General features: G+C 49.2%; 2 protein-coding genes and 1 pseudogene across 3 annotated transcripts; all 3 read left to right on the forward strand.

Annotated features, from left to right (window-relative positions):
• Positions 1-27878: 27878 nt before the first annotated feature.
• LOC109785518 (protein AE7) lies at positions 27879-31876 on the forward strand. Of its 2 annotated transcripts, none has more exons than XM_020344110.4 (6): positions 27879-27993; positions 29965-30130; positions 30243-30348; positions 30443-30542; positions 31268-31313; positions 31409-31876. In XM_020344110.4, exons 2-6 carry the CDS (start codon positions 30013-30015, stop codon positions 31507-31509), a joined length of 471 nt encoding a protein of 156 aa, XP_020199699.1. In that variant the 5' UTR covers positions 27879-27993; positions 29965-30012; the 3' UTR covers positions 31510-31876. The 2 variants fall into 2 exon arrangements, with proteins under 2 accessions (XP_020199699.1, XP_040255643.1); XM_040399709.3 differs by lacking the exon at positions 27879-27993 and adding an exon at positions 28099-28315.
• Positions 31877-33090: 1214 nt separating this feature from the next.
• On the forward strand, positions 33091-36117 carry LOC109785517 (UV-B-induced protein At3g17800, chloroplastic). Its single transcript, XM_020344109.4, has 3 exons — positions 33091-33433; positions 34616-34893; positions 35076-36117. The coding sequence occupies exons 1-3, from the start codon at positions 33338-33340 to the stop codon at positions 35878-35880; spliced, it is 1179 nt and encodes a 392-aa protein (XP_020199698.1). The 5' UTR covers positions 33091-33337; the 3' UTR covers positions 35881-36117.
• A 2585-nt stretch (positions 36118-38702) lies between these two features.
• On the forward strand, positions 38703-38845 carry LOC120975193 (U1 spliceosomal RNA; annotated as a pseudogene).
• Positions 38846-71520: the final 32675 nt, after the last annotated feature.

A 71520-nucleotide genomic window follows, 5' to 3' on the forward strand; every position in this document is an offset into this window, starting at 1 on the left:
GACGGCCGTGGAGTAGTCGATGAGCCAATCTTCCGGCTTCACCGAGCCGTTGTACTTGGGCGTGTCTCTGGGGAGCGAGAACCCTTTGGGAAAGGGCTCGTCGCGGATGCGGGGGCCAAAGCATGGCGGACCGACATCGTCTTCTTCTTCTAACGCCAAGGACCGAGCTAGGCGGTCGATCCTGTGGCGGGCGTCGTTCTCGCCGACTCCTTCTCGGCGACCGAGTCGGTCACCAAGAGTCGGATGCGTGACCAGTGGCGGGGTAAGGCGTCTTTCTCTTCGAGGCGGGGGAGGAGGAAGATTCCCTTGGTGTTCTACCGCTCGAGGGCGGCCATCCGCGTCGCGCTCGATGGTGATGCGAGTCCGGCTGCGGCTGGCTGCCGGCTCCTTGTCTTTCTTCTGGCGCGCGCCGCTCGCAGTCGGCGTGCGGGACGTCGCGGCGTGTTCTCGGTGCGGAGGATGGCTATCGGTGCGGGCGCCGGCTTCGTGCCGTTCTGCAGCCGCATCGATCAGCTGCTGGACCCGTCTTGTCATGTAGGGGAGCTCATCGGCTCCCGGCCCATTGAGCTCTTCTGCAGCCACCTGAGCGGCCCGCAGATTCTCGAGCGGGGTGGCGTAGACGGGGCGATCTGTGCCCAGCATACTGGCAACGGCTGCGCCGCGCTTCTGGACGAAGCCGGCTCGGCTCGGGCCGCTAGGTGGCGGCGTGCCGAAGGCGGCGCGGTCGACTTCGCGCAGGTGGGCCTCGGTGAGGCGTCTCATCGAGGCTATCTTCTTGCCCTCCGCGATGAGGGCGAGGCGGCGTGCCTCCAGGGTGTCGGCGTCGGCATCGGCCGGGATGGGGACGGAGAGGTCATGCATCGCCGCTTGCTGAGCGTCGCGGGCGTTCTCGCCCGAGTTGGAGACGTGGCTGATGACCAGCACTTCGGTGACAGCGCTGCTGCCGCTGTCAGCTCAAGGGAGGGGGTCGTCAAAGACCACCACATCGGAGGGGTAGGCGTCGAGCGACGCGGAGTCGGAGTCGACGAGCATCGGGTCGGTGGAACCGACAGACTCCATGTCCGCAGCAGGCTCGCTGGAGACGTGAAGTTGGTCGAGGAGGCTGACGAGGCGGCTCTCGGGGTAGTCGGTGCCTGCGTCGGACGCAGGCTCGTCGGAGATGCGAGTCTCGCCGAGCAGATCGGCGAGGCGGCTCGCTGCGCAGGCGTCGTCGGCGCCTTGCAGCGCGTCGAGGCAAACGCCATCGGGCGCAGCAGGCTGGCTGCGCTCGCGGGGGAGGAAGAGGGTTCCCGTCCAGAACAGGTCACCGGACGACGGTGCACCTGGCCCCACGGTGGGCGCCAAATGTCGGGTGGTTGGTGCGACATATGCCAAGGGATGGCTTATCATTGTGGGAGCCAATAAAACGTCGCCGGTGCCTGGAAACGGGATGAGGCGTAGACATGCACGCCAGCGAATCTTACCCAGGTTCGGGGCTCTCCGAGGAGATAACACCCCTAGTCCTGCTCTGCGGGGTCTCCGCATGATCACTAGATCGATAAAAGATAGCTACAATCGCTCCTAGAGCTGTTGAGATCAAGGGAGAAGAAGAACAAGGCTAGCTCTTGCTTCTCTCTATCTATGGTGTGTGTGCTATGCTCAAATGGCCACTCTCTGCTTAGAAGCCATCTATGCTTGGGTCCGAACCCTTTGCATGGGTGCTCCGGGGGGTTTATATAGGCCTACTCCCCGGGGGTACAATGGTAATCCGACTGGGATCTGGTCCCAGCCGTCAGTGTCTACGCTCGCCGGCTTCTCCGCCGGCCGCTGGGTCCCGCCGGCTGGTGGGTCCCGCCGGCTGCCGGCTACTTGGTCGACAGGCCGGCCCCACCGCCTAGGGTCTTGTCGGCGGCTGCTCACTGTTGCCTCGCCTGTGATGGCGAGGGCTTTGTCGAGGTAAGCGTGGCTACAGTGGACCGCCCCGGGGGCTATCACCGTAGCCTTACCTCGCCTTGTCTCCTTAATGGGGCTCCTGCTTCGAGGAAGGGATCAGCCGGCTTCGGGAGGCCGGCTATGCTCTCGGCCGACTGGAGAAGGCCGGGCCGCCTTCATGCCTCTCTCTGGCTGAAGGGGCCCGAGGTCCTTGGGTCGTACAGGAGGGGGTCATGGATGATGTCGAGGTCAGCATGGCTACAGTGCCGAGCCGCACGGGAAACGTCCGTCCCGTACGGCCTCCTGGAGCCACGCCCGCCTCGGGCTTCGGGGGTAATGGGCCGCACTGTGGCCACACCCCATCACATCGCCGTTATGTAGGAGTGGTTGCGGTCTTGGCCGGCTTCTCGGAGTCGGCCACCCCGTAGTCGTCTTGGGGGGGATTCGGTGAGGCTAGGTCGCCTCCCGGGAGTCGGCTTTAGAGGCAGCCGGCTAGGGAAGGCGGCCCAAATGCTTGGAATGCTTGAAGGCCCCAAAGGCCTGATAATTTTGCCGAAGCGCCAGGGGTAGTTGGTTAGGCTACCCGTGGCCGTTTACTCCGACAAGGGCATAACGTAATCTCGGTGAGACCAATCACATGAACTCGGTGAGACCGATTTTTGTAATAGGCAAACAGAGAGTTGGTCAGGCAAACTCGGTGCGACCGATTGCTCATTTCGGTGAGACTGAAACGTTACGAAGAGGAAACAGAGAGTTTGCATTGCGAACTCGGTGCGACCGATCGCTCATCTTGCTTAGACCGAAACATTACAAAGGAAAACAGAGAGTTTGCAATCCCATCTTGCTGAGACCGAGATCCCTATCGGTGAGACCGAACTGATTAGGGTTTCTGGCTATGGCTATGTCAAATGAACTCGGTGGCGCCGGATAGATCAAATCGGTGGGGCTGAGTTTGACTTTTGGTTTGGGACATATGTGGATATGAGAAAGTGGTTGAGGGCTTTTGGAGCATATCACTAAGAATTTTGAGCAAGCAAGCCATTAAGAAACACCTCATCCCCTTTTAATAGTATTGGCTTTTCCTATGGACTAAATGTGATCTTGGATCACAAAAATGAAAATGTAGAGTCTTGAGCTTGAGCCAATATGTGTCCTTAGCATTTTGAGGGGTTCACATCTCTAGTTGTCGGGGGTGTCGTGCGACATATGCCAAAGGATGGCTTATCATGGAGGGGGCTAGTAAGACGTCGCCGGTGCCAGGAAACGGGATGAGGCGTAGACATGCACACTGACGAATCTTTCCCAGGTTCGGGGCTCTCCTAGGAGATAACACCCCTAGTCCTGCTCTGCGGGGTCTCCGCATGATCACTCAAGCAACAATGGTGGCTACAAGCTTGCTCCTTTAGCTGTTTCTCTAGAGGGGGAGGAAGAACAAGTCTAGCCATAGCTTCCTCTCTCTATATGGGTGTATGGATGAACTAGAGTTTGAACCCCTTGCATGGGTGCCCTGGGGGGTTTATATAGGCCTACCCCCAGGGGTACAAATGTAATCTGGCCGGGTGTAGGACCCGACTGTCAGTGTCTACGATCGCCGGATTCACCGCCGGCAGATGGGGCCCGCCGCCTGGTGGGCCCTGCCGGCTATCTTGTACTTGGCTGACAGGCCGCGCCCGCCGCTCGCGGGTCTCGTTGGCTGCTCAGCATTGTAGCGATGCTCATAATGATGCATGCTCTGTCGGGAGGGGCGTGGCTACAGTACCGCCGCCTGGCGGGCGATCACTGCAACCACTGCCCGTCTCTTCTGGTTAATAGCGCACAAACTCCAAGGAGAGGAAGGCCGCCTGGTCAGAGGCTGGCCTCCCTACGAGCCGACTGGTCTAAGCTCGCCGCCTTCTGGCTCCTTGTGGACGGGTAGGGCCCGCCGCCTGCGGGCCGTACCGACAGCCCATCGTGGGAGCATGGCTCCCTCTGACAGGGGTGATGTCATGGGCTGCGTGGCAACAGTGCCGCGCCGGACGGGAGATCTCCGTCTGTACAACACACTATGGCCACGCTTGGCCCCAGATTCAGGGGTGGCAAGGCGTGTTGTAGCCACGCCCTGTCTCATCGCCTTTATGTGGGTGCAAACTTTGAGGACGTATAGGGCCGCCTGCTAGGAGACGGCCTCTCTGGAGGCCGCCTGCTAGGAGCCGGCCCACCTCGTGGCCGCCTGCTGGGCTTTGCCGTCTCCCTGAAGCCGGCCGCTTGGACCAGCCAGCCGCGAGGAGGTGGCGCTTGGCTCTTTGAACCTTGAGGGAGCAGCCGGCCCCGATGTCTTGAAGCGCCATGGGCGGCCGATGAGGCTACCCGTGGCCAATTACTCCGACAGTAGTCCCCGAAGCTGGTGAGGCTCCGTGGCTGGCGAAAGGAAGGAGCCTCGGCAGCTTCTTACTCTGAGTGCTTCATTTGATCTTGCTCGGTCTGTCTGCCGTCGTGACGACCGCTGGGAGCCGGATATGTCTAGGCAGGCCGTCTGGTGGTTTTTGAAATGTCTTGGCGGGAGCTCGGTGGTGCGCCAGCCTAGCGCCAGTCTTGCCGCCCGTCAACTGCACGTCACGTGTCACCAGCCGGCCAGGCCGCCTGCCAGCCCACGCGCGCGATGGGACATCGCCACAGGCCGGGGCCCACCACTACCGGGCCTAGGCTTGCGCGCGGATCCACTGTGGCCGAGGCAAACGGTTGGGATTCCGTGGCGTGATTACTCCACGCCGTTACTGCATGGTTAATGCAGGGTCGTGGGGTCGTGGGCACAGTTAATCCCACGATCCCCACCCCCCGTCCCCTCGGCTTCGCAGCCCAGGCCTATAAGTAGGGGGGAGGGGGCGGCTCTGGCTCGCGCGCCCTCCTCTCCATTCGCTCTGCTCTTCCTCTTCTCTCTTTCTGCAGCCGCCGCACTCCCGCAACACGCCGAAGTGCTGCCGCGGCCCGTCGTCACCAAGCCCGGCCCTTCCTCCGCGCCGTTGCTCCGTCGACCTTGAGCTTCCATGGCGCGAGCGCGAGCCGGCGACTGGGACGGCTCCAATGTCATTGAAGACCACATCACCTACCTCCGCAACACGCGGCGGCTGCCTGGCGAGGGCTATGTCAAGGCGCGCGTCCCGCCGGAGGAGGAGATCTCGCCGGCGCCGGAGGAAGGCGAGTGCGTCATCTTTCGCTCGCATTTCCTCCGGGGCTTCGGCCTGCCGGCTAGCGGCTTCCTCCGCTCCTTTCTCCAATTCTACCATCTCCAGCTGCACCACCTCACACCGAACACGGTGGTGCTGCTGTCGGCCTTCGCCACACTGTGCGAAGGCTTCCTCGGCATTCTCCCCACACTCGAGCCGTGGGGGGAGTTCTTCTACACCAAACTTGGTGTCTACGCCAAGGAAGAGGCGGCTCAGTGCGGCGCCTTCATCGCGGTACGGCGCCCAGGAGCCGGCAACCGCTTCCCATCCATCTGAAGGAAATATGCCCTAGAGGCAATAATAAAGTATTATTTATTTCCTTATATCATGATAAATGTTTATTATTCATGCTAGAATTGTATTAACCGGAAACATAATACATGTGTGAATACATAGACAAACAGAGTGTCACTAGTATGCCTCTACTTGACTAGCTCGTTAATCAAAGATGGTTATGTTTCCTAGCCATAGACATGAGTTGTCATTTGATTAACGGGATCACCTCATTAGGAGAATGACGTGATTGACTTGACCCATTCCGTTAGCTTAGCACTCGATCGTTTAGTATGTTGCTATTGCTTTCTTCATGACTTATACATGTTCCTATGACTATGAGATTATGCAACTCCCGTTTACCGGAGGAACACTTTGTGTGCTACCAAACGTCACAACATAACTAGGTGATTATAAAGGTGCTCTAAAGGTGTCTCCAAAGGTACTTGTTGGGTTGGCGTATTTCGAGATTAGGATTTGTCACTCCGATTGTTGGAGAGGTATCTCTGGGCCCACTCGGTAATGCACATCACTATAAGCCTTGCAAGCATTGTGACTAATGAGTTAGTTGCGGGATGATGTATTACGGAACGAGTAAAGAGACTTGCCGGTAACGAGATTGAACTAGGTATCGAGATACCGACGATCGAATCTCGGGCAAGTAACATACCGATGACAAAGGGAACAACGTATGTTGTTATGCGGTCTGACCGATAAAGATCTTCGTAGAATATGTGGGAACCAATATGAGCATCCAGTTCCCGCTATTGGTTATTGACCGGAGACGTGTCTCAGTCATGTCTACATAGTTCTCGAACCCGTAGGGTCCGCACGCTTAACGTTACGATGACAGTTTTATTGAGTTTTGATGTACCGAAGGAGTTCGGAGTCCCGGATGAGATTGGGGATATGACGAGGAGTCTCCAAATGGTCGAGACGTAAAGATCGATATATTGGACGACTATATTCGGACTTCGGAAAGGTTCCGAGTGATTCGGGTATTTTTCGGAGTACCGGAGAGTTATGGGAATTCGTATTGGGCCTTAATGGGCCATACGGGAAAGGAGAGAAAGGCCTCAAAAGGTGGCCGCACCCCTCCCCATGGTCTGGTCCGAATTGGACTAGGGAAGGGGGGCGCACCCTTCCTTCTTTCGCCTTCCCCCTTCCCTTCTCCTACTCCCACAAGGAAAGGAGGAGTCCTACTCCCGGTGGGAGTAGGACTCCCCCCTATGGCGCGCCTCTCCCCTTGGTCGGCTGCCTCCCCTTGCTCCTTTATATACGGGGGTAGGGGGCACCCCAGACACACAACAATTGATCCTTGAGGTGTGTGTCTGGGGTGCCCCCTGCCCCCGTATATAAAGGAGCAAGGGGGAGGCAGCCGGCCAAGGGGAGAGGCGCGCACCAACTAGACCTTCAAGCCAAAGCATATGTCGCCCGCCTCCACCGTCGACGTCGCCAGGCTTAAGGAGATAACGGACTTGGAGGGCCTCCAGGCGTCCGACTTGTTGACCGCATTCGTGGTGCGCCGAATGCTCCCCCTCCAAGGCCGGCCTCACATGATCAGTCAGATGAGTGGGCACCGAGACCCATGCCGGCTGTCCACCCAGGAGATGCCAGCCATGGTGGTGGCCCGCATGGTGAACGAGATCGCGAATCTCAAGCTCTCGGAGTCGGACTGGCGGTTCGGCAAGCGGCCGTACTCACGAGCGCATCCGCCTCCTATCCTAAGTTCCCGACTCTCCTTTCTTTCTTGGTCTTTTATTCTTCTGCCGATTTCTGTTTTGCCAACTGATCAGTCGGACGCGTCGCAGTTCCTCACGACCGAGTCGGCAGCCGACGCTCTGGCGCGAGGCCAGGAGTTCCTGCCGGACCGAGTGGTGAGCGACGCAGACGACCCTGACCTGGGGGTGGCCGCCTTGGAATACGACGCCACATGCGATGGCGATGGGGCAGGCGGTTCCGGTGGAGGAGGCGGCGTTGAGACATGGACGGACGACGACGAGGAGGAAGCCGAGCCGCGCCACCCGCCGACTGCTAACAGGGCGGGGGCGAGCTCCTCAGCGGCGCCACTCGCACCAGGCGGCGCACCGAAGCGTCGAGCCGGCGCGCAGCTGCAAGGCGGCCGGCCAAAGAAGCCCAAGGGCTCGGCCGCGGTGACCAGGCGGGAGGAGGCTGCCGCGAAGGCAGCCCATTCCAGAAGGCCCCGAACCAGCCGCCGACGGTGTCCGCGTAAGTGCTTGTTCTTCCTTGTGTTTTCTTTTGTCTTCTTTGCAAACTTCTTCTGAGTTTGTCTTGTCTTGCTTGGATCAGAGCCCCGCTCTCTCTTGAGCGGTCGACCTCCGCCTCCATCATCGGCGGGATGGAAGGTTCCGCCGACGCCCGCCGCATAGACCCGCGCGGACCTCCAGGACGCGACGGAGAAGAACGCGCGGGAGGCGTGCAAGGAGAAGGACCGGGCGAAGAAGGCGAAGCCGGACGCGGCCAAGGCGGCGCAGGAGGAGGCGGACGCGATGACCAAGGCCCAGGCCGATGCCGCGGCCAAGGCCTGGGAGGAGGAGGTGATCAAGGCCCAGGCGGACGCGGCCGCCAAAGCACAAGAGGGAGCAGCCGCGGGCGGCCAGGCTCCACAGTTGGTCGTTCCGCTGCACTCCATGCCGCCAGCGGTAGAGATCCCGACGCCGCCTGGAGGGGCCGGCAATGACCAGCCGGTCATGGAGAGGGAGGGAGGTGACGCCGTCATCCTGAGGACAGAGGTGCCCCAGCAGACGTCGGCTGCTGAGGCTCAGGGCAGTCGGCCTTACGTGCCATCGGCGCCTCGAGTCGGCGGCGAGCTGGTGGTGGGGGCGACTCCTGTCGTCCACACTCCGACGCGCCGGCGTGTGGCGAGGGCGGCTTCGGCGCCGCGTCCTCAAGAAGTTGGAGCTTCGAGCTCGTCGGCCCCAGAAGCAGAGGCCACTAGTGCCGTCCCGTGGGAGTGGGCGTCCGGGGGCGGGATGGGCGTCCTGAACAAGGCTGCACAGGAAGTCCGCTCCCTGCTTCAGGCCCAAGGCGACGCCCTCCAGGACTATACGAAGAAGTTCCTGGCGTCGCGAGCCGCCGTCCGGGTATGCTCCTTATGCTCTTGCTTTCAACTTTTGCAATCTTCTGTGGGGGCGTGTCAGGGCACCCACTGGGTGTAGCCCCCGAGTTCCGGGCCGGCTGCTGAGCAGGCGGCTCGGAACTTAAAGGCAAGTTCCAAGTGCTGATCCTTTCTTCTTTTTCTGTTGATCCTGTTGTAGGATTACCACAACATTCGTGCGGCCGCCTACAACTCCCAAGTCCAGGAGCTGGCCAAGCGGACCGCCGAGTTGGTCGACAGCCAGAGTAAGCACTCCATTCCTTCTTCTCGCGGGGGCGCGCCAGCGCACCCGCGGGGTGTAGCCCCCGAGATTCGGGCCGACTACTGAGTAGTCGGGTCAGATCTTCTGGCAACTACCTTTTTTCCTTGTTGATTCTCTGACCTCTTCTCACTCTTGTCTTCTGCAGGAGACAATGCCACCTTGCGGTAGCAAATGGGCGAAGCTCAAATCGCGCTGCACGCCAAGGAGGAGGAGCGCCTTAAGACAGAGCAAGAGTGAGACCGCCTGGCCAAGCAACTAGCTGACCAGGCGGACAAGCACCAGGCGAAGCTGCAGAAGCTCAAGGACGCGGAGGAGGCCCTTCAGGATCAGTTCGAGACTCAGCGCTCGAACTGGGTTGAGAAGGAGAAGGCCCTATCGGCCGGCTTTGGCGAGGTCGAGGACATGCTCGATGGTAAGTTGGTCTTTTCCTTCTTCTTCCTCCCGGTTTGTCGTGCAAGTCGGCCTCCAACTTCTCACTTTTTTCTCCTTCCCTTGATCAGAGTATTTCCCTGGCTACTCCGTTGCCGCCAGCCAAGCCGTCAAGGCTCATCGCGATGAGCGGAGGCTGGCTGGTGCGACAATCACGCCCAACGCTCCTCGGATTCTTGCCGAGCAGATGCTCACCATCCAGGCTCGTCTCCAGCCGGCGCATTGGGCTCTCCGCCGTCTTTAGCGCGCTGGAGCCCAGGTGGTCTCTGCCCTCTGGCCTGGCACTCCCATTCTGCGCACCGCCAGCCGGACCTCCAACTGGTTGGAGGTGGCCATTGGTCGCTTCGAGGCGTGGAAAGGCTCCTCCGCCCGGGCAGGTGCACGGCGAGCCCTGGAATTCGTCAAGGGGTGGTACCCTGGGCTGAACTTGGACCAGTTGGCCACTCTACGTGCCGAAGCCGACAAGGAATTGGAGGAGGTGGCGCCCCGGCTCTATCACCGCGCCACGGCAATCGCTGAGTACACTGACACCAGCGTCTTCCTCCCCGAGCTGGACGAAGCGGGCGCTGAGGTGCCGCCTAACTGGTTCGGGCTGAACCCATAAGGCGGCGAGGACTCGGTGGAGGAGATCGCCTCTAGTGATGAAGGCGAGGAGGATGAGGATGAGGACGAGGACGGCGAAGACGATGCGCCGGATGGTGGAGACGGCGGTCGGCCTCATCCTGACCAAGTTTCGACCAACGGACGGCACGCCGGCGAGCCAACTGCCGCCAATGCCGACCAAGATGAGACCAACTAGACGGCCGTTCCACCACCCGGAGCGTCGACCTCCGATGACCCCTCTGATCCGGCTGCTGCTCCTTTGGCCTAGGCGGCCAAGTTATCTTTCTTTCATGTTTTGTTATCTCTTCGAACAAATTTGTTAGACTTGCGCAGTTCCACCCGCTGGGGGTGTATTCAAACTCCGTTGAATGCTGGCCAAGGGCCTTTGCTGTAAAAATTGTCTTTTTCTGATTTCCGACTTGTCTTGCTTTTCTACTCTTTTGGCTTTTTTCCTTTGTCGCCTTCCCCTGGCTGCCGCCTTGCCAGCCTGACAGCCGCTCTGCGGTTTGTGGCTGGGTCAAGTACTTGGCCGTTTGGGGAAGGCAAGTACTTTAGCCGTTGGGTAGAGTGTAGCAAAGTAAGTTAGAAACCGGACGGCCGGCTGCTCAGCAGTCGGTCGGCGTGGCGAGGAGCCGACTTGGCCTATGAAAATGCTTTAGTCCTTAGCCATTTTTTGTGTGGGCACCGTTTCCTGCCTTTAACTCTTGCCGGACGGACAACCGCTTTGCGAGCTGCGGCTTGTGGCAAGAGAGGGCTTAGGTGACGGCACACTACTTGTCCGACTGCATGTAGCATTCACATAGTACAAGGCGGCAAACCCCCGGGCCGACTGGTCGAACCCGATGCTAGGCAGAATGATGAAATAACATACTCATTGGCATAGAACTTATCATATAGATAAAAGGGGTAGCCCCCGAGCGCTCCTCGAGGGCCCCGATGTCTTAGTGCTTAATACAAAGGGTAGCATGGTACATACTGAATCAACTGTAAAATCTTCGGAGGAGATTTGTGTTCCATGGACGCTCTGATTCCTTGCCCGAATCATATCTCTTGCGTGCTCTGGGTTTCTGCGCGTCGATGAGGTAGTAGGAGTCGTTGCCCAATGCTTTGCTAATGATGAAGGGGCCTTCCCAAGGGGCTGAGAGCTTGTGCTGGTTGGCTGTTCGCTGGATCAGCCAGAGCACAAGGTCTCCCTCTTGGAAGGATCTTGGCTTGACCTTCCGACTGTGGTAGCGGCGCAGACTTTGCTGGTAGATGGCGGACCGGCTGAGTGCCAATAGTCGGCCCTCTTCCAGCAGATCAACGCCGTCTTCTCGCGCCTCTTTCGCCTCCACCTCCGTGTACATGGTGACACGAGGTGAGTCAAACTCAATGTCAGTTGGGATGACGGCCTCGGCACCGTACACGAGGAAGAATGGAGTGAAGTCGGTTGATTTGTTCGGAGTGGTGCGGGGCTCCAAAGGACGGCTGGCAGCTCGTCAATCCAGCAGCCGGCCGACCACTCCAGAGGCTCGACCAGTCGGGGCTTGATGCCGGAGAGGACGAGGCCGTTTGCTCGCTCGACTTGGCCGTTTGACTGCGGGTGGGCCACGAACGCTAATTCCAGTCGGATGCCCTGCGTCGCGCAGAAACGGGTCAAGGCTCCTTTGGCAAAATTTGTGCCATTGTCGGTGATGATGCTGTGTGGTACTCCGTACCGGGTGGTGATGTCTGCAATGAAGGTCACAGCAGTCGGACCATTCAACTTCTTGATTGGCTTTGCTTCAATCCACTTGGTGAACTTGTCCACGGCGACGAGCAGATGGGTCATGCCGCCGCATGCTGTCTTGAATGGTCCCACCATGTCCAGCCCCCGGATGGCAAAGGGCCAGGCCAGGGGGGTGGTCTTGAGTGCAGAGGCCGGTAGATGCTGCTGGGAGCTGAATGTTTGGCACCCTTTGCAATGCTTGACCAACTTCTTGGCGTCCTCCAAAGCAGTTGGCCAGAAGAAACCATGGCGGAAGGCTTTGGCGATAAGATATCTGGAAGCCGCGTGGTGGCCGCACTCGCCTTGGTGGATATCTTTGAGGATTGCTTGGCCTTTCTCTGATTCTACGCAGCGCCGGAAAACTCCAGTCACACTGCGCCTGACGAGCTCTCTGTTTACTATCGTGTAGGCTCCTTCTCGGCGGTGCACATGCCGGGCCGAGATCTCATCGGCCGGCAGCTCTCTATTCACCAGAAACTTGAGGATGGGCTCTGCCCATGACGGTGCTTGAATTTCTTCTACTGCCACTACGACCACTTGTACGAGGGCGGTTGGGTTGGGAGGTGGCGGGTTGGAATCGATTGTCGCTTGCTGTGTTGCTGAAGTCTCCGGGCCGACTGCTGCAGCCCCCAGGCCGGGTTGTGAAGTCCCCGGGCCGGGTGCAACTGCTGCAGTCCCCGAGCTGCTTGGTGAAGTCCCCGGGCCGACTGCCGCAGCCCCGGGGCCGGGTTGTGAAGTCCCCGGGCCGGGTGCGACTGCCGCAGTCCCCACGCCGCCCGCCGAAGTCCCCAGGCCGGCTGCTGCAGCCCCTGAGTCGGATCTGACTGCTTCGGGAGGAGTCGGCACGAAGATGGACTCAGATTCTGGAGAAGGCTTGATCGACAGCTTGCGGAGGTACTGAAGGGAAACGCCGGCTGGTATTGCTTGACGGGTGGAGCCTATCCGTGCCAAGGCATCTGCCTGCTCGTTGTCGTTTCGTGGCACGTGAAGGAACTCACACCCTTCAAAGTATCCGCTGAGTTGCTGGACGAGGAAACGGTAGCTCGCCATGTTTGCATCCTTGGCATCCCAGTCACCAGACGACTGCTGGACCACCAAGTCGGAGTCGCCATAGCACAGGATCCGGCGGATGCCGATCTCTTTGCCCAGCCGGAGGCCGTGTATCAGTGCTTCATACTCGGCTACATTGTTGGAGGCAACGAAGTGGATTTGCAACATGTATTTGAGCTTGTCTCCTTTGGGAGAAGTGAGAACAATGCCGGCTCCCAAGCCGGTGCGCATCTTCGAACCATCAAAATGCATCCGCCAATGAATGGAGTCCGGAGCTGGCGGCAGGTACTGGGTCTCGGCCCAGTCAACAAGGAAGTCGGCCAGTGCTTGGGACTTGATGGCGGTGCGTGGCTAGTAGAAGATGGTGTAGGGGGCCAACTCGATGGCCCATTTGGCCACTCGGCCAGATGCATCTCTGCTGCCAATGATCTCGGCAAGTGGGGTAGTGCAGACAACCGTGATTGGGTGCTCTTGAAAGTATGGCTTCAGCTTCTTGGCGGAAAAGTGCACGCCGTAGCACATCTTCTGGTAGTGAGGGTAGTTCTGCTTCAAGGCTGCCAACACCTCGCTTAAATAGTATACGAGCCTCTGGACCGGCTGTGCTCTGCCGTCCTCTAGGCGCTCTACCACCATGACAGTGCTGACCACCCGGCTGGTGGCGGCGATGTAAAGGTACATGGGCTCTTTAGCAGTCGGATTCGCCAGGACAGGCGGCGTGGTCAACATCTTCTTCAACTGGGGAAAAGCTTCATCCGCCTTGTCATTCCACTCGAAATGAGTGGTCTTCTTCATGAGCTGGTACAGGGGAAGAGCCTTCCCGCCCAGCCGACTGATGAAGCGGCTAATGGATGCCAAACAGCCGGTGAACTTCTGGACATCTCTTAGTCGGGTAGGCTTCTCCATCCTCTCGATGGCCTTGATCTTCATGGGGTTGCACTCAATGTCGCGTTCTGAGACCAGGAAGCCAAGGAGCTGGCCGACTGGTACTCTGAACACGCATTTCTCTGGGTTGAGCTTGATCTGAAACCGGCGCAAGTTTTCAAAAGTTTCCTTGAGATCTTCTAAGAGGGTACCGCACTTCTCCGTCTTCACCACAATATCGTCTACATAGACATGGGCATTTCAGCGGAGTTGCTTGAGGAGGCACTTCTGCATGCAACGCTGAAATGTGGCACCGGCATTTCTCAAGCCGAATGTCATGGTCAGGTAGCAGAAGGCACCGAATGGCGTGATGAAGGCGGTCTGCCAGGTTCAACTTGATCTGGTGGTAACCTGAGTAGGTATCCGAGAAGCTCAACAGCTCGCATCCGTCTGTGGAGTCTATCACTTGGTCAATCCGGGTAACGCAAACGGATCCTTGGGGCAGGCTTTGTTGAGACTAGTGTAATCAATGCACATGCGCCACTTGTTGTTCTTCTTCAGTACAAGGACTGGGTTGGCAAGCCATTCTGGGAAGAAAACTTCCATGATAAAGCCGGCTGCCAATAGGCGGGCGATCTCTTCACCAACAATTCTTCTCTTATCCTCCGACAGTCGGCAGAGGGGCTGTCTGACTGGTTTGGCGTCTGCTCTAGCATGTAGCTTGTGCTCGGCGAAATCCGTTGGAACACCCGGCATGTCTTTGGGAGACCATGCAAAGATGTCCCGATTCTCACGGAGGAAATCGATGAGCTCGCTTTCCTATTTGCTGTCAAGGTTGGCACCTATGACAGCGTGCCTCTCCGGGTGCTAAGGGTCCAAGGGAATCTTCTTTGTTTCTTTGGCCGGCTTGAAGGAACCCTCAGTATCTGACTCTTTGGGAGCTAGTGACAGGTCCGGCTGCTTGCCGGCCATGGCCACCACCTGGTCGAGGAGCTTCTTCTCAGACGCAATCACGAGGGACTCGGCCAGCCGGCTGCTAGCAGCAGCACACGCGTACGACTTCTCATAGTCCCCATTGATCGTGATAATGCCCTTGGTCCCTGGCATCTTCATCTTGAGGTAGGCGTAATGAGGCACCGCCATAAACTTGGCTAGGGCAGGCCGGCCTAGGAGCACATGGTAAGGACTCTTCAAGTCAACTACCTCAAACCAAATCGCTTCTCGGCGGAAATGATCCTTGTCTCCGAAGAGGACATCTATCTTGACTTTGCCGTTTGGTGAGCAGGACAAGCCAGGCACAATGCCATGAAACATAGTCCGACTGGGCAACAGCTGCTTCTCTTTGATCTTCAATTTTTTCATGGTGTCACGGTAAAGGATGTGGATGCTGCTACCGCCGTCTATTAGAATCCGGGAGAAACGAGCAGCCCGCCTCTCCGTCGCAAGGGTGGCATCCAAAACCAGGGCATAAGAACCTGGGGAGGGCATCACTTCCGGGTGGTCAGCTCAGCTCCAACTGATAGGCCTCTCAGACCAGTGCATGAATTCTGGAGCAGTTGAGGTGACTGCGTTCACTTCTCGGTGCTGCTGCCGCCGGCTGTGTCTGTCATTGGCGACACTGGTGAAGACAATGTATGCACCATGCTCTTCAGGGTACTCATCTTGGATTGCGCCGACTGCTGGATGGGCGGCCGACTGCTGGGGAGGCAGAGCCGGTGGGCCAGCAGGCAGTGGGGAGAGTCCTTCTCCCTTGGCGATGCGGATGAGCCAGTGGCATTTCCGAGTGGTATGGTTGGACGGCTTCGCCCCGCTGTGGAACTTGCAAGGGGCATCGAGGGTCTGCTCAAAGGAGAAAGCAGGTAACCAAACTGGCTTGCCGCCCTTCTGGCGCTTGGGGAGGGCTTGTCCTTCAGGTTGCTGATCCTCAACTGTCGCCACCTGCCGGCTGGTGGAAGCCGGCTGCTGGGCCTTGCGCTTGTTGTCGTTCGGCTGCCGGCGCCGACTGTTGTCTCCAGCCGGCGTCCGAGGAGCCAGAGGGAGAACCTTCCCAGAAGTATCTACGCGGAGCTCCGACTTCATGGAAGAGTCGGCAGTGGCATACTTGTCTGCTATGATCATCAGCTCGTCGAGTGTGGCTAGCTCATCGTAGAGGAGCCGGTGCTTGAGTAAGGTGCCCTCTCGGCACCCGACAGTGAAGTACTCGATCGCTTGGACCTCGTGCACCCCTTCGCAGGAGTTGCGCAGTTCAGCCCACCACGTCAGGTAGTCGCGGGTGGACTCGTTGGGGCCTTGGACGCATAATGAGAGCTGGCGAGGCTTGGGCGGCCTCTTGTAGTTGCTGGTGAAGTTGCAGACGAAGACTTCAGTGAAATCTACCTAGTTGTTAATGCTGCGGGGCTTCAGGCTGTTCAGCCACGTCCAGGCCGTGTCCTGGAGCATGAGCGGAACGTACTTCACGGCAACGCGCTTGTTGCCGTTCGCTATGCTGACGGCCATGGAGTAGTCGACCAGCCAGTCCTCCGGCTTCACAGAGCCGTTGTACTTGGGCGTGTCTCGTGGGAGCGTGAACCCTTTGGGAAAGGGCTCGTCGCGGATGCGGGGGCCGAAACAAGGCGGGCCCAGCGCATCTTCCTCTTCTAGCGCCAGGGATCGATTGAGACGGTCGATCCAGTGGCGGGCGTCATTCTCTCCGATTCCCTCTCGGCGGCCCAGCCGGTCGCCGAGAGTCGGGTGGTAAACAGGCGGCGGGGAAGCACGCCTCTCCCTCCGAGATGGAGGAGGAGGCGGACAATCGTCCCGTCGTTCCACTGCTCGTGGGCGGTCATCTTGGTCGCGCTCGATGGTGATGTGCGTGCGGCTGCGGCTAGCAGCTGGCTCTTTGTCTCATCTGTCACGGACGCCACCAGTCGGCGTTCGGGAGGTCGCGCCTTGATCTTGGCGAGGGGGCGGGTTCTCGACCCGCTGGTCGGGTCCTTTTGCGCGGTAGCCAGCTTCTTGCTGCGCGGCAGCCGCGTCGATGAGCTGTTGGACGCGCTCCATCATGAAGCGATGCTCGTCGCCCTTGAGGTTGTCCAGCTCGCCTGCTGCCGCCTAGGCAGCTCGTATGTTCTCCGTGGGCGTGGCATAGATAGGGCGGTCCGCCCCGAACATGCTGGCGATGGTAGTGCCACGCTGCCGGACTGTGCCAACGCGGCTAGGCCCGCCAGCAGCCGGCGTGCCGCCAACGGCGCGGTCGATCTCGTGCTGGTAGGTCTCTGAAAGGCGTCTCATGGTGGCCAACTTCTTGGCGCTCTCGACAAGCAAGACGCGGCGAGCTTCCAGCGTCTTAGTGTTGGCATCTTCTGCGATGGGTGCAGACAGGTCTCGCAGCGCCGCCTCGAGCGGGTCTTGGGCACCGCCACCAGAAGCTCCATCGTGGCTGACGGCGAGCACCTCCATGACGGTGCTGCCGCCGCTGTCGTCGCGAGGGAGAGGATTGTCGATGACCACCACGTTGGTGGGGAAAGCGTGGAGGGACGTGGTGTCGGAATCGACAAGCATCGGGTCGGTGGAGCCGATCGACTCCAGGTCGGAGGCGGGCTCACCGGCGATGTCGAGCTTGCCAAGGAGATTGATGAGGCAGCTCTCGGAGCTGGTTGTGCCCGCACTTGGTGCGGGCTCGTCCGAGAGGCGGATCTCGCCAACAAGGTCAGCGAGGCCAGCTACTGCGCAGGCAATCTCCGCGCCATGTAGCGCATCGACGCTAACGCCATCGGGCGTGCCGGGCTGGTTGCGCTCGCTGGGGAGGAAATGTTGGAAATATGCCCTAGAGGCAATAATAAATGGTTATTATTATATTTCTTTGTTCATGGTAATTGTCTATTGTTCATGCTATAATTGTGTTATCCGGAAATCGTAATACATGTGTGAATACATAGACCACAACGTGTCCCTAGTAAGCCTCTAGTTGACTAGCTCGTTGATCAACAGATAGTCATGGTTTCCTGACTATGGACATTGGATGTCGTTGATAACGGGATCACATCATTAGGAGAATGATGTGATGGACAAGACCCAATCCTAAGCATAGCATAAAAGATCGTGTAGTTTCGTTTGCTAGAGCTTTTCCAATGTCAAGTATCTTTTCCTTAGACCATGAGATCGTGCAACTCCCGGATACCGTAGGAGTGCTTTGGGTGTGCCAAACGTCACAACGTAACTAGGTGACTATAAAGGTGCACTACGGGTATCTCCGAAAGTGTCTGTTGGGTTGGCACGGATCGAGACTGGGATTTGTCACTCCGTATGACGGAGAGGTATCTCTGGGCCCACTCGGTAATGCATCATCATAATGAGCTCAATGTGACTAAGGTGTTAGTCACGGGATCATGCATTGCGGTATGAGTAAAGAGACTTGCCGGTAACGAGATTGAACAAGGTATTGGGATACCGACGATCGAATCTCGGGCAAGTAACATACCGGTTGACAAACGGAATTGTATACGAGATTGATTGAATCCTCGACATCGTGGTTCATCCGATGAGATCATCGTGGAACATGTGGGAGCCAACATGGGTATCCAGATCCCGCTGTTGGTTATTGACCGGAGAGGCGTCTCGGTCATGTCTGCATGTCTCCCGAACCCGTAGGGTCTACACACTTAAGGTTCGGTGACGCTAGGGTTGTAGAGATATGAGTATGCGGAAACCCGAAAGTTGTTCGGAGTCCCGGATGAGATCCCGGACGTCACGAGGAGTTCCGAAATGGTCCGGAGGTGAAGAATTATATATAGGAAGTCCAGTTTCGGCCACCGGGAAAGTTTCGGGGGTTATCGGTATTGTACCGGGACCACCGGAAGGGTCCCGGGGGTCCACCGGGTGGGGCCACCTGTCCCGGAGGGCCCCATGGGCTGAAGTGGGAAGGGAACCAGCCCATAGTGGGCTGGGGCGCCCCCCATGGGCCTCCCCCCTGCGCCTAGGGTTGGAAACCCTAGGGTGGGGGGGCGCCCCACTTGACTTAGGGGGTAAGTTACCCCCCTGGCCGCCGCCCCCCCCCCTCCCAGGGGGCCTATATAAAGGGGGGAGGGAGGGCAGTAGCATTACAGCCTTGGGCGCCTCCCTCCTCCCCTGCTACACCTCTCCCTCTCGCAGAAGCTCGGCGAAGCCCTGCCGAGACCCGCTACATCCACCACCACGCCGTCGTGCTGCTGGATCTCCATCAACCTCTCCTTCCCCTTGCTGGATCAAGAAGGAGGAGACGTCGCTGCACCGTACGTGTGTTGAACGCGGAGGTGCCGTCCGTTCGGCACTTGGTCATCGGTGATTTGAATCACGGCGAGTACGACTCCGTCATCCACGTTCATTGGAACGCTTCCGCTCGCGATCTACAAGGGTATGTAGATGCACTCCTTTCCCCTCGTTGCTAGTATACTCCATAGATGGATCTTGGTGAGCGTAGGAAAATTTTAAAATTATGCTACGATTCCCAACAGTGGCATCATGAGCCAGGCCTATGCGTAGTTACTATGCACGAGTAGAACACAAAGCAGTTGTGGGCGTTGATGTTGCCAATTCTTGTTGCCGCTACTAGTCGTATCTTGTTTCGGCGGTATTGTAGGATGAAGCGGCCCGGACCGACCTTACACGTACGCTTACGTGAGACAGGTTCCACCGACTGACATGCACTTGTTGCATAAGGTGGCTAGCGGGTGTCTGTCTCTCCTACTTTAGTCGGAACGGATTCGATGAAAAGGGTCCTTATGAAGGGTAAATAGAAATTGGCAAATCACGTTGTGGTCATACATAGGTAAGAAATGTTCTTGCTAGAAACCTACAAACCACGTAAAAACTTGCAACAACAATTAGAGGACGTCTAACTTGTTTTTGCAGCATGTGTTATGTGATGTGATATGGCCAGAAGATGTGATGAATGATATATGTGATGTATGAGATTGATCATATTCTTGTAATAGGAATCACGACTTGCATGTCGATGAGTATGACAACCGGCAGGAGCCATAGGAGTTGTCTTTATTATTTTGCATGACCTGCGTGTCATTGAATAACGCCATGTAAATTACTTTACTTTGTTGCTAAACGCGTTAGCCATAGAAGTAGAAGTAATCGTTGGCGTGACGACTTCATGAAGACACAATGATGGAGATCATGATGATGGAGATCATGGTGTCATGCCGGTGACGAAGATGATCATGGTGCCCCGAAGATGGAGATCAAAGGAGCATAATGATATTGGCCATATCATGTCACTATTTGATTGCATGTGATGTTTATCATGTTTTTGCATCTTATTTTCTTAGAACGACGGTAGTAAGTAAGATGATCCCTTATGATAATTTCAAGAAAAGTGTTCCCCCTAACTGTGCACCGTTGCGAAGGTTCGTTGTTTCGAAGCACCACGTGATGATCGGGTGTGATAGATTCTAACGTTCGAATACAACGGGTGTTGACGAGCCTAGCATGTACAGACATGGCCTCGGAACACACGCAATACACTTAGGTTGACTTGACGAGCCTAGCATGTACAGACATGGCCTCGGAACACGGAGGACCAAAAGGTCGAGCATGAGTCGTATAGAAGATACGATCGACATGGAGATGTTCACCGATCTTGACTAGTCCGTCTCACGTGATGATCGGACACGGCCTAGTTAACTCGGATCATGTTTCACTTAGATGACTAGAGGGATGTCTATCTGAGTGGGAGTTCATTGAGTAATTTGATTAGATGAACTTAATTATCATGAACTTAGTCTAAAATCTTTACACTATGTCTTGTAGATCAAATGGCCCACGTTGTCCTCAATTTCAACGCGTTCCTAGAGAAAACCAAGCTGAAAGATGATGGCAGCAACTATACGGACTGGGTCCGGAACCTGAGGATCATCCTCATAGCAGCCAAGAAAGATTATGTCTTAGAAGCACCGCTAGGTGAAGCACCAATCCCAGAGAACCAAGACGTTATGAACGCTTGGCAGCAGCGTGCTGATGATTACTCCCTCATTCAGTGCGGCATGCTTTACAGCTTAGAACTGGGTCTCCAAAAGCGTTTTGAGAAACATGGAGCATATGAGATGTTCGAAGAGCTGAAAATGGTTTTCCAAGCTCATGCCCGGGTCGAGAGATATGAAGTCTCCGACAAGTTCTTCAGCTGTAAAATGGAGGAAATAGTTCTGTTAGTGAGCACATACTCAGAATGTCTGGGTTACACAACCGCTTGTCTCAGCTGGGAGTTAATCTCCCGGATGATGCGGTCATTGACAGAATCCTTCAGTCGCTTCCACCAAGCTACAAGAGCATTGTGATGAACTTCAATATGCAAGGGATGGAAAAGACCATTCCTGAGGTATATTCAATGCTGAAATCAGCGGAGGTGGAGATCAGAAAAGAACATCAAGTGTTGATGGTGAATAAAACCACTAAGTTCAAGAAAGGCAAGGGTAAAAAGACCTTCAAGAAGGACGGCAAGGGAGTTGCCGCGCCCGGTAAGCCAGTTGCCGGGAAGAAGTCGAAGAATGGACCCAAGCCTGAGACAGGGTGCTTTTATTGCAAGGGAAGTGGTCACTGGAAGCGGAACTGCCCCAAATACTTAGCGGACAAGAAGGCCGGCCACACCAAAGGTATATGTGATATACATGTAATTGATGTGTACCTTACCAATACTCGTAGTAGCTCCTGGGTATTTGATACCGGTGCGGTTGCTCATATTTGTAACTCAAAACAGGAACTGCGGAATAAGCGGATACTGGCAAAGGACGAGGTGACGATGCGCGTCGGGAATGGTTCCAAGGTCGATGTGATCGCCGTCGGCACGCTACCTCTGCATCTACCTACGGGATTAGTTTTAAACCTCAATAATTGTTATTTAGTGCCAGCTTTGAGCATGAACATTGTATCTGGATCTCGTTTAATTCGAGATGGCTACTCATTTAAATCCGAGAATAATGGTTGTTCTATTTATATGAGAGATATGTTTTATGGTCATGCCCCGCTGGTCAATGGTTTATTCTTGATGAATCTCGAACGTGATGTTACACATGTTCATAGTGTGAATACCAAAAGATGTAAAGTTGATAACGATAGTCCCACATATTTGTGGCACTGCCGCCTTGGTCACATTGGTGTCAAGCGCATGAAGAAGCTCCATGCAGATGGACTTTTGGAGTCTCTTGATTACGAATCATTTGACACGTGCGAACCATGCCTCATGGGTAAGATGACCAAGACTCCGTTCTCCGGAACAATGGAGCGAGCAACCAACTTATTGGAAATCATACATACCGATGTGTGCGGTCCAATGAGTGTTGAGGCTCGTGGAGGATATCGTTATGTTCTCACTCTCACTGATGATTTAAGTAGATATGGGTATGTCTACCTAATGAAACACAAGTCCGAAACCTTTGAAAAGTTCAAGGAATTTCAGAGTGAGGTTGAGAATCACCGTGACAGGAAAATAAAATTCTTACGATCAGATCGTGGTGGAGAATATTTAAGTCACGAATTTGGTACACACTTAAGGAAATGTGGAATAGTTTCACAACTCACGCCGCCTGGAACACCTCAGAGAAATGGTGTGTCCGAACGTCGTAATCGCACTCTATTGGATATGGTGCGATCTATGATGTCTCTTACCGATTTACCGCTCTCATTTTGGGGCTATGCTTTAGAGACTGCCGCATTCACTTTAAATAGGGCTCCGTCGAAATCCGTTGAGACGACACCGTATGAATTATGGTTTGGGAAGAAACCTAAGCTGTCGTTTCTAAAAGTTTGGGGATGCGATGCTTATGTCAAGAAACTTCAACCTGAAAAGCTCGAACCCAAGTCGGAGAAATGCGTCTTCATAGGATACCCTAAGGAAACTATTGGGTATACCTTCTACCTCAGATCCGAAGGCAAGATCTTCATTGCCAAGAACGGGTCCTTTCTAGAGAAGGAGTTTCTCTCGAAAGAATTGAGTGGGAGGAAAGTGGAACTTGATGAGGTGATAGTCACCCCTTCCGTGCCGGAAAGTAGCGCAGCGCGGGAAAATGTTCCTGTGGTGCCTACACCGACTGGGAAGGAAGTTAATGATGATGATCATGAAGCTTCGGATCAAGTTACTACTGAACTTCGTAGGTCCACAAGGACACGTTCCGCACCAGAGTGGTACGGCAACCCTGTCCTGGAAATCATGTTGTTAGACAACGGTGAACCTTCGAACTATGAAGAAGCGATGGCGGGCCCGGATTCCGACAAATGGCTAGAAGCCATGAAATCCGAGATAGGATCCATGTATGAACACGAAGTATGGACTTTGACTGACTTGCCCGATGATCGGCGAGCCATAGAAAACAAATGGATCTTTAAGAAGAAGACAGACGCGGATGGTAATGTGACCATCTATAAGGCTCGACTTGTCGCTAAGGGTTATCGACAAGTTCAAGGGGTTGACTACGATGAGACTTTCTCACCCATAGCGAAGCTAAAGTCCGTCTGAATCATGTTAGCAATTGCCGCATACTATGATTATGAGATATGGCAGATGGACGTCAAAACGGCATTCCTTAATGGCTTCCTTAAGGAAGAGTTGTATATGATGCAGCCAGAAGGTTTTGTCGATCCTAAGAATGCTAACAAAGTATGCAAGCTCCAGCGCTCAATCTATGGGCTGGTGCAAGCATCTCGGAGTTGGAACATTCGCTTTGATGAGATGATCAAAGCGTTTGGGTTTACACAGACTTATGGAGAAGCCTGTGTTTACAAGAAAGTGAGTGGGAGCTCTGTAGCATTTCTCTTATTATATGTGGATGACATATTATTGATGGGAAATGATATAGAATTCTTGGAAAGTATAAAGGCCTATTTGAATAAGTGTTTTTCAATGAAGGACCTTGGAGAAGCTGCTTATATATTAGGCATCAAGATCTATAGAGATAGATCAAGACGCCTCATTGGTCTTTCACAGAGTAGATACCTTGACAAGATATTGAAGAAGTTCAATATGGATCAGTCCAGGAAAGGGTTCTTGCCTGTATTGCAAGGTGTGCAATTGAGCATGGCTCAATGCCCGACCACGGCAGAAGATATAGAAAAGATGAGTGTCATCCCCTATGCCTCGGCCATAGGGTCTATTATGTATGCCATGCTGTGTACCAGACCTGATGTAAACCTTGCCGTAAGTTTGGTAGGAAGGTACCAAAGTAATCCCGGCATGGAACACTGGACAGTGGTCAAGAATATCCTAAAGTAGATGAAGAGGACTAAGGATATGTTTCTCGTTTATGGAGGTGACGAAGAGCTCGTCGTAAAGGGTTACGTCGACGCTAGCTTCGACACAGATCTGGATGACTCGAAGTCACAAACCGGATACGTGTATATTTTGAATGGAGGAGCAGTAAGCTGGTGCAGTTGCAAGCAAAGCGTCGTGGCGGGATCTACATGTGAAGCGGAGTACATGGCAGCCTCGGAGGCAGCACAGGAAGCAGTCTGGATGAAGGAGTTCATTACCGACCTAGGGGTGATTCCCAATGCGTCGGGCCCGATGACTCTCTTCTGTGACAACACTGGAGCTATTGCCCTTGCGAAGGAGCCCAGGTTTCACAGGAAGACCAGGCATATCAAGCGCCGCTTCAACTCCATTCGTGAAAGTGTTCAAAATGGAGACATAGATATTTGTAAAGTACATACGGACCTGAATGTAGCAGATCCGTTGACTAAACCTCTCCCTAGGGCAAAACATGATCAACACCAGGACGCAATGGGTGTTCGATTCATCACAATGTAACTAGATTATTGACTCTAGTGCAAGTGGGAGACTGTTGGAAATATGCCCTAGAGGCAATAATAAATGGTTATTATTATATTTCTTTGTTCATGGTAATTGTCTATTGTTCATGCTATAATTGTGTTATCCGGAAATCGTAATACATGTGTGAATACATAGACCAAAACGTGTCCCTAGTAAGCCTCTAGTTGACTAGCTCGTTGATCAACAGATAGTCATGGTTTCCTGACTATGGACATTGGATGTCGTTGATAACGGGATCACATCATTAGGAGAATGATGTGATGGACAAGACCCAATCCTAAGCATAGCATAAAAGATCGTGTAGTTTCGTTTGCTAGAGCTTTTCCAATGTCAAGTATCTTTTCCTTAGACCATGAGATCGTGCAACTCCCGGATACCGTAGGAGTGCTTTGGGTGTGCCAAACGTCACAACGTAACTGGGTGACTATAAAGGTGCACTACGGGTATCTCCGAAAGTGTCTGTTGGGTTGGCACGGATCGAGACTGGGATTTGTCACTCCGTATGACGGAGAGGTATCTCTGGGCCCACTCGGTAATGCATCATCATAATGAGCTCAATGTGACTAAGGTGTTAGTCACGGGATCATGCATTGCGGAATGAGTAAAGAGACTTGCCGGTAACGAGATTGAACAAGGTATTGGGATACCGACGATCGAATCTCGGGCAAGTAACATACCGATTGACAAAGGGAATTGTATACGGGATTGATTGAATCCTCGACATCGTGGTTCATCCGATGAGATCATCGTGGAACATGTGGGAGCCAACATGGGTATCCAGATCCCGCTGTTGGTTATTGACCGGAGAGGCGTCTCGGTCATGTCTGCATGTCTCCCGAACCCGTAGGGTCTACACACTTAAGGTTCGGTGACGCTAGGGTTGTAGAGATATGAGTATGCGGAAACCCGAAAGTTGTTCGGAGTCCCGGATGAGATCCCGGATGTCACGAGGAGTTCCGGAATGGTCCGGAGGTGAAGAATTATATATAGGAAGTCCAGTTTCGGCCACCGGGAAAGTTTCGGGGGTTATCGGTATTGTACCGGGACCACCGGAAGGGTCCCGGGGGTCCACCGGGTGGGGCCACCTGTCCCGGAGGGCCCCATGGGCTGAAGTGGGAAGGGAACCAGCCCATAGTGGGCTGGGGCGCCCCCCATGGGCCTCCCCCCTGCGCCTAGGGTTGGAAACCCTAGGGTGGGGGGGCGCCCCACTTGACTTAGGGGGTAAGTTACCCCCCTGGCCGCCGCCCCCCCCTCCCAGGGGGCCTATATAAAGGGGGGAGGGAGGGCAGTAGCATTACAGCCTTGGGCGCCTCCCTCCTCCCCTGCTACACCTCTCCCTCTCGCAGAAGCTCGGCGAAGCCCTGCCGAGACCCGCTACATCCACCACCACGCCGTCGTGCTGCTGGATCTCCATCAACCTCTCCTTCCCCTTGCTGGATCAAGAAGGAGGAGACGTCGCTGCACCGTACGTGTGTTGAACGCGGAGGTGCCGTCCGTTCGGCACTTGGTCATCGGTGATTTGAATCACGGCGAGTACGACTCCGTCATCCACGTTCATTGGAACGCTTCCGCTCGCGATCTACAAGGGTATGTAGATGCACTCCTTTCCCCTCGTTGCTAGTATACTCCATAGATGGATCTTGGTGAGCGTAGGAAAAATTTAAAATTATGCTACGATTCCCAACAGGAAAAGGATCCCCGTCCAGAACAGCTCTCCGGACGACGGTGCACCTAGCCCCATGGTGGGCGCCAAATGTCGGGGGTGTCGTGCGACATATGCCAAAGAATGGCTTATCATGGAGGGGGCTAGTAAGACGTCGCTGGTGCCAGGAAACGGGATGAGGCGTAGACATGCACGCCGGCGAATCTTACCCAGGTTCGGGGCTCTCCTAGAAGATAACACACCTAGTCCTGATCTGCGGGGTCTCCACATGATCACTCAAGCAACAATGGTGGCTACAAGCTTGCTCCTTGAGCTGTTTCTCTAGAGGGGGAGGAAGAACAAGTCTAGCCCTAGCTTCCTCTCTCTATATGGGTGTATGGATGAACTAGAGTTTGAACCCCTTGCATGGGTGCCCTGGGGGGTTTATATAGGCCTACCCCTAAGGGGTACAAATGTAATCTGGCAGGTGTAGGACCCAGCTGTCAGTGTCTATGGTCGCCGGCTTCTCCGCCGGCAGATGGGGCCCGCCGCCTGGTGGGACTCGCCGGCTGTCTTGTACTTGGCCGACAGGCCGCGCCCGCCGCTCGCGGGTCTCGCTGGCTGCTCCGCACTGTAGTGATGCTCGTAATGATGCATGCTCTGTCGGGAGGGGCGTGGCTACAGTACCGCCGCCTGGCGGGCGATCACTGCAGCCACTCCCCGTCTCTTCTGGTTAATGGCGCACAAACTCCAAGGAGAGGAAGGCCGCCTGGTCAGAGGCTGGCCTCCCTACGAGCCGACTGGTCTAAGCTCGCCGCCTTCTAGCTCCTTGTGGACGGGTAGGGCCCGCCGCTTGCGGGCCGTACCGACAGCCCGTCGTGGGAGCATGGCTCCCTCTGACAGGGGTGATGTCATGGGCTGCGTGGCAACAATGTCGCGCCGGACGGGAGATCTCCGTCTGGTACGACGCACTGTGGCCACGCTTGGCCCCAGATTCGGGGGTGGCAAGGCGTGTTGTAGCCACGCCCTGTCTCATCGCCTTTATGTGGGCGCAAACTTTGAGGACGTCTAGGGCCGCCTGCTAGGAGCCGGCCTCTCTGGAGGCCGCCCGCTAGAAGCCGGCCCACCTCGTGGCCGCCTGCTGGGCTTTGCCGTCTCGCCGTAGCCGGCCGCGGGGAGGCGACGCTTGGCTCTTTGAACCTTGAGGGAGCAGCCGACCCCGATGTCTTGAAGCGCCATGGACGGCCGATGAGGCTACCCGTGGCCAATTACTCTGACACTAGTCCATGCCATGCCAATCATTGAACTTTCTGAAATGATCATCTTGAAAGAGTATTAGTTCAATGAGCTATATGTTGTTAGGCATTACCAAAACCACCCAAGGATTAGTTGTACTTTCAGTGTGTCCGTTCCTCTCCTCTCCCCTTCTTTTTTTTGCTTTTTTTAGACACTTTGTTTTTTGCCGACAAAGGCGGAATGGCCTATCCCGGGCCGGCCAGCCCGCTCTAACTCGGATCGAAAGTATAGCTGGCCAAACGGGTCGGGCCAAACAGGCCAGACCGCAAGCACGCTGGCACGGCCCGCCATGGGCCAGGCACGACACGGGCTAAACGGGTCGTGCCCGGCACGCGACACGCCTTGGGCCGTGCCAGGAGCCTGAGCACGCGGGCCGGCATGACACGACCCGTTTAATTTCTTTAGAATTTTTAGATTTTTTTTATATTTGTATACCTAAAATATAGCCCAATAGAGCTAAAAACCAGCCCAACAGGCTGATGTGCAGCCCAACGTGTTAAATGGGCCATCAGGCCGACCCGTTTACTAATCAGGCCGTGCTTGGGCCAAGGAGCAGCGCCCGTGCGCCGGCCCGGCACGGCCCGGCTATTAAACGTGCCATGGCAGGCCGTGCCGGGCTAGGCACGATTAGCACAGGCCGGGCCGTGCCGGGCCGGCCCGTTTGGCCAGGTCTGATCGAAAGAGAAGTTGGACTTGAACACACACACTTCCATCAAAAAAAGAAGAAACTGGTTGTTTCCCCGACGCGAGTAACCTCGACGAGCACAGAACGCCGCCCGCCGCCCGCCGCCGTCGTTCGCTGGGTTTCCTCGGTGAGCTCCTTTCCTCTCCCTCGGCCGACCCGTTCGCTATGTTTAGATCCCTTCCAATCAGGCGTCCGCGTCACGAATTCCTGACCTAGAGCTCGCACCTCTCAGCCTCGCACCGTCGCACGCTCGTGCGGCCCCAGCCAACGAAGCAGCCAGCGCTCCCCGCCCCCGCACGAAGCTAGGGTTACTGTCGCCGCCGCCCCTCCTCCGGCGCGGCGCCCTCCGCCCCTCCAGGCTTCCCCTAGCCCCGCCCGTCCCCTACCTCCGGCCCTCCGGCCTTCCCTCCCGCCCGGTCCTCTCTCCTGCACCGCCAACCAGAGGAGAGGTAGCTCCCCTCTTCTCTCTAATCCCTCCTCCCCCCTCCCCTCTCCTTCCTCCCTCATCCATCCGTCCCCTCCTGTACCATGCTCTATTTCTTTCTTCAATTTTTTTCTGAATGTTTTTTTTTTGCGTGGAGTGTATACAGTGTAGTTGATGAGCAATTGTTGATGAATGCTATAGACTGAATATTTTGACCATACACTATTGATTGCATAACAATATTTGCTCGCAATGGAGTTCGCTTGCTAGGTGTTTGTGAAAATGCTAGTATGGAATTTTCTTCTATTTTCTTGTACTTTGTAGATGTGAATGGTGATGTTCTAGATTGTAGCATGGTAGATATTTAAATTGTGCATCATACCTGATAGAATTTTGCTTGCTTGAAGTAATGGTCGACAAGGCGGTTTGGGATGATGCACATGGGAAGAAATTCATTGATATTTGCAAATTAGAGGTTAGTGATGGGAACAGGCCCTTAGGTTATTTCAATAGGAAAGGTTGGAAAAATATTTCTAGTCGGATAGCTGATTCTTGTTGTGCGAGAGGACGATAGGTTAGCTATGTTGATGGAGAACATCATCATGTGAACCATGTATTTTGTGTGGTCTTGTAATAATATTATGGCACCAGTTTCTATTTGTCTTAGCTATACGTATGCAGTATTAAAAGAAGTTGTTCAAATTAATTGTCGATATGGTCATTTTTTTCCTTTCAATGTGACCATTGAAATGTGAATCAGTGTACATATTTTTTGCTTTACGGTCAATTAACATACAGTCTTTCAGCGTTCAGAGGCATTACAGCCAATTCCTACCAAATCTATAGTTTCACAGTTGTCTCAACCAAACAACTTTCAACTTTCCCATAGTTCTGAGCACACATCAGCTTTCTCACAGCTCACAGCATGTTTTTCATAATCTACAGTCAACCAAACAGACCCTAAGAGGTATAGAAGAGAGAACATAGAACACAGAGAAGTGATGTTCCTGGAGGAGGATATTTCCATCTTTTCGTGTATCGGTTTGCGTTCCAATAAATTTATCTTTCGTTCGCCGCCATATAGGGTGGATTTGCAATTGACTGTCAAAAGGATGGGCAATGTGAAGACATGATCTATACCCCTATATAGTGTGCGAATAACTTTGAAAGTTGGTCGTTGGATGAAGCCAATCCGACAGTACAGAGATGGCAAATCCGAGCACTACTGGCCGTTGGATATCATCTACATTCCACCAGATTCTGCCACATGTACAATCTAGAAGACTCCATGGTTGAACTTAAGCATAATGCACAAACCTCAAAACACAAGCACTTCTCCTTTGTTCTAGAATCTTCCATATCTTAATTTCCCAAACTTTTTTTTCTAAATGAATGGTCACTTTTTGTTTTTACTTTATGCTTTACAATGCACAATTTCATGAATCTTAAAATAGTTTTTTATAAAATTAATTGATTTTGGATGAGATGAACTATAAGAATTAAACGAATATCTACATCATGCATATATGACTCAAAGCTTATTACATGCTATAGTGTGATATTTATTCATAATTTGGTTACCGAATCTCATGCGTGCAATGCACGTGTACCTTACTAGTAGTAATAATGATTTAATAATGCCGTTGACACAATTTTCATGCTTTTGACTTGCAGGAATTCGGCTGACTTCTCCAATCAGAGCATTGCAGAGGGAATATAGTAATGGAGTTGATAAATGCTAACCCTGTGATTCATGAGAAAAGAGAGAGGCGCGCCCGGCAGGCACCAGAAAACATAGATGAAAATGCACCAGAGGCCATAGACCAGCTTGAAATATTTGATATCCTCTATTATTTTTCCTTTATGGATCTAGTGCAGCTTGCTTTCCTGCTATTCTTTATTGATCTGGTGCCATGTTAGCATAATTACCTTATACTCCTTAACATTCTTACATCATATTAGAGACATAAAGGACCCAGAACATCCATACTCATTGGAAGACCTTAATGTGGTAAATGAAGACTCGGTCGAAATCAATGATGAACTTAGTCATGTCAGGTAAGTTGCATCTGTCTATTGGAACTTTGGCTGCTACAATTCAGGAATCATAATGAAATTAAATCGTGAGGATTCCTGGTCTCTTTGGTTTCAGGGTTACTTTCACCCCAACAGTGGAGCATTGCAGTATGGCCACTATCATTGGCCTTTGCTTACGTGTGAAGCTCATGCGGAGTCTTCCACCTCGTTACAAGGTATGCTGTTGGTGTGCGGTAAAAAGGAACTCCTGCTATTATAGTTCCACAAGTAATCGTAAACTGCTTAAAAGAGAAAAGAAGAGAAGAAAGTAGCAATCAGTTCAATTGTGAACTGCTTAAAACAGAAAAGAAGTGAAGAAAATAACAAGCTGCCTTAACATGTTGCTGAAGCCATGGTATTTTAATTAACATGTCAGTTTTATATTATAATTTAGGAAGTCTTAGAACACCGAGCTAGATGAGCCATCTGTGTCAGACCACTTAGGGACAGTTCTTTTGGGGCTTATGGCTGGCTGTCTACCCCCTCCCCAGCTTATTCTAGAAGCCCAACCTAAAATTTTATTTTGGGGCAGCTTATTTCCACAGCCATACATAAGCCCCAAAAGAACTGGCCCTTAATTTGCTACTGCCATTATAGAATAAGTTTTTACTTCAAAATTCAGATACTGCAAACACACTCTGGAGTCACAATAAGTGCAGTTTCTAATTTCAGATATGTGTGGTGTAAGTGCATCATTCATGGTTAGAAACAATGGTAATTCATTAACATATATGCCAAGTACTTCATAAGCAAATTTATTGAGGGCTAATTAGGTAGGGTGGATTTTGCTCCTGTCAATGACAGTGTGGGGAAATTGATACTTTTCTGCTGCTTATTAGCTATTACTGCCCATAATTTCTTCAAAACAATCAGGCATTTTACTGATTTCTGACCCATGTAGGTGGACATACGGTTGACGCCTGGATCACATGCAACTGAAGCTGCCGGTATGTGTTCTAAGATACAGTACATTTTTATACCTTACAGTTACCACACTATTTTGCCTGGAACAATATCTCAGTATGTTTTTTCTCCCTCCCAGTGAACAAGCAACTGAGCGACAAAGAACGTGTTGCGGCCGCGCTGGAGAATTCAAACCTGCTGGACATAGTCGAGGAGTGCCTGTCACCGACGCTCGGCTGAGACCTGAGTAGGATGTAAACCAGTGCGTGGATACATTTCCAGACCACAAGAGATTCCATACACTACGCCGTTCACCATATTATTACTTTGATATTGAAGAAGAATTCTTTAATTAGGTGGCACAGGACGTGTGCATGAATTTTGAGGCCCTGCGCCTCTCTGTAAGCACGTTGCTGCCGCTTAAGCTCTCGTATCGTAGTAGTAGTATGTAGGTTGTCGAGTGCTGCTATTTTTTTTTTGGAGGAACTGGGTGCTGCTATGTTTTTGTACGGTCCTGATTGTACATCGAGGGATGTAGTGTGGTGATCCGTGCTGTAAAATTTTGTCATGTTTACGGAAAAGGGTCTAAGTTTATCCTTTTTCTTAACTTCATGTTCTATCCTTTTCAGTCACATGCTTCAGTTGCTGAAGAAAATAAAAGAGCACCACTGCTGAGGGAGGTGCGGTGACCCGTGCTGTCTGTCCAGTAACTCTTTTCCTGGGTCATTAATTTTCAATCATATTTGCAGAGAATGATTTTCAACTTTTTTGATTTTTTAAAGATATGTGTTGGTTTTTTTGGGGGAAATGATTCAAATCACCCGAACGATGCGTGCGCCCACCGGCTTTGTGGCTGTCGTATTTGATTTTTATCATATGACTCTCGGGAGCAACGTATTACCTAGTTTAGATTTTGCAACTGGGCCTTTGTTGCAATCTTCCCCACCACAATAAGTAATGTGGTGTGGGATCTGGATCTGGATCCTCTTGTGAGCAGTCACCTTCCGTGCTCTCTTGAGCTTCTCGTGAAGCCGATGCCTCCATGCGCTGCTCCGACCGCCGCCGCCGGTAGCACGTCGACGAGATCTCCTCTCCCTGTCTCCATGTGTCTGCAACCAGTGGCCATGGCCGCTCGAGCACGCCAGAGCTTCACTCCGGGCTGTCGCCCAACTATGATGCTCGGCCCCCATGTTGCATCGCCTCCACCATCACCTTTATTGCATACGCAAAACACCCCTTCTCCCTTCCCCAACCAGAGAAGCCCCGGCTCGAGGCCATGACTGCAAGCAATGCAACGTAGTGACTTTCTGCAACAAGACATTTGTTGTAAAAAAAAATTACAATAAGAGCTCGGTTGCAAAAAAAAAAAGAAAAAAATCTTAAAAATATTCTACAACAAGAGCTCGGTTGAAAAAAAAATTCAAAAAAAATTTCACAACAAGACCTCTGCAACACAATCTTTCTTACAAAATTTTCTGCAACAAGATTTGTGTTGCAAAAGGGTTCTCACAACACGACTTCTGTTGCAAAAGTACAAGGACGCTTGACCGGGAGTTGCGTCAGATCGGACGGCTCGGCGGAGGCCGACACGTAGCACGACCATTTTGTTTGAGCGGTAGATCTTTGTGTTGCTTTTTTTCTTTTATTAGTGGTAGATCTTTGTGTTGGTCTTCATCCTTTTTGGTCATGCTGCTTCCGTTGAAGGAGGAAGCTTCAGCGCTGAGGCAACAATAGCCCAGTCCCGAGCCCACGCGTGGCCCATGCCTAAAACCAGACTTGTGTGGCGTACAAAGTTACGAACAGTCCCGCACGCTCACGGCAGCCGCCCCCGCCCGCATGGTTTCGCTTGGAGGAAAAGGGAAGGAAGAGCACACGCTCGCTCCAGATAGAAAAAGATCAGCGCCGCGCTCTCCATCTCCAGTCTCCTCTCCACTGCCCCGCCCCGTCTCGGTCTCACTCCGCGGCAACCTGCCAACAAAATCTCCGGACCCCAAACAGCGGACGGAATCCCAGTAGAGCCCTTCTCCCCTCCTCGTCCTCCGCCGCCCCCCTCTCCGCGCGCGCCACCATGTCGTCGGCGTGGGCCGACGCGGCGCTGCTCCTCGCCTCCCCGTCCCCCTCCTGCTCCCCCCTCGCCAGGCCGCGCTACGGGCGCCTCCGCAAGGTACGCCTCCTCCTCGCCCGCCTCCCGACGGCGCCCCTGTCGCCCGTTTCCTAGTCCCAGGCACTGAAGCGGGATCCAACTCGTGGTTGCCGGATGGCCTGACGCTCGACCGGTTGTCCCTGTACCCCTGCGTACATTTGCTTTGCTTTGCTTCTGTGAGCTGTAACCGCGCATCTGAGCAGCGCCGCGCCGAGGTTCGTGTGCTGTCGGCAGCGTGTTGCGTCAGGGGTAACGACTTGGCTGACGCGCTTGCTCATGCACAATAGGCTGTGGCGTTTAGTTGTTGGCTTGCTTGGGTCTAGCTCCCACGGCAGGGCACGTCATGCGTGTTAGTTTGGTTAATCTTCATCTACAATTCAGACTTAGTCTAGCGGAAATGGCACCAATACGTGCGTGGTGAAACTCTGAACAAGAAGCATGCCTGAATTTGCTTTTGTTCCTGAAAAAAAACTCACGGAATTGTTATGTGCTCCCTCCGTTCACAAACATAACATGTTTTGGATATCTCAATATGGACTACATACGGATTGGAATGAGTGATCAAACACACTAAAACGTGCCTATATACATCTGATTTGGAAAAAGGTTAGAACATCTTATATCTGTGAACGGAGGGAGTAGCTGCCTGCCTAGAGTGCCATAGCATTCGATATGATGTATTGCAATTTGTTTTAATTGTTCATGATGCCTATAGGAATTGTTTTTAATTGTTCATGAACGCAACATTAACTCTTTTCATTTATTTATTTACAAGCGTTTCTATAATTTCACATTATCTATACTCTATGCACCTGGTTTCGACAAGTATTCTGGTGCTCCTGTTATGCTCAACTGCTCACATCTGATGCGTTTGCTAAGGGTTGATTGTGCCCAACACTTAAAGTGATCTGAAATTTTTATTTCGCATTGCGTGGTGACCGATGGTCATTGAATTTTGTCTTATCTTTTGCTCTCAAACTGTTCTGCTCAACTCGTGTATTTTCAGTTAATATCTTTATTTTACCCGTGCTGCATTTGCATTTCAATGTCAAGTCTCTAAACGTCCTATATATTAGTTTAAAGAGGAAGTAATTCCTTAGCTGAATGGGAAATACCATGATATTATATTGGAGTTTAACATCTCCCCGTTCAAGTTTCAATTGCTTTTTTGGGTCAACTGGATGATGTTTCTTTGTTTCACAGGGCTTTCCTTGTACCACTCGTTCTAAAGCTGGATTCCAAATCAATCATTACCAAGCAAGGAGCTTAAAGGTTGAAGCAAAGATGGATTCTGGTGATGGCGAGACACAACTCGCTCCAGTTAAATTCGAAACCCCAAGTGGTCAACTTCTGGCGCAGATACTGCAATCGCAGCCTCACCTAATCCCTGTAACAGTTGATCAGCAACTTGAAAACCTGACAGCAGAGAAAATTGCCCAAAAGGAAAAGGCAGCAAAAGTTCCCGAGGACCTCCTTTACAAGTAAGTACCAATAATTATAGGAATTGTTTTCCCCACATCAGCAACAAATAGTGACGCGTCATATCTGCTATAAAACATGCTGCTATGTAAATGTTGTAGAAAGGAGAAGACATTAGATATTCTATTTGACTCATATCAGTTAATAATGCATCAGTTAACGAATTATGCTAATTGAACTACAGGCGAATTGCAGAAGTCAAAGAGAAGGAAAGGCAGAATACCCTGGAAGAGATCATCTACTGCTGGATTTTGTTCAAGTTCATGGAAAATGACATACAAATGACACCTGCATTATCATCATCAGGTGGCCCTGTACGCGATGTCTCCTCGTTGCCTAACCAGGAGTATAAGCTGCAAAGCATACACTCTCAAGACGCTCTTGAGATGATACAGAACCATCTCAACCTTATCATGGGGGAGCAGGCAGCGGCGCCACTAGATACCGTTGTTGAGATCAGCAACTTAAATCTCGGGAAGCTCTACGCAGCATCCATCATGTATGGTTACTTCCTCAAGAGGGTGGACGAGCGATTCCAACTCGAGAAAACCATGAAGACACTCCCGCCAAGCCTCAACGAAAAACTATTTACGGAGAGAGACATTAAGCCTAATCCATTCATGGACATGGAGTCCCTGGTACGGATGACGCCTGATGGGGAGATGGTTGATGTGGAGGAGGACGAGGAAACGAACCCAAACAAGTTGAGGTCCTACGTTTCGCGGCTGGACGCCGATACGTTGCAACGGTACGCTACCATCAGGTCCAAGGAATCGGTCTCGCTGATAGAGAAGCAAACGCAGGCTCTGTTTGGGCGGCCGGATATCAAAGTGCTGGATGATGGCTCTGTTAATGCTAAAGATGGTAAAACCGTAACGCTTACGTTTACAGAGCTCACGCACCTTGTCCTGGAGGCGGCTGGTTTTGGGGCCTTTTTGTGGGAGGCTGAGAGCCATGTAGAATCCAAATACCATTTTGTTAACAGTTGATTGTGCGTTTTGTTAATCTGGAAATGGGTTTCTGTGAATTTGATAGGGTAGGATCCAGTCCATCTCTGGTATGCCTTTTCAGTGTAGCTGATGCTCTTGCTCTTGTTTGCTCTCTATCAGCAGCAGCCAAGGGGCACGAATCAAACCATCACTGTCCATGGCTGATGGCTCCATGGCCCCTCAGTCACAGATCAGATTGTAATTTAACAGAGGAATGGAAAATGTTTCTTCCTATGATATACTCCTCCGTCCCAAATTACTTGTTTTATTAGATATATATGTCCCTCCTATCCATATTACATCTGTATCCAGACAAATCTAAGACAAGTACCCCCTCCGTCCGGAAATACTTGTCCTAGTATTATTCTCTTTACAACAGTTGTACTCCGTATCTATACCAATATAAAAAGACCCAAAGGGGCAGATCCAAACCATCTCGACCGTCAAATCATGTTATCTAGCGGTTTAAATCGCTCCAATGTTGAGCACCAAACACGTTTAACGCTCTAATTACCCACCACTGCCATTGGTTATAAACACGTTTTGACTACACGCTATCCCATGAAATCTGCTATGTAATTAATATCCTACCATTTCCGCGAAAAAAGTAATGATATCTTACCAAATACCAACGTGCAACAGATATATCCTACCTAATATAACGTGCAACTAATATCCTACCTAATATAAACGTGCATTGCACGTATATTATTACTAGTATACTGCTAGTAAAAAAAGCCTTTTTTAGTTTTTGCGTCTTTGTCTCCAGCTTTCTGTGCACCTTTCATTCCCAACTTGTCCCTGGCGATAGCTTATGAACGGGACATCCTAATCGTCGCTTCAGGCACAAGTTTAGGTAGGAACCTGGCGCTCACGCAGCTGCTGTCATGGGCCCAACAAGCGCTGCTGGCTGCTTCGTTCGCTCAGGCACGCCCAAGTGGGCCGCGGCTGTTTTTTGTATTGTTGATCTTGTAAAAAATAATCAGAAGGTTTTTTAGTACTTACGAAAAAAATTGTAAAATTAAAAAGGGTTTACAGATTTTAAAAATAGCCATCCATTTGAAAAACAATTATCGGTCTTGTAAAAAAGTTCATCAATTTTTAAAAAAGTTTAAAAAATCGACATAAGTTCATTGATTTTAAAAAAAGTTAATCGATTTTGGTAAAAAGTTCATCGATTTTCAACAAAAGGTTCATCGGTCTTAAAAAAAGGCCATTGATTTTGAAAACAATTCTTGTTTTTTTATAAAAACTTCATGGATTTTGAAAAAAGATCACAAATTTAATAAAACGGAAAAAGAAAAAGGAAATAAAAATAAAAGGAAAAACTGAATAAAAGCATCCAGAAACCAGTTAAAAAAACTAATCAGAACTTCGAGAAAGCTCGTCGGAAGCTTCTAGAAGCTTCACAAAACCGATTGAGTTTCTTCCTGAAAAAACAAATGTCCAGGTGAGAAAGTAAAAGAAAGAAAACCTCTTTTTGGTGCTACTATTTTTTTTGCATGGTAATAAGTGTCTCATTAATAAAATAATGATTCAATTACAAGCCATGTAAACACCAATATTACAGGGCTGAAAAGATAGAATAATCCTACGCAAAAAGACCACCCTCTGCCCCTCTCCACCAAGGAAAAGGAGACAGATCACCTCTTCACCCGAGCTTGATGCGGCTCCATCACTGATTTGTAGCTTTACGAGCCTCCAAGATAGTTTGCCTGAAGCAAAACCACTACCGTTGAAAGAATCAGACCGGGGCAACGTGTCCCCGGACACACCATCGAACTCTAGAACTAACACCCCCGGACGACTACGACTTCGGAGAAGGAAACCAGAACTGTCAGCCTCCAACCACCAACCCAACACCAGATGCACCTTCTTCCCACTGTTACCTGCGTAGACAACCGTCTGCGCGTACTCCCGGACGACAGAACCTCACTGGTCCACCGCGACGCCGGAGACAATGCTGCAGCAACAGGGGTAGAGCAGAAGAACAGACACACCTGAAGGGGTCGCCGCCGCCGCCTCGCTGACACCATCCATGAACACCAATGTCACCGATCCGAAGGATCGGCAAACATACGATGCCATCAACTCTGAGACGCCGCCATGAAGGACATCGACGGTGTGGGAGTGGAGCTGAGGCAGATTTACTCGTCCGGGCGCCGCTCCCACCACCTCAACGGCGCACCACGACCTACAAAACCAAACCCTAACTACAGAGCGGAGGAACGGCCCCCTCCCTTCTCCTGCCGGAGCAGCAGTCGGAGGGAGAGGGGACCAGCTCTGGTTCGTGTAGATCAGAGGTAGAGGATTTGCCGCACAACGAAAAGAAGATGAAAAAGTAAATACACACCAAAGGCGAGCTATCCAGGTTGGTTATACCGGTTACTGCTGAAGCGTGATGTTTGGAGTTCGGTCCTCAACTTAGGCAGAATTTTTGAAGTTTGCAGAAACAAAAAAAAACGTAAATGGGCCGAGACCACAAAGGAGAAGGGGTGTGCGCCGGTTTGAGAATAACGACGTAACTGATGCATAAGGTGCCAAATAGGAAATGCCCTTATGAACCTGGGCTTCTGTGCTGGGCTTGAATTGGTAACCCAGCAACTGGCAAATAGGAAATTCCCATATGAAGCTGGGCTTCTGTGCTGGTCTTGAATGCCTACTAGGAGAGAACAATCTCGCTCAACCCTAATCAGCATTCAACGATAGATTTTGCTAAAAAAAGCATTTAGCGATAGATGGTACATAGTACCACATCGCCTGTCCAGAGGAGACGGAAGGAAGCCTCGGGGTTAAATCGGAACGGAGGAGCGCCTAGATAACCACTTACCTCGACGGGGTCTATAGGTGATCAAGAAGACCTATGGCCTAAACTAGTGTCCTCTATTGCACTTTGGAGGAGCATTGGTTTACCATCTCCTTTATGGGAGAGTGTACGTCGGGTACGCGTTCGCGCGGCCCCTACTAATTTAAACTATAAATATTTAGTAATAAAAGTAAAAATCATATCGATCTAAAGGGCAATTCTTTTGTGGCTTATTTGAAGATTTGGAAATAAGCTGTCCCTGCTTAGTTTATTCTAGAAGCCAAACTACAATTTTATTTTAGAAGTCTACCAATTAAGGTTGAACTAATTTTATTTTAGAAGTCTACCAATTAAGTGTGAACTAGTAGGCTTCTAAAATAAAATTTTAGGTTGGACTTCTAAAATAAGCTGGGTGAACTAGTAGGCATCTAAAATTTAGTTTCGACTTTTAAAATAAGTTGGGTAGGGAACAACTTATGTCCACACCTCCAAAAAACCCACAAAAGAACTGGCCCTAAATATTTAGGTCTAAATTTGTCTTAGTGCCATCTACATGAGTGGAAGAGTGAGCGTCACAATTTATTGCAGCGGGGAACATGTTCCAATTGAAATAGTAGGATCTAAATAAGGAAGAGCACTTGCCATTAGTTGGTTATTACCCCCTCCGTTTCTAAATATTTGTCTTTCTAGACATTTCAAATTGCTACCACATACGGATGTATGTAGACATATTTTAGAGTGTAGATTCACTCATTTTGCTTCGTATGTAGTCACTTGTTGAAATATCTAGAAAGACAAATATTTAGGAACGGAGGGAGTAGATGTTGAGGAACGTAGTAATTTCAAAAAATTTCCTACGCACACATAGGATCATGGTGATGCATAGCAACGAGAGGGGAGAGTGTGTCCACGTACCCTCGTAGACCGAAAGCGGAAGCGTTAGCACAACGCGGTTGATGTAGTCGTACGTCTTCACGATCCGACCGATCCAAGTACCGAACGTAAGGCACCTTCGAGTTCAGCACACGTTCAACTCGATGATGTCCTGCGAGCTCTGATCCAGCAAAGCTTCGCCGGAGAGTTTCGTCAGCACGACGGCGTGATACGGTGATGCTGATGCTACCGACGCAGGGCTTCGCCTAAGCACTGCTACGATATGATCGAGGTGGATTATGGTGGAGGGGGGCACCGCACACGGCTGGGAGAGATCAACAGATCAACTTGTCTCTAGGGTGCCCCTGCCCCCGTATATAAAGGAGCTAGGGGGAGGCGGCAGGCCAGGAGGAGGGCGCGCCAAGGGGGGAGTCCTACTCCCACCGGGAGTAGGACTCCCTCTTTTCCTAGTTGGAGTAGGAGGGGAGAGGGAAGGGAGAGAGGAAGAGAAGGAAAGGGGGGCGCCCCCCCTCCTTGTCCAATTCGTACTAGAGGGGGAGGGGGCGCGCGGCTGCCCTTGGCCGCCCCTCCTCTTCTCCCACTAGGGCCCATGAGGCCCAATTAACTCCCCGGGGGGTTCCGGTAACCCCCCTGTACTCCGGTATATGTCCGAAACCTTCCGAAACCTTTTCGGTGTCCGAACATAGTCGTCCAATATATCGATCTTTACGTCTCGACCATTTCGAGACTCCTCGTCATGTCCGCGATCATATCCGGGACTCCGAACTACCTTCGGTACATCAAAACACAAAAACTCATAATACCGATCGTCACCGAACTTTAAGCGTGCGGACCCTACGGGTTTGAGAACTATGTAGACATGACTGAGACACGTCTCCGGTCAATAACCAATAGCGGAACCTGGATGCTCATATTGGCTCCCACATATTCTACGAAGATCTTTATCGGTCAAACCGCATAACAACATACGTTGTTCCCTTTGTCATCGGTATGTTACTTGCCCGAGATTCGATCGTCGGTATCTCAATACCTAGTTCAATCTCGTTACCGACAAGTCTGTTTACTCGTTCCGTAATACATCATCCCGCAACTAACTCATTAGTTACATTGCTTGCAAGGCTTATAGTGATGTGCGTTACCGAGTGGGCCCAGAGATACCTCTCCGACAATCGGAGTGACAAATCCTAATCTCGATACATGCCAACTCAACAAGTACCTTCGGAGACACCTGTAGAGCACCTTTATAATCACCCAGTTACGTTGTGACGTTTGGTAGTACACAAAGTGTTCCTCCGGTAAACGGGAGTTGCATAATCTCATAGTCATAGGAACATGTATAAGTCATGAAGAAAGCAATAGCAACATACTAAACGATCAAGTGCTAAGCTAACGGAATGGGTCAAGTCAATCACATCATTCTCCTAATGATGCACTAGTAGAAAACAGGGCTTTCGTTCGGGCATGGCAAGCCCATTAGTCCCAGTTCAGTCACGAACCGAGACCCATGGGGGCATTCGTCCCGGTTCGTGAGCCCAGGGGGCCGGCCGGGGCCTCGTGGGCATTGGTCCCGGTTCGTATGGAACCATTTGTCCCGGTTCGAGGCATGAACCGGGACTAATGGGCCTCGCTCCTGGCCCACAACCATTGGTCCCGGTTCTTGGCATGAACCGGGACAAAAGGCCCGGATTTAGTACCGGTTCTAGCCACGAACCGGGACAAATGAGCTGCTTATATATACCCCATCGCCGCAGCAGAGCACTCCACAGTGCTCTATTTTTTCTGGCCGTCGAGGGGAGGGCATTTGGGTGCTCTAGCTCACCTCCTATGCACATGAGGTGTTCGATGAAATGTCTGAGCCACACTAGTTAATCTTTCTCCTCTCGAAACTCGACCTCCGAGCTCCATTTTCCCCGAGATTTGTCTAGGTTTAGCGGTCCGTCACGTCCCGTCCCCGTCTTCACCGCCGTCGATCGCCCGCACCGATCTCGTCGCCAGCACCACCGTGGTGAGCCTCTTGTTCTTATCTTCTTTCTGAAAGAAAAAAAATTCTTACTTCAGATAGATACTTGTCTAATTTTGTTACTTTTATTATTCCTTCTTATTATATAGTGCGATGGTTTTGGTATCCGCCCCCGTCGGCCCTCATCCTGTCTATGATTCGGATGTGGTATATATTATCTTTTTATAACTATTTGGTTCATTTATTGTTTATGAAAATTATGCCGACCAACGTGTCATAGATTTTATTTATCTAGGAGGTGGTTGAACCGGAAATTCCAACCGACCCTATTGTCGAGAGGTTAAATTTAGTTGAAGAAGAAAACAATTACTTGAAGGAAAAAATAAAAAAAATTGAGGAGGAGAAGATGATATTGGAGTCGCATGTTGCGGATGTCGTCGATGATCACAAGATCAAGATGGATGCAATGCGCTTGAAGATTAGAAAGATTAGAAAATATGCCATTCATACCGAGGCTTGGTATCATTATGCCGTTGGATCAATTGTTACCTTGGTTGCGATTATGATCGCATTTGTTTTCACATTGAAATGTTTTACATAGTTTCAATGTATGGTTTAATTAATTAGATGCTCTGGAGAGCTATATGTTGTTAGATGAGAACTATGTATGTACTTTGGTTTTAATGTGATGATGAACTTCTATTAATTTGGTCACTTAATTATCTATTCATGATGTTCTGTAATGGTTTTTGACACACTTAATTATATATAATGCACGCAGATGAACCGGCAATGGATGTACGGTGACAGACACACCTCCGAGTACATTAAGGGCGTGCATGATTTTCTCGAAGTGGCTGAGGCAAACAAGCAGAATGGTTTTATGTGTTATCCATGCCCTACATGTGGGATACGAAGTCTTACTCTGACCGGAAAATCCTTCACACCCACCTGCTTTACAAGGGTTTCATGCCACACTATAATGTTTGGACGAGGCACGGAGAAATAGGGGTTATGATGGAAGACGGCGAAGAAGAAGAGGACGATGACAACTATGTGCCCCCTGAATACGGTGATGCTGCAACGGGGGAAGCTGCTGAAGATCAAGAGGAACCAGACGATGTGCCCAATGATGCTGCAACGGGGGAAGCTGCTGAAGATCAAGAGGAACCAGTGCCCGATGATGATGATCTCCGCCGGGTCATTGTCGATGCAAGGACGCAATGCGAAAGTCAAAAGGAGAAGCTGAAGTTCGATCGCATGTTAGAGGATCACAAAAAAGGGTTGTACCCCAATTGCGAAGATGGCAACACAAAGCTCGGTACCGTACTGGAATTGCTGCAGTGGAAGGCAGAGAATGCTGTGCCTGACAAAGGATTTGAGAAGCAATTGAAAATATTGAAGAAGAAGCTTCCAAAGGATAACGAATTGCCCGACAGTACATACGCAGCAAAGAAGGTCGTATGCCCTCTAGGATTGGAGGTGCAGAAGATACATGCATGCCCTAATGACTGCATCCTCTACCGCGGTGCGTACAAGGATCTGAACGCATGCCCGGTATGCGGTGCATTACGGTATAAGATCAGACAAGATGACCCTGGTGATGTTGACGGCGAGCCCCCCAGGAAGAGGGTTCCTGCGAAGGTGATGTGGTATGCTCCTATAATACCACGGTTGAAACGTCTGTTCAGAAACGAAGAGCATGCAAAGTTGATGCGATGGCACAGTGAGGACCGTAAGAAAGACGGGAAATTGAGAGCACCCGCTGACGGGTCGCAGTGGAGAAAAATCAAGAGAAAGTACTGGGCTGAGTTTGCAGGTGACCCAAGGAATGTATGGTTTGGTTTAAGCGCGGATGGAATTAATCCTTTCGGGGAGCAGAGCAGTAATCACAGCACCTGGCCCGTGACTATGTATGTATAACCTTCCTCCTTGGATGTGCATGAAGCGGAAGTTCATTATTGTAGGAGATATGCCCTAGAGGCTATAATAAATGTTATTGATTATCTCCCTGTTCATAATTATGTTTATGTTCCATGCGATAACTTCTGTGGTTCCCGAGCCCGTATATCCATAAAGGCTCTGGGGAGAACCCATATGCACGTGTGGAATAATAAACGGTAAAATGTATTCCTAGTCGTGCCTCTAAGACTAGCTCAAGTGTTGCATGATGATTATGTTTTCCCAATCATGGGCATGTCTATGCCAAGCAACTTTGAGGGCACAATGTCAGGAAGGACATTTGTGTTGAATCGACCCGAATTGATGTTATGCTATGAGATACATTCGTCACAAGTTAATGGTTTATAACACAGAGATAGTTAATGTTTGCATAATTCCTTAGACCATGAGAGTATCGAGTTTCTTCATGCTTGCTTCATGAACTTTGGGGTTTGTTAAACGTCATCCGTAACTGGATGGCTATTACGGCGGCTTACGGGTTCATGGGAAAGTATGTTAAGTAACTTGATAGCTCGAGATTGGGATTTGCTCCTCCGACGATGGAGAGATATACTCGGGCCCACTCGGTGTTACGGTGTCCATCATCGTCTGGCCAGACACTTTGTGATTTGATCACGGGGATGCCAGAACACGATAACGAGAAAAGAGAACAATACCGGTAACGAGGTAACTAGCATAGTGGACAAGTTGTTGATCCACGGGAATGCCAACATGTCTCACCTCGGGTATTTGTAACATATCGCGAAGCAACAGGAATAGCTCACTGCAACTGGAGGTTCACTCGAATATTCATTCGTGTGGGTATAGGGGTCAATATGGGTGTCCACGGCTCCGATGTTGATCATTGATCGGAAGGGGTTCCGGGTCATATCTATAGTTCACCGAACCTATAGGGTCACACGCTTAAGGGTCATTTATCTGCTGAATACTAGACATGGAGTCTGAGAGAAAATCACCGAAAAAGTTTCGGACACCGAAAAGTTTCGGACAGCGGAATCGTACCGCAGAGAGAGGTCACCGGATGAGTTTCGGTGAAACCAAAAAAGTTGTTTCGGGGTATGCCATTAAGTCAAAATGGTTTTGGCACATGCCTAATAATTCTTGGAGGGTGCCAGAATCATTCTTGAAACTTTTTCGAATTTTCAGAAATAAAAACCGAAAATGTTTCGGAGCTGTCGGTACCGCTTTGGCTGTTTTTCGCAGATGAAATTCACTAATCTGAAATTGTTTCAGAACGAATCCAAAATCATTTTAGTGGGTACTGGAATTATTCTAAGACCCACAGAAATATTTTCGGATTTAGTGGACGCGAAAAATTGTCTTCATGAATAGTGAAAACGCATTCTTGTTTGCTTTTCGCAGATGAAAATCACTAAACCGAAATTGTGTCGGAACGCGTTGAAAATTATTTTAGTGGGTACTGGAAATGTTCTGAGCCCACATAAATATTTTCAGTTCGAACGGACGCTGAAAAATGTCGTCATGAATAGTGAAAGTGCTTTTTGCTTGGCTTCTTGGAGAAGCCACCTTGAGGGCCTTTTTGGTATTTCCCCCCTTGGCTTCTTGGAGAAGCCATCCTAGGGCTTGGCCTATAAATAGGGGTGGAGGGGCTGCTTAAAGGATCATCCCTTGCTCTCATACACATGCCATGCATGATCTGGCTTCTCTCTCCCTCCCAGCGAAATAGTTTCGTAGAGCCGAAAGGCTGTCTGGGTTCCGGTGGGAACTAGTTCTGCACGGCGAAGCCCTGCCGGATAGATGACACCGTATGTGTGCAACTCTGTAGAGAGATCGTAGTTTCGGTCTTAGTTCGTGAGTGCCTCCCGAAGGGTTGTCCGTGTGACCGTCCGAGTTTCGAAGGTCCTCCCGAAGGGCTGTCCGAGTGGCCGTTCGAGTTTCGAAGGTCCCCCCGAAGGGCTGTCCGCGACACCGTCCGGGGGACTGTTCGACCGCCTCCCGGAGGGCTGTCTGAGGAGCAGATGAGGGTATACATCCTCACGGTTGGGAGGTTGTAAATCCTAGCTGCGGGGATCTGCACCGCCGATCGTCATCGACTCTACTTCCCGCTGCGCTATGAGTCGGTAACGAAAAAGATCAAACCATGTATGCAGTCTCCATAGTGGTCCTGGGCTGGTGCGTAGGTCTGAAATTTTTTGTTTTCTGCTGTGTTACCCTACAATTATGATGCCAGTTCTCATCCAAGGCCCTAAGCAACCCGGCAATGACATTGATGTGTACCTAAGGCCATTAGTTGAAGAACTTTTACAGCTGTGGAATGGAAACAGTGTATGTACGTGGGATGAACACAAACAGGAGGAATTTAACCTGCACGCGTTGCTGTTTGTAACCATCAACGATTGGCCCGCTCTTGGTAACCTTTCAGGACAGACAAACAAGGGATACCACGCATGCACGCACTGTTTAGATGACACTGAAAGTATATACCTGGACAAATGCAGGAAGAATGTGTACCTGGGCCATCGTAGATTTCTTCCGACCAACCATCAATGTCGAAAGAAAGGCAAGCATTTCAAAGGCAAGGCAGATCACCGAAAGAAACCCGCCATGCGCACCGGTGATCACGTACTTGCTATGGTCAATGATTTACACGTAATCTTTGGAAAGGGTCCCGACGGACTAGCTGTTCCGAATGACGCTGAGGGACACGCACCCATGTGGAAGAAGAAATCTATATTTTGGGACCTACCCTACTGGAAAGACCTAGAGGTCCGCTCTTCAATCGATGTGATGCACGTGACGAAGAACCTTTGCGTGAACTTGCTAGGCTTCTTGGGCGTGTATGATTGCACTTTAATGACCTGCGTGTCAACCTTAAGTAATGCATTAATTTTATACGCTATGGAGATAGCAATATTATCTGGTGCATCGACAAGGTGGTGGCAATCTTCGCGAAGGTGAACACCAACACGAATGCCGAAGACGAAGAAATGAAATACTTCTCCGTCAGAAAGGGCTATACCATATCATGCTATTATGAATTGCCTGAGATGTTTATCCCTTATGATGCACCCTTCTTGATTGCGCGGTAGTCGCTTTTTATTAGGGTGATATCTCAACAAATACCAAGTAGTTAGTGTTCTCCCAAGTGTAGCACCGTCACGACACCTATCTTTTCGGGGTGCGCCGTGTCACACGGGTATGAACGATTAGAGAAGTGTGAGGCGGGTGAGTTGAGACCTCGCAGCAAGATCACTTGGTTGTCTTGACGTTTAGGCATGACCGTCAAGAGCTCGGAACACACACATCGAAAGATGAACAAGAGTCACATAGAGATGTGATTGGCAAGTTGGCCTACCGGTTGAGATTTTTCGTCATCAGTGGTGTTACACCAATGGCGAACAATTGAAATGTGGGTCTTGTATCACTCACAATCAATTTTGAGAGATATTGATTTGAGTGGGAGCGCACTGTTGAATTAACATGTTTAATTCTCAATGCAATTAATTTTGAACACTGTCAAAGTGTGGTTTGCATAATAGTTGTAGAATAATGGCTCGCATTTCCACCTTCCCTATTAAAATTGAATAGCTTTTAAATATCTGGTTAAAACTTTACGATTGGTAACGTAATATGAGGATTGTCCTCAAAAGTGCCGAGAAGGACTTTGTCCTATCGCATGCTTTCCGTATCCTCCCGCTAATGCTATGGATCATGTGACTCTCGTCCTTCGATCCAAAAGCTAGAATTCTGTTACGGTCAAGTGGAATATGTTTGCTTCCATGAAACCCAAACTTAGAAAGTTGGGATAGTTATATGATATTCATGGAACTGAAAATTATTTTCAGAGACAAACAAAGCAATGTTTGTTTGCAAGTATTAGTAAAAGTGTTTACTATGCATTTGACTGTTGGGAAAGGGATCCAGAAGAACGCCTATCATATAATGAAAGGTGAATAAAACAACAACTTAAAGAGAAAGAAAGTGTCCAAAGGGTGTTAGTATGACTTACACACCTAGGAAGTCCGGGGCTAACGCCACTCTTAAGTTGGGTGCTTCTTTTGCGAGTAGGAGAAATACTAAAAGTTAAACTGTTAGAAGTATAAAGGCAGAAAGAAAGATGACTGGAATATCCAGCTCATGTATGAATGTCATACAAGTTTTTGATGTATAGTAGGCTGGTCAAAGACATAGTTCTTGGGAATTATGGTTAAACATGTTAATCACTAATTCTTGGGTATTGTGAGTTAATCACAAAGATACCCGCTTGATTGCATTCTGTTGCGAATCAATGTAAGAGCTGCTATGGCCTAAAAAGACTAGCCAGAAATGAGGTTAAGGTATACACAGGGAACATAGTAAATGTTACTATACCTTCCATTGGTGTATTGCCGTCTGTATTTATTTTCATAATTCATTTAGAGTTTTACAAACTCTATCCCATTGCATAAGGTATCTTGCAAGAAGGTTGTTCATAAGAGAAATTTTTATGTTCGATGTTATGAATAACACAAGGGCCATACTTTCATTATGAATGAGATGTATGTTATGAATATTGATAATAATACAATACCTCTGGGTTTACTTTCATAATTCATTTTAGAGTTTCATACACCCTAGCCCATTGCACAATGTTTGTTGCAAAAGAGTTGTTCATAAAAACAACAATTGTTGTTAAGTATTATGAATAACATAAGGGCCATACTTCCATCATCGATGGGACGTATGTTATGAATATTGAGGGTAATATGATACATCCATAACACCGACGCTAAATGTCGCAAGACTAAAAGAATACCACACAAGTGTGGCACTACATTTGGTCACATTGGAGAAACCCGCATGGAAAATTCCATTATGATGGATTTTGAAGTCTTTTTGATTTTGAATCATCTGACACTTGCAACTTTCCTCCGAAAAGTGAAGTGACTAAAATACCGTTCACAGGCCATAAGGAACGAACAACAAACTTATTAGTGATCATACATTTGATGTGTGTAGTCCGATAAGTGTTGTTAGTGGTGGATTTATTTATCTTCAGAAATGACTCAAGTAGATATATGGATATTTACTTGATGAGACGTAAGTCTGGATCTTTTGAAATCATTTGAAAGGTTCTCAAAAATGAAGTAGAAGTTATTGTAACAAGAAAATTATGTTTCTGCAATTTGATTGCACAAAGGAATATTTGAGTTACATGTTTAGCGAATGTCTGATGAGTTGTGAAAGGGGTTTCATAACTTGCACCTCCCAGAACACCACTGCAAGTGGAAAGTCCGTGGAGATGTAATCAAACCATTTATGACATGGTAAGGTCAAAGATGACATAAATAAATTTTCCATTATCCCTTTTAAAGTGATGCTTTAGAGACTGCGGCTTTTACACTGAAAAGAGCTACATCCGGTCTGTTGAAATGAAGCCATGGTATGGTACGCCTAACCATCTTATATCTTTTCTTTACATTTCGAATATGGGGCTTGTGTAAAAGGTTACAAACCTATTCCAAATCAGACAAGTGCTACTTTGTAGGTTATACCAAAATGTTGGGTATTCCTCCCTCACTATACCGAGGCAAATAGTTTTGCCGCGAAACGGTGTGCTTTTAAAGAGAATGGTTCTTTCAAAAAGGTGAGTGGGAGAATAGTGCAACTCGACGAGATAAACAGTATCTACGTCATCAGATCAAAGGAAAGAGACCTTGGAAGTAATTCCAGAGTTTCCTACTGCGACTGATACGGAAGTCTCTACAATAAAATGTATGAACTTCGGTCGAACTTGCAGCTGAACCACGTAGGCAAGGCTCGTGCAAACCTCTCAGGTGCGCAAACGAGATATTGTTGTTAGACAACATTATACCTACGATACACAAGGTAGCATTGATGGGCCCTGACTCCAGAATTGGCTAAATGCCAATACAACCCGAGTTAGTTTCCATATAAGTGATTCAAGATTAAAACCTTGATACACATTTTGGAAGGCTTAGAGTCTAACGAATATTTATGGAACTTAAAACTGATACGGATAAAATGTTTTATCCATAAAGCTCGACTTGTTGAAATAACGAGTTCAAGAGTTGACTACGATGAGGTTGTTTTCATCGTAGCAATGCTTAAAGTCGGTTCGGGTTGAACTAGCAATTAATACATATTTCAATCATGAGATATGAAACATGGATGATAAAAGGATTTCCATCTGATGGAAATGAAAGCTAGGACTTGTATATGATACAATCCAAAGTAATTTGTCGATCCAGAGGATGCTAGTAGGTATGCAAACTTCAGAGTTCCAGCAATGGACAGAAGAGAGCAAAATGGAGTTGGAATCTTCGTGTTTTGATGAAATGGTCAAAGGGGTTTTGACTTCATCAATGGGTAACGAAGCTGCTTGTAATTCAAGAAAGTAAGTGGGAGCGTAATAATATTTCTAAAAACCTTATGTGCTTGGCACATTGGTAATTGGAAATAAATTTCTTGACACAAATTAGGACTTCATTTGAAAATAGTTTTTCGATGAAGTGCTTAGGCTAAATAGCCTCAATATTAGGCATGATGATCTATGGAGATAGATTTACCTAATGGGGCTAAGCAATGAATACATATTGACAAGATGCTAAAACCTTTTAGCATTTAAAACGCCAAGGAGTGATTCTTGCCAAACTCACATGGAAAGAGTTTTTGCAAGACTCGGTGTCCCAAAACACTGATGAGTAAAATACATGATGCAGATTCCACACACTTTTGTGTTTGGATTAATGATGTATTCCATGGTATGTAAAACAACCAGATATGTCCGATACTCCCAAGGTGTTGCGAGTATGGATACCAAAGTGATCGAATTACTGATCATGGGACAACAGTGAAAGATGTCACAGAGTACTAGAGTAAGTACTGATGACATGGTTTTCTCGCAAGCAGAGATCATGAAGAGTTCGTTGTAAAATGTTACATCGATACAGTCTTCATCTTTTCTCCATGCGATTTTCGATTTAAATTAAGGGTTTTGTGTAACACACAATGTGGTGGCACAGTTAGTTGGAATTTGTTCAAACTAGTTACTGTGGCGAATTCTATAACAAGGGCTAAGTATGTTGACGCTTTAGAAGCGACAAAGAAGATGTTGAATCATATAGTTCATTCATGAACTTAGTATAGTTCCAAGATGGCTTTTGACAATGGGACACTACTGCAGGTAGTTGCTCCATAACTCAGTCTGAGGAATCCAGGTTCGACCTGTGATTCACATACATACAAAGCCAAGTCCACACAAAATATGAATCTTGTGAAAACGTGAAAACGCGAGGACATGCAAAGATACACACGGAACTGAAGTTGTCAGATCCATTGGACATCAGGCTATACCACAAGCGAAGCATATTTACACCGGTGTGCCACAGGTGTGAAGTGCATTAGCATAAGCTAGATTATTGTCTCTAGTGCAAGTGGGAGTCTGTAGGAGATATGCCCTAGAGGCAATAATAAATGTTATTGATTATCTCCCTGTTCATAATTATGTTTATGTTCCATGCTATAACTGCTGTGGTTCCCGAGCCCGTATATCCATAAAGGCTCTGGGGAGAACCCATATGCACGTGTGGAATAATAAACGATAAAATGTATTCCTAGTCGTGCCTCTAAGACTAGCTCAAGTGTTGCATGATGATTATGTTTTCCCAATCATGGGCATGTCTATGCCAAGCAACTTTGAGGGCACAATGTCAGGAAGGACATTTGTGTTGAATCGACCCGAATTGATGTTATGCTATGAGATACATTCGTCACAAGTTAATGGTTTATAACACAGAGATAGTTAATGTTTGCATAATTCCTTAGACCATGAGAGTATCGAGTTTCTTCATGCTTGCTTCATGAACTTTGGGGTTTGTTAAACGTCATCGTAACTGGATGGCTATTACGGCGGCTTACGGGTTCATGGGAAAGTATGTTAAGTAACTTGATAGCTCGAGATTGGGATTTGCTCCTCCGACGATGGAGAGATATACTCGGGCCCACTCGGTGTTACGGTGTCCATCATCATCTGGCCAGACACTTTGTGATTTGATCACGGGGATGCCGGAACACGATAACGAGAAAAGAGAACAATACCGGTAACGAGGTAACTAGCATAGTGGACAAGTTATTGATCCACGGGAATGCCAACATGTCTCACCTCGGGTATTTGTAAGATATCGCGAAGCAACAGGAATAGCTCACTGCAACTGGAGGTTCACTCGAATATTCATTCGTGTGGGTATAGGGGTCAATATGGGTGTCCACGGCTCCGATGTTGATCATTGATCGGAAGGGGTTCCGGGTCATATCTATACTTCACCGAACCTATAGGGTCACACGCTTAAGGGTCATTTATCTGCTGAATACTAGACAGGGAGTCTGAGAGAAAATCACCGAAAAAGTTTCGGACACCGAAAAGTTTCGGACAGCGGAATCGTACCGCAGAGAGAGGTCACCGGATGAGTTTCGGTGAAACCAAAAAAGTTGTTTCGGGGTATGCCATTAAGTCAAAATGGTTTCGGCACATGCCTGATAATTCTTGGAGGGTGCCAGAATCATTCTGGAAACTTTTTTGAATTTTCAGAAATAAAAATCGAAAATGTTTCGGAGCTGCCGGTACCGCTTTGGCTGTTTTTCGCAGATGAAATTCACTAATCTGAAATTGTTTCAGAACGAATCCAAAATCATTTTAGTGGGTACTGGAATTATTCTAAGACCCACAGAAATATTTTCGGATTTAGTGGACGCGAAAAATTGTCTTCATGAATAGTGAAAACGCATTCTTGTTTGCTTTTCGCAGATGAAAATCACTAAACCGAAACTGTTTCGGAACGCGTTGAAAATTATTTTAGTGGGTACTGGAAATGTTCTGAGCCCACATAAATATTTTCAGTTCGAGCGGACGTTGAAAAATGTCGTCATGAATAGTGAAAGTGCTTTTTGCTTGGCTTCTTGGAGAAGCCACCTTGAGGGCCTTTTTGGTATTTCCCCCTTGGCTTCTTGGAGAAGCCATCCTTGGGCTTGGCCTATAAATAGGGGTGGAGGGGCTGCCTAAAGGATCATCCCTTGCTCTCATACACATGCCATGCATGATCTGGCTTCTCTCTCCCTCCCAGCGAAATAGTTTCGTAGAGCCGAAAGGCTGTCTGGGTTCCTGTGGGAACTAGTTCTGCACGGCGAAGCCCTGCCGGATAGATGACACCGTATGTGTGCAACTCTGTAGAGAGATCGTAGTTTCGGTCTTAGTTCGTGAGTGCCTCCCGAAGGGCTGTCCGTGTGACCGTCCGAGTTTCGAAGGTCCTCCCGAAGGGCTGTCCGAGTGACCGTTCGAGTTTCGAAGGTCCTCCCGAAGGGCTGTCCGCGACACCGTCCGGGGGACTGTTCGACCGCCTCCCGGAGGGCTGTCTGAGGAGCAGATGAGGGTATACATCCTCACGGTTGGGAGGTTGTAAATCCTAGCTGCGGGGATCTGCACCGCCGATCGTCATCGACTCTACTTCCCGCTGCGCTACGAGTTGGTAACGAAAAAGATCAAACCATGTATGCAGTCTCCATAGTGGTCCTGGGCTGGTGCGTAGGTCTGAATTTTTTTGTTTTCTGCTGCGTTACCCTACAATTATGATGCCAGTTCTCATCCAAGGCCCTAAGCAACCCGGCAACGACATTGATGTGTACCTAAGGCCATTAGTTGGAGAACTTTTACAGCTGTGGAATGGAAACAGTGTATGTACGTGGGATGAACACAAACAGGAGGAATTTAACCTGCACGTATTGCTGTTTGTAACCATCAACGATTGGCCCGCTCTCGGTAACCTTTCAGGACAGACAAACAAGGGATACCACGCATGCACACACTGTTTAGATGACACTGAAATTATATACCTGGACAAATGCAGGAAGAATGTGTACCTGGGCCATCGTCGATTTCTTCCGACCAACCATCAATGTCGAAAGAAAGGCAAGCATTTCAAAGGCAAGGCAGATCACCGGAAGAAGCCTGCCATGCGTACCGGTGATCATGTACTTGCTATGGTCAATGATTTACACGTAATCTTTCGAAAGGGTCCCGACGGACTAGCTGTTCCGAATGACGCTGAGGGACACACACCCATGTGGAAGAAGAAATCTATATTTTGGGACCTACCCTACTGGAAAGACCTAGAGGTCCGCTCTTCAATCGACGTGATGCACGTGACGAAGAACCTTTGCGTGAACTTGCTAGGCTTCTTGGGCGTGTATGGGAAGACAAAAGATACACCTGAGGCACGGGAGGACCTGCAACGTTTGCACGAAAAAGACGGCATGCCTCCGAAGCAGTATGAAGGTCCTGCCAGCTACGCTCTTACGAAAGAAGAGAAAGAAATCTTCTTTGAATGCCTGCTCAGTATGAAGGTCCCGACTGGCTTCTCGTCGAATGTAAAGGGAATAATAAATATGGCAGAGAAAAAGTTCCAGAACCTAAAGTCTCATGACTGCCACGTGATTATGACGCAACTGCTTCCGGTTCCATTGAGGTGGCTTGTACCGAAAAACGTCCGATTAGCCATTGTGAAGCTATGTGCATTCCTCAATGCAATCTCTCAGAAGGTGATCGATCCAGAAATCATACCAAGGCTAAGGAGTGATGTGGCGCAATGTCTTGCCAGTTTCGAGCTGGTGTTCCCACCATCCTTCTTCAATATCATGACGCACGTCCTAGTTCATCTAGTCGACGAGATTGTCATTCTGGGGCCCGTATTTCTACACAATATGTTCCCTTTGAGAGGTTCATGGGAGTCCTAAAGAAATATGTCCGTAACCGCGCTAGGCCAGAAGGAAGCATCTCCATGGGCCATCAAACAGAGGATGTCATTGGGTTTTGTGTTGACTTCATTCCTGGCCTTAAGAAGATAGGTCTCCCTAAATCGCGGTATGAGGGGAGACTGACTGGAAAAGGCACGCTAGGAGCGGACTCAATAATATGCAGGAACGGGCATTCTTGGTCTCAAGCACACTACACAGTTCTACAGAACTCTACCTTGGTGACCCCGTATGTCGATGAACACAAGAGCAGTCTGCGCTCCAAACACCCGGAGCAGTGTGACGACTGGATTACATGTGAACACATCAGGACTTTCAGCAGTTGGTTGGAAACACGTCTCAGAGGTGACACCACTGTTTGTGATGAGTTGTACTCGTTGTCCAGGGGACCATCTTCGACTGTATTGACTTACAAAGGATACGAGATAAATGGGAATACATTTTACACGATCGCCCAAGATCAAAAGAGCACCAACCAAAACAGCGGTGTCCGCTTTGATGCAGCAACCAAGAGGGGAAAGGACACATATTATGGTTACATAATGGACATATGGGAACTTGACTACAGACATGATTTTAAGGTCCCTTTGTTTAAGTGCAAATGGGTCAATCTGTCAGGAGGCGGGGTACACGTAGACCCACAGTACGGAATGACAACAGTGGATGTGAACAATCTTGGGTACACTGACGAACCGTTCGTCCTAGCCAATGATGTGGCACAGGTTATCTATGTGAAGGACATGTCTATCAGACCGAGAAAAAGAAAAGATAAGGAAGCGAATACATCATACGATGAGCCAAAGCGCCACATAGTTCTTTCAGGAAAAAGGGACATTGTGGGAGTGGAGGGCAAGACAGACATGTCTGAAGATTATGAAAAGTTTCATGAAATTCCTTCCTTCAAAGTCAAGGCTGACCCAGCATCCTGATAAACGGAGTCTAGTTTTTGCCGTAACCCTCTCAACTTTCTTGCACATGCTATGTGGATGAAATAATGATACCATGCCAACTTTCAACCTTTTCAGAGTTCATTTGAAATGCTTTTCAATTTTAGGGTCTTATAGCTCAAAATAATTAGTAAATGCATGAAAAATGGTGCATGAAAAATAACAAATAAAATAAATAAGTAATTAGAAACAAAATAATATAAACTTTATTAAAATATATAAGTAGAAACAAAATAAAATAAACTTTAATAAAATTTATGAAACTAAAATTAACAAAGTATTTTCTGTTCAAAACATTATAAGAAACCTCTAGTATTATTGAAACTAAAATCATATAAAATTGATGCAACTAAAATTATCGAAGTATTTTCTGTTCAAAATCATTAAAAGCAAAAAGAATTTTCCTAAAGAACTTTTTTGATAGAAACTTTAATAGCAAAAAGAATTATCATAAAGTAAAATAAATAAGTAATTAGAAACAAAACAAAATAAAATAAATAAGTATTTTGTTATAAGTAGAAACAAAATAAAATAAATAAAGCAAAAAAGAAAACAAAAAAACTGGGAAAATAAAAAAATGCCACCTACTGGGCCACCACGGCCTGAATACGACTAGAAACCCATCCATGGGCCAGGATTCAGGCCCGCAGAAGGCCCAACAGGCCCACAGGCATAGCAGTGCAAGATTAGGCCCAGAGGCCTGCAGTTCAGAGGAGTTCAATGGAGATGGCGGAGCAGGGCTTATAAACAGGTCCTGCCGCTCCTCGGCTAGCGAGGTGGGACTAAACATCCCACCGCACCGCGGCTTTGGCAGGCGCAGGACATTGGTCCCGGTTGGTGCCACGAACCGGGACCAATGCGCACCTTTGGTACCGGTTGCTGGCACTAACCGGTACGAATGCCCCCCCTTTAGTCCCGGTTGGTGCCACCAACCGGGACCAAAGGCCTTCGCTTCCCGCCCTTTGGGTTGCTGAAAAGAGACCTTTGGTCCCGGTTGGTGGCACCAACCGGGACTAAAGGGGGGCAATGGTCCCGGTTGGTGCCACGAACCGGGACCAAAGCTCTGGGTATATAACCAACACTTGTGAAAATTTTCATCTTCATCTCGCAGTTGCCCCTGACGACCCCTCGACGACATCGACGCCGCCAGGCTGCCCCGACGCCGCCTGCTGCCCCTGCCGTCGCCGTCGCCCGCGCCCGTCGTCGCCGTCGCCCGCACCCTCGCCATCACCGCGCCCTCGCCCGACGTCATCGCCGCGCGCCGTCCCTGCCCCGACGCGCGCCGCCCCTGCCCCGCGCTCTCGCCGTCGCCGCGCCCTCGCCCGTCGCCGTCGCCCGCGCCCGTCGTCGCCGTCCCCCGCGCCCTCGCCGTCGCCGCGCCCGTCGCCCTCGCCCGCGCCCATCGTCATCGCCGCGCCCTCGCCCGATGTATTTTTTAGATATATGTATTTTTTTATGTATGTTCATATATGTATGTATGTATTTTTTACATGTTTTTTGTATGTATGTATGTATTTTTTCAATTGTAATGATGTTTTAAAAATACATATATGCAAAAGTTAGATTTTTAGAAAAGTTTGTAAAAAATACATCAAAGTTAGGAAAATTTAGAATGTGCTAAATATGTCAAAAATGTCAAAAATGATGGTTAGATTTTTGTGGTTGTAAAAGAGTTAATGATGTTAATTTTTGTGGTTGTAAAAGAGTTAGGAAAATTTAGAATGTGCTAAATATGTCAAAATGTTTTTTTGTTCATAGAAAGTTTTTTGTTCATAGAAAGTTTTTTGTTCATATACAGAAAGTTTTTATATATGACTATGGATATATGAGCAATGATGATCCATGGATGTATGCATTGATATATATGAGAAACGATGTTCATAGAATATTTACCAAGTATATATGTATTTTTGTTCATAGCATTTTTTCCATTTATATATGTATGTGGCTATAGATGGATATATATGAGAAATGATGATCCATGGAAAAGTTTTATATATGCAAAAGTTACATTTTTAGGAAAGTTTTATATATCTAGCTAGGAAAGGAAGAAGAAGAAAACGAAGGAGAGGAAAAACGAAAATAAGAAGAGGAAGAAAGGAGAAGAAGAGGAGTGGAAGAAGAGGAGAAATAAAAAAGAAGAGGAAAAAAGAAGAAAAAGAAGAGGAGAAGAAGAAAGGAATAGAGGAGAAGAAGAAAAAATAGAAAATATCTATTTTTTCTTCTTCTCCTCTATTCCTTTCTTCTTCTCCTCTTTTTATTTCTTCTTTTTTTTCTTCAATCTTCTCCTCTATTAATATCTTCTTCTCCTCTTTTTATTTCTTCTTCGTCTTCTTATTTTTTATCGGATATGTCGTTGTTGATATAACCCCCTCCCGGATAACTTCGACCGTGATAACTTATACCACGGGAGCACCCCCCGGCCCTCTCGCTCGACCAAAACTCTCGAGGACACCCAAACCCTAGAAAAAAACGATGTCGGTCTCCTACCCCCTCCCGCCGCGCCCCTACCCTTGAAGCGTTGCCGAGGCCACCCCAAACCCGGAATAAGCTAGGTCTACGTTTGCACTAATATATCCACCTGCTGTCATGTTTGTGTAATAATTGCCATGTTGTAATATTTGCAGAAACAATGGAGCACGGACGAGACGAGGAAGCAGAAGAGGTGTTGGGGGACATAATCTTAGCCGGAGGTGATATCTTGTCGTATCTTAGCGACAATGATGGTCTGGAAGAACAGGGTGAAGAAGCAGGCTACGGTGATCGAAGAGTGGAGAAGGAAAGGCATGATTATGATGGCTCCGGTGACCCAATGCTGGTGCAAGAAGGAGCCCGTAGTGACGGCTCCGGTGACCCAATGCTGGTGCAAGAAGGAGCCCGTGGTGACGGCTCCGGTGACCGAACAGAGTCCGGCCAGGTAAATATATTAGTTAAGCCTGTGCTGACTAGCTAATTGATGCATTCATTGTTTTGGTATGTACATATATTAATTAACTCTCGTCTTTCTTCTTTTTTCTAGCCCTCCGGATCGAGCACAACTTCGGTAAAGAGACGAGGCCCGAAGAGAAAGTTGCGCTCGGATGAAAGGTTTGAGATCACAGCAATCGCGCGCGACGGCCAACCGATTGAACCCATCCGGACAAAGGAAGCATTTGCTGCTCAGTGCGGGGTTCTTGTTAGGGACAAGATCCCGATCAGCATCCACCAATGGTATAAGCCTAAGAAGGAAGACCCTGAGGTGTCTTATGTCAATGATATGCAGAAAGATGATCTTTGGACTGAGCTGAAGGCAAATTTCACCCTACCGCCAGAGGAGGATCCGGAGAAGCCAGTTAAAGAGCAATTAATCAAGTCTCGTGCTCTTAAGAAGATGGCAGACCTATTCAGGAGGTGGAAGAATGAGCTGAAAACGTTTGTCGACAAAGAAGAGACACCAGAATTCATCGGCCGGTATGAGAAGATCAGAGATCATTGGCCCGCATTTGTGGCCCACAAGACATCGGAAAAGAGTAAGAAGATGTCAGCGACAAACAAGAAGAATGTTGCGAAGAAGAAGCTTCACCATCGCACGGGGTCAGGTGGCTACCTCAAAGCCCGGCCTAAGTGGGCCAAGGCTGAGAATGATCTGCTTGATAATGGGATCGAACCAGAGACAATGAACTGGCCAGACCGTTGCCGGACTTGGTTCTTCGGGGCTGGCGGAAAATTGGACCCTGTATCAGGGAGGTGCATTTGGACGGACGAGCTTTTGAGAATACTGTTGGGGATCGTTGCAGAATTTTAAAATTTTCTACGCATCACCAAGATCCATCTATGGAGTTTACTAGCAACGAGGGGAAAGGAGTGCATCTACATACCCTTGTAGATCGCGAGCGGAAGCGTTCAAGTGAACGGGGTTGATGGAGTCATACTCGTCGTGATCCAAATCACCGATGATCGAGCGCCGAACGGACGGCACCTCCGCGTTCAACACACGTACGGAGCAGCGATGTTTCCTCCTTCTTGATCCAGCAAGGGGGAAGGAGAGGTTGATGGAGATCCAGCAGCACGACGACGTGGTGGTGGAAGTAGCGGGGATCCCAGCAGGGCTTCGCCAAGCGCAAGCGGGAGGGAGAGGTGTCACGGGAGGGAGAGGGAGGCGCCAGGGGCTAGGCTGCTGTTGCCCTCCCTCCCCCCTTTATATAGGCCCCCTGGGGGGGCGCTGGCCCTGGGATCCCATCTACAGGGGGGCGGCGGCCAAGGGGGGAAACTTCCCCCCCAAGTCAGGTGGGGCGCCCCCCACCCCCAGGCTTTCCAACCCTAGGCGCAGGGGGAGGCCCATGGGGGGCGCACCAGCCCACCAGGGGCTGGTTCCCCTCCCACTTCAGCCCATGGGGCCCTCCGGGATAGGTGGACCCCCGGGACCCTTCCGGTGGTCCCGGTACAATACCGATAACCCCCGAAACTTTCCCGGTGGCCGAAACTGGACTTCCTATATATAATTCTTCACCTCCGGACCATTCCGGAACTCCTCGTGACATCCGGGAACTCATCCGGGACTCCGAACAACTTTCGGGTTTCCGCATACTAATATCTCTACAACCCTAGCGTCACCGAACCTTAAGTGTGTAGACCCTACGGGTTCGGGAGACATGCAGACATGACCGAGACGACTCTCCGGTCAATAACCAATAGCGGGATCTGGATACCCATGTTGGCTCCCACATGTTCCACGATGATCTCATCGGATGAACCACGATGTCGAGGATTCAATCAACCCCGTATACAATTCCCTTTGTCAATCGGTACGTTACTTGCCCGAGATTCGATCGTCGGTATCCCAATACCTTGTTCAATCTCGTTACCGGCAAGTCACTTTACTCGTACCGTAATGCATGATCCCGTGACCAACCACTTGGTCACTTTGAGCTCATTATGATGATGCATTACCGAGTGGGCCCAGAGATACCTCTCCGTCATACGGAGTGACAAATCCCACTCTCGATCCGTGCCAACCCAACAGACACTTTCGGAGATACCCGTAGTGCACCTTTATAGTCACCCAGTTACGTTGTGACGTTTGGTACACCCAAAGCACTCCTACAGTATCCGGGAGTTGCACGATCTCATGGTCTAAGGAAATGATACTTGACATTGGAAAAGCTCTAGCAAACGAACTACACGATCTTTGTGCTATGCTTAGGATTGGGTCTTGTCCATCACATCATTCTCCTAATGATGTGATCCCGTTATCAATGACATCCAATGTCCATAGTCAGGAAACCATGACAATCTGTTGATCAACGAGCTAGTCAACTAGAGGCTTACTAGGGACATGTTGTGGTCTATGTATTCACACATGTATTACGATTTCCGGATAACACAATTATAGCATGAACAATAGACAATTATCATGAACAAAGAAATATAATAATAACCATTTATTATTGCCTCTAGGGCATATTTCCAACAGTCTCCCACTTGCACTAGAGTCAATAATCTAGTTACATTGTGATGAATCGAACACCCATAGAGTTCTGGTGTTGATCATGTTTTGCTCTAGGGAGAGGTTTAGTCAACGGATCTGCTACATTCAGGTCCGTATGTACTTTACAAATATCTATGTCTCCATTTTGAACACTTTCACGAATGGAGTTGAAGCGACGCTTGATATGCCTGGTCTTCCTGTGAAACCTGGGCTCCTTGGCAAGGGCAATAGCTCCAGTGTTGTCTTAGAAGAGAGTCATCGGGCCCGATGCATTGGGAATCACCCCTAGGTCGGTAATGAACTCCTTTATCTAGACTGCTTCCTGTGCTGCCTCTGAGGCCGCCATGTACTCCGCTTCACATGTAGATCCCGCCACGACGCTTTTCTTGCAACTGCACCAGCTTACTGCCCCTCCATTCAAAATATACACGTATCCGGTTTGTGACTTAGAGTCATCCAGATCTGTGTCGAAGCTAGCGTCGACGTAACCCTTTACGACGAGCTCTTCGTCACCTCCATAAACGAGAAACATATCCTTAGTCCTCTTCAGGTACTTCAGGATATTCTTGACCGCTGTCCAGTGTTCCATGCCGGGATTACTTTGGTACCTTCCTACCAAACTTATGGCAAGGTTTACATCAGATCTGGTACACAGCATGGCATACATAATAGACCCTATGGCCGAGGCATAGGGGATGACACTCATATTTTCTCTATCTTCCGCCGTGGTCGGGCATTGAGCCGTGCTCAATTGCACACCTTGCAATACAGGCAAGAACCCCTTCTTGGACTGATCCATATTGAACTTCTTCAATATCTTGTCAAGATATGTACTCTGTGAAAGACCAATGAGGCGTCTTGATCTATCTCTATAGATCTTGATGCCTAATATATAAGCAGCTTCTCCAAGGTCCTTCATTGAAAAACACTTATTCAAGTAGGCCTTTATACTTTCCAAGAATTCTATATCATTTCCCATCAATAGTATGTCATCCACATATAATAAGAGAAATGCTACAGAGCTCCCACTCACTTTCTTGTAAACACAGGCTTCTCCATAAGTCTGTGTAAACCCAAACGCTTTGATCATCTCATCAAATCGAATGTTCCAACTCCGAGATGCTTGCACCAGCCCATAGATGGAGCGCTGGAGCTTGCATACCTTGTTAGCATTTTTAGGATCGACAAAACCTTCCGGCTGCATCATATACAATTCTTCCTTAAGAAAGCCGTTAAGGAATGCCGTTTTGACGTCCATTTGCCATATCTCATAATCATAGAATGCGGCAATTGCTAACATGATTCGGAAGGACTTCAGCTTCGCTACGGGTGAGAAAGTCTCATCGTAGTCAACCCCTTGAACTTGTCAATAACCCTTAGCGACAAGTCGAGCCTTATAGATGGTCACATTACCATCCGCATCTGTCTTCTTCTTAAAGATCCATTTATTTTCTATGGCTCGCCGATCATCGGGCAAGTCAGTCAAAGTCCATACTTCGTTTTCATACATGGATCCTATCTCGGATTTCATGGCTTCTAGCCATTTGTCGGAATCCGGGCCCGCCATCGCTTCTTCATAGTTCGAAGGTTCACCGTTGTCTAACAACATGATTTCCAGGACAGGGTTGCCGTACCACTCTGGTGCGGAACGTGTCCTTGTGGACCTACGAAGTTCAGCAGTAACTTGATCCGAAGCTTCATGATCATCATCATTAACTTCCTCCCCAGTCGGTGTAGGCACCACAGGAACATCTTCCCGCGCTGCGCTACTCTCCGGTTCGGAAGGGGTGAGTATCACCTCATCAAGTTCCACTTTCCTCCCACTCACTTCTTTCGAGAGAAATTCTTTCTCCAGAAAGGACCCGTTCTTGGCAACAAAGATTTTGCCTTCGGATCTGAGGTAGAAGGTATACCCAATGGTTTCCTTAGGGTATCTTATGAAGACGCATTTTTCCGACTTGGGTTCGAGCTTTTCAGGTTGAAGTTTCTTGACATAAGCATCGCATCCCCAAACTTTTAGAAACGACAGCTTAGGTTTCTTCGCAAACCATAATTCATACGGTGTCGTCTCAACGGATTTCGACAGAGCCCTATTTAAAGTGAATGCGGCAGTCTCTAAAGCATAGCCCCAAAATGAGAGCGGTAGATCGGTAAGAGACATCATAGATCGCACCATATCCAATAGAGTGCGATTACGACGTTCGGACACACCATTTCGCTAACGTGTTCCAGGCGGCGTGAGTTGTGAAACTATTCCACATTTCCTTAAGTGTGTGCCAAATTCGTGACTTAAATATTCCCCTCCACGATCTGATCGTAGGAACTTTATTTTCCTGTCACGTTGATTCTCAACCTCACTCTGAAATTCCTTGAACCTTTCAAAGGTCTCAGACTTGTGTTTCATTAGGTAGACATACCCATATCTACTTAAGTCATTAGTGAGAGTGAGAACATAACGATAGCCACCGCGAGCCTCAACACTCATTGGACCGCACACATCGGTATGTATGATTTCCAATAAGTTGGTTGCTCGCTCCATCGTTCCGGAGAACGGAGTCTTGGTCATCTTACCCATGAGGCATGGTTCGCACGTGTCAAATGATTCGTAATCAAGAGACTCCAAAAGTCCATCTGCATGGAGCTTCTTCATGCGCTTGACACCAATGTGACCAAGGCGGCAGTGCCACAAGTATGTGGGACTATCGTTATGAACTTTACATCTTTTGGTATTCACACTATGAATATGTGTAACATCACGTTCGAGATTCATTAAGAATAAACCATTGACCAACGGGGCATGACCATAAAACATATCTCTCATATAAATAGAACAACCATTATTCTCGGATTTAAATGAGTAGCCATCTCGGATTAAATGAGATCCAGATACAATGTTCATGTTCAAAGCTGGCACTAAATAACAATTATTGAGGTTTAAAACTAATCCCGTAGGTAAATGTAGAGGCAGCGTGCCGACGGCGATCACATCGACCTTGGAACCATTCCCGACGCGCATCATCACCTCGTCCTTCGCCAGTCTCCGCTTATTCCGCAGCTCCTGTTTTGAGTTACAAATGTGAGCAACCGCACCGGTATCAAATACCCAGGAGCTACTACGAGTACTGGTAAGGTACACATCAATTACATGTATATCACATATACCTTCGGTGTTGCCGGCCTTCTTGTCCGCTAAGTATTTGGGGCAGTTCCGCTTCCAGTGACCACTTCCCTTGCAATAAAAGCACTCAGTCTCAGGCTTGGGTCCATTCTTTGACTTCTTCCCGGCAACTAGCTTACCGGGCGCGGCAACTCCCTTGCCGTCCTTCTTGAAGTTCTTCTTACCCTTGCCTTTCTTGAACTTGGTGGTTTTATTCACCATCAACACTTGATGTTCCTTTTTGATCTCCACCTCCGCTGATTTCAGCATTGAATATACCTCAGGAATGGTCTTTTCCATCCCCTGCATATTGAAGTTCATCACAAAGCTCTTGTAGCTTGGTGGACGCGACTGAAGGATTCTGTCAATGACCGCGTCATCCGGGAGATTAACTCCCAGCTGAGACAAGCGGTTGTGTAACCCAGGCATTTTGAGTATGTGCTCACTGACAGAACTATTTTCCTCCATTTTACAACTGAAGAACTTGTCGGAGACTTCATATCTCTCGACCCGGGCATGAGCTTGTAAAACCATTTTCAGCTCTTCGAACATCTCATATGCTCCATGTTTCTCAAAACGCTTTTGGAGCCCCGGTTCTAAGCTTTAAAGCATGCCGCACTGAACGAGGGAGTAATCATCAGCACGTGATTGCCAAGCGTTCATAACGTCTTGGTTCTCTGGGATGGGTGCTTCACCTAGCGGTGCTTCTAGGACATAATCTTTCTTGGCAGCTATGAGGATGATCCTCAGGTTCCGGACCCAGTCCGTATAGTTGCTACCATCATCTTTCAGCTTGGTTTTCTCTAGGAACGTGTTGAAGTTGAGGGCAACGTGGGCCATTTGATCTACAAGACATATTGTAAAGATTTTAGACTAAGTTCATGATAATTAAGTTCATCTAATCAAATTATTCAATGAACTCCCGCTCAGATAGACATCCCTCTAGTCATCTAAGTGAAACATGATCCGAGTTAACTAGGATGTGTCCGATCATCACGTGAGACGGACTAGTCAAGATCGGTGAACATCTTCATGTTGATCGTATCTTCTATACGACTCATGCTCGACCTTTCGGTCTTCCGTGTTCCGAGGCCATGTCTGTACATGCTAGGCTCGTCAAGTCAACCTAAGTGTATTGCGTGTGTTCCGAGGCCATGTCTGTACATGCTAGGCTCGTCAACACCCGTTGTATGCGAACGTTAGAATCTATCACACCCGATCATCACGTGGTGCTTTGAAACAACGAACCTTCGCAACGGTGCACAGTTAGGGGGAACACTTTCTTGAAATTATTATAAGGGATCATCTTACTTACTACCGTCGTTCTAAGCAAATAAGATGTAAAACATGATAAACATCACATGCAATCAAATAGTGACATGATATGGCCAATATCATTTTGCTCCTTTGATCTCCATCTTCGGGGCGCCATGATCATCTTCGTCACCGGCATGACACCATGATCTCCATCATCGTGTCTTCATGAAGTTGTCATGCCAACGATTACTTCTACTTCTATGGCTAACGTGTTTAGCAATAAAGTAAAGTAATTTACATGGCGTTATTCAATGACACGCAGGTCATACAAAAAATAAAGACAACTCCTATGGCTCCTGCCGGCTGTCATACTCATCGACATGCAAGTCGTGATTCCTATTACAAGAACATGATCAATCTCATACATCACATATATCTCATTCATCACATCCTTTTGGCCATATCACATCACAAGGCACATGCTGCAAAAACAAGTTAGACGTCCTCTAATTGTTGTTGCAAGTTTTTACGTGGCTTCTATAGGTTTCTAGCAAGAACGTTTCTTACCTACGTAAAACCACAACGTGATATGCCAATTTCTATTTACCCTTCATAAGGACCCTTTTCATCGAATCCGTTCCGACTAAAGTGGGAGAGACAGACACCCGCTAGCCACCTTATGCAACTAGTGCATGTCAGTCGGTGGAACCTGTCTCACGTAAGCGTACGTGTAAGGTCGGTCCGGGCCGCTTCATCCCACAATACCGCCGAAACAAGATAAGACTAGTAGTGGCAAGAAAAATTGACAACATCTACGCCCACAACTGCTTTGTGTTCTACTCGTGCATAGTAACTACGCATAGGCCTAGCTCATGATGCCACTGTTGGGGATCGTTGCAGAATTTTAAAATTTTCTATGCATCACCAAGATCCATCTATGGAGTTTACTAGCAACGAGGGGAAAGGAGTGCATCTACATACCCTTGTAGATCGCGAGCGGAAGCGTTCAAGTGAACGGGGTTGATGGAGTCGTACTCGTCGTGATCCAAATCACCGATGATCGAGCGCCGAACGGACGGCACCTCCGCGTTCAACACACGTACGGAGCAGCGACGTCTCCTCCTTCTTGATCCAGCAAGGGGGAAGGAGAGGTTTATGGAGATCCAGCAGCACGACGGCGTGGTGGTGGAAGTAGCGGGGATCCCGGCAGGGCTTCGCCAAGCGCAAACGGGAGGGAGAGGTGTCACGGGAGGGAGAGGGAGGCGCCAGGGGCTAGGGTGCTGCTGCCCTCCCTCCCCCCTTTATATAGGCCCCCTGGGGGGGCGCCGGCCCTAGGATCCCATCTACAGGGGGCGGCGGCCAAGGGGGGAAACTTCCCCCCCCAAGTCAGGTGGGGCGCCCCCCACCCCCAGGGTTTCCAACCCTAGGCGCAGGGGGAGGCCCATGGGGGCGCACCAGCCCATCAGGGGCAGGTTCCCCTCCCACTTCAGCCCATGGGGCCCTCCGGGATAGGTGGCCCCACCCGGTGGACCCCCGGGACCCTTCCGGTGGTCCCGATACAATACCGATAACCCCCGAAACTTTCCCGGTGGCCGAAACTGGACTTCCTATATATAATTCTTCACCTCCGAACCATTCCGGAACTCCTCGTGATGTCCGGGATCTCATCCGGGACTCCGAACAACTTTTGGGTTTCCGCATACTAATATCTCTACAACCCTAGCGTCACCGAACCTTAAGTGTGTAGACCCTACGGGTTCGGGAGACATGCAGACATGACCGAGACGACTCTCCGGTCAATAACCAATAGCGGGATCTGGATACCCATGTTGGCTCCCACATGTTCCACGATGATCTCATCGGATGAACCACGATGTCGAGGATTCAATCAACCCCGTATACAATTCCCTTTGTCAATCGGTACGTTACTTGCCCGAGATTCGATCGTCGGTATCCCAATACCTTGTTCAATCTCGTTACCGGCAAGTCACTTTACTCGTACCGTAATGCATGATCCCGTGACCAACCACTTGGTCACTTTGAGCTCATTATGATGATGCATTACCGAGTGGGCCCAGAGATACCTCTCCGTCATACGGAGTGACAAATCCCAGTCTCGATCCGTGCCAACCCAACAGACACTTTCGGAGATACCCGTAGTGCACCTTTATAGTCACCCAGTTACGTTGTGACGTTTGGTACACCCAAAGCACTCCTACGGTATCCGAGAGTTGCACGATCTCATGGTCTAAGGAAATGATACTTGACATTGGAAAAGCTCTAGCAAACGAACTACACGATCTTTGTGCTATGCTTAGGATTGGGTCTTGTCCATCACATCATTCTCCTAATGATGTGATCCCGTTATCAATGACATCCAATGTCCATAGTCAGGAAACCATGACAATCTGTTGATCAACGAGCTAGTCAACTAGAGGCTTACTAGGGACACGTTGTGGTCTATGTATTCACACATGTATTACGATTTCCGGATAACACAATTATAGCATGAACAATAGACAATTATCATGAACAAAGAAATATAATAATAACCATTTTATTATTGCCTCTAGGGCATATTTCCAACAAATACCAGTCAAGAGGCTTTAGCACTATATCGATGCAGCGCAGCAAGGGACGTTCGTTCCAGACAGAGAGAACGACGAGCTCACAATGGCCCTCGGGAATCCTGAGCACCCTGGATGGACACGAGGCACGCCAGGCTCCGTTCCATGGAAGGCTGGTTATCCAGACGCAGGCGGTTACAAAAGCCAGGTGAGGAGGAAAAAAGTGGAGCAGACCCAAATTCAGAAGCTGCACGAAAGGGTTCAAGCGCTAGAGGAACGAGACGCCAATCGACATGCGGAAACTACCCCCGAAGCTACCCCGCCATCTCAGAGGAGAAGCAGCGTGGCTTCCACCGAGCTGCTTCAGCCGGAGCATGTCTTGACGGCTCCTGCTAGCTACCGCGTGGATGCTATCACGGAGTCTCAACATTGCCACCTTATGACGCAATGACAGAACTTCAAAGTCAAGGCGGCTGTTGGCTCTGTTTTACCTCCTGAACCCGGCGCAACCTACCACTACTGGCCGATTCCAGAAGGATATGCTAGGGTGATGGTGGATGAAATAACGGAGGGATTTGAGGACCTCCGGCTTGACCACCCTACCGGTGAAGGGGAGACTCGGCTGGGTTCTGCTCTGAAGACTCCATGCCTATGGCGGAAGGAGCTCATCAACCTTCTGAACTGGACGCCTCCGGCGAGTAAGGGCACTCCGCCTCCTCCTCCGCCTCCTCCTCCGGCGAGTGATCAGGGCACTCAGCCTCCTTCTTCGGCGTGTGGCGGCACTCTGCCTCCTCCTCCGGCGAGTGATCAGGGCACTCAGCCTCCTTCTCCGGGGCGTGGCGGCACTCCGCCTCCTTCTCCGCCTGCGCCGGCGTGCCAGAGCAGCCAGCCTCCTCCTTCTCCGCCTCGTCAGCAAGGGCGGAAGAGACACACCGCCGCTCCGGCTGCTCCGGCGCGTCTTAGTCCTTCTCCTCCGCCTCGTAAGCAAGGAAAGAAGACAGCCGCAGCCGCTCCGTCTGCTCTGCCGGCGTCTAGCAGTACAGCCAGAGGCGGGAGGCAATACAGATTCGGTCCTTCTCTGAAGACTCCAGAGAAGTTGCCATACGAGAGGACCGAGGAGGAAACCAGGAAGATTGTGCGAGCCAAACTGACGAACTTCTTTGAAGGGGTGAAAGCAAATAAACATCCACCTCCGGAGGAGAAGGTAGATCCGGTGAAAGCGAAGCGCACTCTGGCTGCCCTGACAAAACCACCAAAGTCTCCGCCGAAAGGCAACTATGAGCGCATTATTGCAAAGACATTTGCCGAAGCGGAGCGGTCGGGAAGTACTGTCAGTGATCAAAGGTTAAAAGAACGACGAGCTGGGAAAAAAATTGCCCAGCTCGGCGAACAAGCGAACCAATCGTGCCCCCCGCTCAAGGTGTCTAGCGACATCGTCGCTAATGATCCGAGGATGGTGCCCGGTTATAGCAATCTTGGAGATTACCTGCCCGACGAAGTACATTATGATATCTTGGAGGTGGACGAACACAAATACCATTACGGGAAGCCTCTCATCAAAGATGAAAGATCTCTAACAACGATGATGCGAAGATTACATGATTGGTACATGAAAACCTGCAGAGAGTCTGGGGGGAGGGATACTTTGACGCTGAGAGTTAAACCGGAGCATGACTTCATTGGAATTGAACTGTTGAATGTTCCATTTGAGGACTTCTTCCAGTTTTTCAATCAAAAGGCCCTCGATAAATCAACGGTCACTTGCTACTGTCTGTAAGTAGTACTACTTCTGTCATTAAGTCTCTCTATATAGGTCAGCTCTTTCATTGCATGTATTTATAATTATCCTCACTATATTATGTAGATTGAAGATCGCCGAATTGAAGAAAAGACAAATCGGTGATATTGGGTTCATTAACACAAATCTCATAGATGGAACCGAGGTTAAATATCATGCCGAAAATACCGAGGCCAACTTGCTACGATCGTTGGTAATAAATGAAAACAAAGATATAATACTCTTTCCTTACAACTTCAAGTGAGTGTTACTGTCTTGTGCATATTCGGTTTCCCTTATTAGTCCAGGTTATAGTAATGTAATTGATGACTTATGCGTGCGTGCGCAGCTTCCACTATATTCTCCTAGAGATTAAGCTTGAGCAGGGAGTAGTAACCGTCTTAGACTCGAGACGAAAAGATCCCCAGGACTATGCGGACATGACTCAAATGCTCGAGAAGTAAGTTAAATCGATCATTATCCACCATATCAGCAACTTTGTTCATTTCCTGATATCAAGTAATTGTTTTCTTTGCCTGGCAGGGTTTGGAGAAAATTCACCAAAAAAGCTCCGGGACTGCAGAAGAAGCTGCAATTTAAACACCCGAAAGTAAGTACTATAGTAGCATGTTCCGCGCATCTCCTAGTGATTCAAGCGCTAGTTTCATCAAATACCATTTAGCATGCTTGCTTATCAGTTTGATTGACCTCTATTTCTTGTAAAGTGGTTGTGGCAGGAACCCGGGAATAATTACTGTGGATACTACGTTTGCGAGTCCATCCGCTACACGACCTGTGAGCGGGGCTACTCTGACGAACAATATGAAGTGCGTAAGCAATAATATTCACAATTTTATTTTATTACCATCATTTGTGTTGAATTTCATTTATTCATATATATATGTATTGACCCCCTTCCTCAAATTAGATGTTTTGGAAGCGAGATGAACTCCTAGCACCAGATCGTATGCGAGCAATTCAAGAGGAATTGGCGGCATTCTTCCTTGACCACGTGATCGCTGAAGACGGAGAATACCATGTGGAACTTGACTTCGTATATAATTAGGAGATTATATTGTAAGAGATAATTATTGTATATATGTAGCCAGTAGTGTCGGATAGATATACGAGAACTTGTTGTTCGACCAATCTCTCGGAGAAGGAGAGGTGGTCGATATCACTTCTCTCTGTATGCATATGTTCATGACGATCTTCTGTTTCCTTCATTTTCTTACTAGCTAGCGTGTCTAGTCCTCTCTATACGTATATAGTATGGAGCGTCAACCAAGCACGGAGATAAGAGAGGACACTTCTCTCTATTAATTAGCCCCCAACCCCCCCCCCCCCTTTGAAAAAAAAACAAAAACCCCAGCCCCTGAAATGCTGACGCGTGGATGCCTATTGGTCCCGGTTAGTGCCACCAACCGGGACCAAAGGCCCTCCTGCCTGGGCTCGCCGCACCGGCCACATGGAGGCCCATCTGTCCCGGTTCGTGTAAGAACCGGACTAAAGGGTTAGGGCATTAGTAACGACCCTTTAGTCCCGGTTCAAAAACCGGGACAAAAGGCCCTTACCAACCGGGACAATAGGCCCTTTTTCTACTAGTGATGTGATCCCGTTTATCAAATGAAAACTCATGAATGGTTAGGAAACATAACCATCTTTGATCAACGAGCTAGTCAAGTAGAGGCATACTAGTGACACTCTGTTTGTCTATGTATTCACACATGTATCATGTTTCCGGTTAATACAGTTCTAGCATTAATAATAAACATTTATCATGATATAAGGAAATAAATAATAACTTTATTATTGCTTCTAGGGCATATTTCCTTCAGTAGAAGCATCCCAAAAGCATCCGGGTCAAACTATGACTGTCAAATTAAGTTCCGAATTAGTAGATGCCTCCAAAGGGAGTGAGGGTGCCATACGCGAAAAGTAAGCGACTCATAGAATGGCAGAGGCAAATATTCGCATATTTTTATCAATCCATGAACATAATCTATGAATATAGACACATGGATCCATACATCTCAATCGAAAAGAATCAATAGAAGGAGAATCAGCTGATATCTTTCT

The sequence above is a fragment of the Aegilops tauschii genome, chromosome 2 (assembly GCF_002575655.3).
Source record: "Aegilops tauschii subsp. strangulata cultivar AL8/78 chromosome 2, Aet v6.0, whole genome shotgun sequence".
NCBI lineage: Eukaryota > Viridiplantae > Streptophyta > Magnoliopsida > Poales > Poaceae > Aegilops > Aegilops tauschii.

What these genes read in the sequence shown, in the direction of transcription:
- LOC109785517 (XM_020344109.4), top strand. Translation starts at nt 33,338, where the DNA reads ATGTCGTCGGCGTGGGCCGACGCGGCGCTGCTCCTCGCCTCCCCGTCC. An exon ending in GCTACGGGCGCCTCCGCAAG is followed by an intron (nt 33,434 to 34,615) that starts GTACGCCTCCTC and finishes TTTGTTTCACAG; the next exon opens with GGCTTTCCTTGTACCACTCG. An exon ending in CCCGAGGACCTCCTTTACAA is followed by an intron (nt 34,894 to 35,075) that starts GTAAGTACCAAT and finishes ATTGAACTACAG; the next exon opens with GCGAATTGCAGAAGTCAAAG.
- LOC109785518 (XM_020344110.4), top strand. Translation starts at nt 30,013, where the DNA reads ATGGAGTTGATAAATGCTAACCCTGTGATTCATGAGAAAAGAGAGAGG. An exon ending in AGACCAGCTTGAAATATTTG is followed by an intron (nt 30,131 to 30,242) that starts ATATCCTCTATT and finishes TAACATTCTTAC; the next exon opens with ATCATATTAGAGACATAAAG. An exon ending in ACATGCAACTGAAGCTGCCG is followed by an intron (nt 31,314 to 31,408) that starts GTATGTGTTCTA and finishes TCTCCCTCCCAG; the next exon opens with TGAACAAGCAACTGAGCGAC.